Source organism: Malus sylvestris, chromosome 7, assembly GCF_916048215.2.
Source record: "Malus sylvestris chromosome 7, drMalSylv7.2, whole genome shotgun sequence".
Classification (NCBI taxonomy): domain Eukaryota; kingdom Viridiplantae; phylum Streptophyta; class Magnoliopsida; order Rosales; family Rosaceae; genus Malus; species Malus sylvestris.
In genome coordinates this window covers 13,407,467-13,479,555 of record NC_062266.1, presented here as the reverse complement: position 1 = coordinate 13,479,555, position 72,089 = coordinate 13,407,467, and the positions used below count along the sequence as shown (strand labels likewise).

At 37.7% G+C, this 72,089-nt stretch overlaps 3 protein-coding genes and 1 pseudogene across 7 annotated transcripts in view; 2 read left to right on the top strand and 2 right to left on the bottom strand.

Moving 5' to 3' along the window:
* Window positions 1–6,348, bottom strand: part of LOC126627793 (SPX domain-containing protein 3) — a 7,952-nt gene extending 1,604 nt beyond the window's left edge. Inside the window, exon 1 of the mRNA XM_050297349.1 lies at window positions 5,944–6,348. Within this exon, the coding sequence (XP_050153306.1) occupies window positions 5,944–6,189 (246 nt within the window). The 5' untranslated portion in view covers window positions 6,190–6,348. The remainder of the gene's footprint in view (window positions 1–5,943) is intronic.
* Window positions 6,349–43,613: 37,265 nt separating this feature from the next.
* On the top strand, window positions 43,614–53,338 carry LOC126629182 (uncharacterized). Of its 5 annotated transcripts, none has more exons than XM_050299116.1 (18): window positions 43,615–44,641; window positions 44,933–45,469; window positions 45,550–45,669; window positions 45,748–47,718; window positions 47,802–47,918; window positions 48,084–48,266; window positions 48,357–48,419; window positions 48,908–48,979; window positions 49,078–49,341; window positions 50,076–50,219; window positions 50,864–50,923; window positions 51,407–51,447; window positions 51,610–51,687; window positions 51,777–51,861; window positions 52,013–52,181; window positions 52,305–52,461; window positions 52,712–52,811; window positions 52,944–53,338. In XM_050299116.1, exons 1-15 carry the CDS (start codon window positions 43,772–43,774, stop codon window positions 52,142–52,144), a joined length of 4,737 nt encoding a protein of 1,578 aa, XP_050155073.1. In that variant the 5' UTR covers window positions 43,615–43,771; the 3' UTR covers window positions 52,145–52,181; window positions 52,305–52,461; window positions 52,712–52,811; window positions 52,944–53,338. The 5 variants fall into 5 exon arrangements, with proteins under 5 accessions (XP_050155077.1, XP_050155073.1, XP_050155075.1 ...); XM_050299117.1 differs by having other exon boundaries at window positions 43,616–44,641; window positions 50,076–50,195; XM_050299118.1 differs by lacking the exons at window positions 51,777–51,861; window positions 52,013–52,181; window positions 52,305–52,461; window positions 52,712–52,811; window positions 52,944–53,338 and adding an exon at window positions 50,275–50,368 and having other exon boundaries at window positions 50,076–50,195; window positions 51,610–51,632.
* Window positions 53,339–53,450: 112 nt separating this feature from the next.
* On the bottom strand, window positions 53,451–54,833 carry LOC126630107 (UPF0481 protein At3g47200-like; annotated as a pseudogene).
* Window positions 54,834–60,404: 5,571 nt separating this feature from the next.
* On the top strand, window positions 60,405–63,614 carry LOC126630106 (uncharacterized). Its single transcript, XM_050300256.1, has 3 exons — window positions 60,405–61,535; window positions 62,765–63,384; window positions 63,487–63,614. Exons 2-3 carry the CDS (start codon window positions 62,775–62,777, stop codon window positions 63,612–63,614), a joined length of 738 nt encoding a protein of 245 aa, XP_050156213.1. The 5' UTR covers window positions 60,405–61,535; window positions 62,765–62,774.
* The last annotated feature ends 8,475 nt before the right edge of the window (window positions 63,615–72,089 follow it).

Here is a 72,089-nt window from a genome sequence, read left to right as displayed (position 1 = left end):
CCAATCATCTACAACCACATCATATGATTTACAAATTTGATTCAAAAAATTTAGTTGGGTAAATTATATAGTAGGCCCTAAGGTTTGAGGTCTATCATAATCTCATACAACATCTTTAAAACATTTCACTTTTATACCTTACGTACTATTTTATTTCAAAATAATACATCTGTTACATTTTCCATCCATTGATCCGTTAAGTGCTAACATGGCTGCTACATTTATGCCACATGGCTGCCAAATGTGTGCCACGTGGCAAATTTTTTTTTTTAATTAAAAAAAAACCTAAATCTTCTAAATTAAAAAAAAAATTCCAGAAAACCCAGATCCCCCCCTCCCCCAACCTGCAACCCGAAAAGAAAAGAAAAAAAAAAAAAATCAGCGCACCCACCCTCGCACGCATCCTTTTCCATCTTCTACACACCTCACTCCTTAAATCCAGATTCATTGGGGAGAATGGGATTTGGGTTGCAGGGAAAGGGATATGGGTTTTTTTTTTCTTTTCTTTTCTTTTCTGGTTGCAGGTAGTGGGTACGGAGGAGGAGGTGGAGGATGGGTGCACGGTGGGTTTGGGGAAGACGGGAGGGGGAAGAAAGGGTGGGTTGCAAGGAATGAGGGGTCGGGGAAGATGAAGATGGGTTTGTTTGTTTGTTTTTTTTTTTTTCCTCTCCTCCTCTTCTTCTTTTGGGTTGCAGGTTGGGTGGGTGGGGGGTGGGGGGTGGGGGTTGTGGGTTCAGCTTTTGGTTTTTTTTTTTTTTTTTTTTTTTTTTAAATTTAGAAGATTCAGGTTTTTTTTTAAATTAAAAAATTATTTTTTTTGCCACATGGCGCACATTTGGCAGCCACGTCAGCACTTAACGGATCAATGGATAGAAAATATAACGGATGTATTATTTTGAAATAAAATAGTACATGAGGTATGAAAGTAAAATGTTTTAAAGATGTTGTACAGGGTTGTAATAGACCACAAACCTGAGGGGCTATTATGTAATTTATCCAATTTAGTTTTACTAGCATTACCATTTTATAAAAAGACGTGCTTCAATTCGGTTGAAGAAAAGACTTAATTTAGCCAAAAAGTAATGCAAGAGAGAATAAATGTGTAGATTAATTTTTTTTAAACTAAATGGCGTGAAAGATGATAATGAGATTGTTATTTAAGTTATGATGAGCATGCTTATTTCTTATGGGTAATGCTAGGGAGATTAAATTTCTATATAAAATTTTGGAAACTAAATGATGTGTCACCAATATGAATGAGAACGTTTATCAATACTTAAGTAATAATGCAATCATCAACTTACATGTCATTTAGTTTACAGAATTTTATTTAGAAATTTAGTCTCCCTAGCTAGCATCGGTGGTGAAGCTAGATAAGGGTGAAGGGGGGCAACCGCCCCTCCGCTCGCCGGAAAACAAGGCCAAGAGTGAGGCCTAAGCTCCTTTGATTTGGCTGGAAACTAGAAATCTGGAATGGTGGTTCTGTTGCGCAACTCCCCCTGCGCGCAGGGTTTGTTTTTATTAAAAAATAATACCCTAAACCCAAAATAATAAGTAAACGGTGTCGTTTTACTTCTCCATTTAAAAAAAAATTAAAGTAGTTTGGGGAGACCAGTCATTACCCCGTTCCTCCCCAATCCCCATCCCCCCACTTTACCAAACACGCAGATCCCTCATCCTTCCTAAATTTATGTAAATTTATATTTTCTAAATTTATATTATTTCAAACCCTAATTGATTATTTAATATGAATTTTGTTTAATTGGTATTGTCACAGCCCGTCTCGAAATTTATTTATCGTGGATGTGAAATGACGGAATTGCCCTTAAAGGCTATTAAGGTACGTGTGACATGTTATTCGAATAAATGTATACTCTCCTAAGTTCTTGGAAAATTTAATTAAGTAGATTAAATGGTATGCAAATTGTGTGGTTAGGGACCTAAAGGAATTGGATTGTGATTGTTATGGGTGGACCACACACACACGGGACAAGCCCTCTCTCCTACCCGTGCCCTCTCTCTCTTCTCCCTCGTAGTTCTCTTCCTCTCTCCCTCTCGAACTTGTACAGATGAGGACCAAAACCCTCAAATCTTCACGGATCGACGTCAAAAAGGTGAGTTCCTTCATCCTTGCAACCTCCTGAGTCGATTGGTACTAGTTTTAGAACTAGAAACCCTCGAAATCACGTGAAATCCGAACCCCAGTTTGATGTCACTGTTCATGCACACGTGAAATGTTGATTGTTGCCTCCGGAGTTATCTAAGGTACATAATGTGTTTCATGTCTCGATGCTTTGACATTATGTTTCAGATCCTTCACATGTGATTCCTCCTCAACCTTTGGAGATTAATCCGGATTTGACGTATGATGAGGAACCAATGACTATCTTGGATTGGAAAGACAAAGTTCTAAGGAATAAGACAGTGAGCTTAGTAAAAGTATTGTGGAGGAACTACTCAGTGGAAGAAGCTACTTGGGAGACGGAAGATCGAATAAAAGAGATGTATCCAAGGTTATTTTATGAATATTAGTGGATTGAGTGTTGTATGAATTTCGAGGACGAAATTCTATAAGGAGGGGAGATTGTCACAGCCCGTTCCGAAATTTATTTATCGTGGATGTGAAATGACGGAATTGCCCTTAAAGGCTATTAAGGTACGTGTGACATGTTATTCGAATAAATGTATACTCTCCTAAGTTCTTGGAAAATTTAATTAAGTAGATTAAATGGTATGCAAATTGTGTGGTTAGGGACCTAAAGGAATTGGATTGTGATTGTTTTGGGTGGACCACACACACACGGGACAAGCCCTCTCTCCTACCCGTGCCCTCTCTCTCTCCTCCCTCGCAGTTCTCTTCCTCTCTCCCTCTCGAACTTGTACGGACGAGGACCAAAACCCTCAAATCTTCACGGATCGACGTCAAAAAGGTGAGTTCATTCATCCTTACAACCTCCTGAGTCGATTGGTACTAGTTTTAAAACTGGAAACCCACGAAATCACGTGAAATTCGAACCCCAGTTTGATGTCACTGTTCATGCACACGTGAAATGTTGATTTTCAGGGAATTCTAAGCTTACAGGGAGCTTAGTGAGGTCTCAAGGAAGCTCGGAGTACTTAGTTTGAAGGTTTTGGACGTCGGGATCGTAGGGTTCGAAGTTGGCCGGTTTTCTTGGATTTTCTTCGGTGAGATGTCGTATGTTTTTTAGCCTTAAAGTAGTATAACATGATTCTACATGCTTAGGGCTTCATTTTGATGTAAAGTTTGTAAAAAATGGTTGAGAATTGACGGAGAACAAGGAGATTGAAAAATCTCCAATTTTCCGACGCCGACGAAACCAGTCCAGTGATTGGAGGAAGAAGATGATGTGCGTGGGGGTGCGTGGGTCTGTGCCCCTCCCGGCGCGTGGGGGCGCGTGCCATGTTGGAAATTTTTTCTAGAAATACCTCGACGTCCGTGATGTCGAGTAGGTCACTGTGGTATATTCATATACCCAAATTGAGCATCGTATGAGAAGTTATTACGTATTGTTGGTTGTATGCTTTAAATAACATTTTTATAGTTGTTTCGCATATAGATGAGACCTATCCCGAGGACGAGCGCATTCAAGGGCGTCACAGGGGTTACGACCCTTCGACTTACCAGTGAGTGGGCAGTATTTTCTGTATTTACCTATATACTATTGATTTTTCCCAGAAATGAATTTAAATGAAACTATGTTTTCAAATGTCATGCATACATATATATGAAATATATGAATTAGTAATTGTTGCATATATATGTTAAATGGTGTTGTGGACGCACAGGTGAGTTATATTGTTCATATAATTTATTGATGATGTGAATTGTGTTGAGAGCTCATAACCTGCACCCTGGTGTTAATGCTTAAATTATTCACCCCGCATCACACGCTCACCTTGGATCCAAGTAAGTGCATGTCGTACAAACCATTAGAGGGTTCCGACATGTCGTATAGACCATTAGAGGTGGTTCCGACTTATAGGTGATCTTAGATTATTATACAACTGTTGATGAGAGAAGCACTAGAGCGTATTCTTACACCATTCTTATCGTACAGACTACTTTAGGTAGTTCCGGTTTATGTGCAGAGTAGCGCTGTATAGGTCACAGTGGTGACTCCGATTGGATTGGATATTGAGCTATAGAATTAACCGTACAGGACAGCTGCATGGTCTCAAGTTGATTCATTATTTCACCTGTTATATTGATGCATTCTTATTTTGTTGTTGATGTTTATAGCATGGCATACTTTCTGGTTTTTGATAAAGTTTGGTGCATTGAGAGATTTGAAGAATTATATGCATATTATGTTATTTTCTGGGAAAGTATACAGGTTTTACAACGAGGGGTTAGAAATGTTATTAAATGAAATGTTTTCGAAAAGTTTTGTTTTACTGACTCACTCAATCTTGTTTTGCGCCCCTCCAGGTTCTAGTTAGCAGCGTTGGTGGCCCACGAGGATTCCCACGGCGTACTGACATACTACATAAATGTAGGACTCACCTTCGGGTGTTGTAATTTAGTTATAGTCCTACTTGACTGCACCTTGTACTTGTGCTCTGAACATATGTGTTTCACACTTAAACTCACTCTAGTATGCTAGTTGGTTATTATTGCTAGTAGATGGATTTTATTCCTTCGTAATTCTTTTATCTTTTGTTTCCGCATCGCACTTTTGGTTACGTCACGCTCACGTGACGGCCAGCACGCCTTGATTCTAGGATCGGGATGTGTTAGGTATAGAATTAGAGGATTATCCTAATATGGTTATCGTCTATTGATTATTAAAATGAATTCTATAATTATTGTTTAGGATAAAAATTGAATTCTTGATCATTGACTGATTAATTGAATTATTGATTAATGTATACGATTATTCATATTGATTAATTGAATTGTTGATCTGATCAGTTATTAGTCATATTAGTATAGTCTACTCTAGGATTAAGAGTCTAAGATTTTTTTTTTCTTTCCCATTTATAAAGTTGTGAATAAGTTGTGAATGGATCAAAGGTTGAGTAATAACATGGTTGTTTACTTTAAGAAAAATGTATATGATTTTATTGATATTGAGCTTATTATGTAACGTTTTCATGACATGAAATCTTGCTGGTACCAATTGTAATTTGTTTGTATTGATAAATTATGAAAGACATTACTTTTGGATTTGATTGTTGCCATTTTTTTTAACTATGCACTCTATAAATTCGCCCATCCCCGACCATTCCTGACTTCGCCACTTACTAGCATTCGTCATTTTTATTAGTGACATATTATTTAATTTATAGCTTTAGTTTACCTAACATTATCCTTATCAGAATGAAGCGACACTAAAATTGGCTTGAGAAGATAATAACATCCTAGTCTATAACTGTAATGTCATTTTCAACCCTTTACATGTGTAGGAGTAGGGTCTATAATATATAGCGGAACTAACTAATTAGATGAGACTGAGTGCATGCAGTACCCATAAAGATAGTTTTCATCATATTTGACGTCATATGTTTATAAACATTTTTTATACTGAATATTTCTGTAAGACTTTCTCTTTTCCGAAAAGGTGTGACAATTTTCACTCTGAGTTTGAGACACGCAAGTTTCCCACATTCAAGCATAATCTACCTAACAACAACGACTACGACAATAATAAAGTCTTTTTCCACTAAAGGAGCATAATCTACCCAATAAGATAAAATTCTTAATTAAGAATTTGCTTTTAATTAATTGTCAATTTACAAATAAAAAGATCAGTTAACCCAACCGAGTCAACGACTGGGCCAAAACCAGGTAATCCAAATTGTCAGTGAACAAGTAGTGTTGTCTCTCAGACAAACTATGTATTAAAGCACACAGTAGATCTCGGTAAAAGAACCTGTTTGGACATTAAGGATAAATTACAACACAATCGAGAATAAGCGTACCTTATTCCGGATAATGAAATCCTCCTCTTGCTCCATAAAAAACGCATTAAACTTCTCAATCTCATTGTTCAACAAGTAAACAAACTCAGCCTCAGTTTTGCCGTACTCTGATGCCTGTTCCAACAACATGGGAGCTGAAGAAATCAGCTTCACAAGCTTCTTCAAATCCTTATACGACAAGAACTTGTCGCGCCAACCCGGCAACGTCCCATGCATTTGCTGCTTCAATCTCTTCCCAAACTTCATTAGCTAGGGTTACAAAGTTGGTGTTTGGTTACAGAGATTAGTGGGATTTGCAGAGAACCAGAAAACAAAAAGTAAAAGTGAAGTGTAAGAAGATAGTCGAAGTGCTATTGGGAGAGTTGGGAGGGAGGGAGGAGAGAATAGGGGAAGTTTTTATTAGGAGCAAAGAGTTGGTAGAATATTAGGGAGCATATGCTTGACGTGATGAAGTGGCTGTTGGAAAAGGTACAAATTGAGTCGTCTAAGTAAAAGAATTCTTGGGCATATTCGTTACTGTGTTTGGTCATAGTTTTAGAGTTAGTATTATGACCACTGGACATTGACCGACTCTACTATATGATGGGATTGTGCCATGTATATTCCTTGATTAGATACAACAATTCGGCAAATCTTTTTAGACGCGGTCGTCGTCAGATAGTGTTACTAATTCATGCGTGTTGCAGTATATAGGGGTAAATTTCATGAATTTAGAGTGTAATATTAATGAATAAATTAAAATTAAAATACTAGTGAATTAATAACACAACGTCATAGTTGTGGATGCAAATTTTTTCCTCCTTGATCTTGGACAAGATTGCACCTACAAAATAATTTACACCTTAGGTCAAGACCAAGAGCCTCACACGCCCACGATGAATGAAGAGGCTTTGGCCGAAGAACCTCCGATGACAAAGCTAGAATTTAGAGAAAAAGTGTTTGAGAATTTTGGAGAATTTTAGCAAGAGAAGGAGAAGTGTCTTTTGGAGAAGAGAATAGGGCTTTTATAAGGGAGTGTGGCCAGTCCCCTTTGGAGAAAAGGTGGCTGGCCTTTAAGTGTTTTTTGGGGTGTTATTTGGTGATTCAATTAGCAATTAATATATTAATTAGGTATAAATATATTAATTGGCTAATTATCATAATAAAAGAAATGTTTTGGGAGGTTTTTGGAGGTTATGTAATGATAACTTAATTAATTAGATAAAAGAAGGAAAGAAAGAGGTAAATATATATGGAATGAGGTAGGTTTTGGGAATTACCTTATAAGAGGGATTTGATGAGATGGTTTTTGAATTGTTATCTTTGTTGGGCACTTTTGACTTGGCTGAGAGATGATTGCCCGCTGCTCGCACATAGGAATCCCGTTGTACCTCAAGGGTATTTTTGTCCTCTTTTGTCCAAAAATCCATGTGTCGCCTTGTGATTATTTTAGGCTCCACAAATGCCCCCACACCTGTTAGGCTGCTCATAGAAAAGGGCAACGGGTGTAGAAATTTTCTTGCCTTAGGAAACTTTGAATTGTTTCCTTTTTTTTATGATGATTCTCTCTTTAATATGAAACTAGATCCTTCTAGGAAAGGGAAATAAATTTCTCTCAAAGCCTATTTAAGTCGACCTTAAGTGGGTTGTTAAATCAACTGTGGAGAGCGATTTATTCTACCCTACAAGAGAGAGAAAGCTTAGAGGATATTTGTTCCCCCTCCCCTAGCAATCTTCTACACTTGCCCGTGCAAAGGACCGTCTTTTGTTGCTTTCTTCGTCTTCTCTGCGCCGCACTGATGTAAGGAAAACTTAATTCTCCTTGTCTTCTTCTTGGGAGGTGCTGCCACGGGGCAACTGTCGGGGTGGTGCGGCACGTCAGTTGGAAGGGGCCAGGAGTTGGCTTGTCATGGGCTAAAGAGGTGGTGTGGCAGGGGCCATTGCTTGTGCTGCTCAGCTTGATTGAAGCCAAGGATTAGCTCGACATGGGCCGAGGAAGTGGCGTGGCATGGGCAACGGTTTGGGCTGCCATGTCTGGGCTGCTTGCCAAAAAATAAGGAAACTACTTAAGTTTGATTTCTTAGCTACCATAAATGGAGCAGTCAAGGATAAAGCTGCCAAGATCGGAGTTGTTGAAGATGAAATGTCGAATGAGTGAACTGTTAAGTGCAAAAGTGGTTGTTGCCCCCTGACCATTTGCTGACTAGTTGATCTTCAAGCATTCGATCTTTTAAGCTATGTGGCCTTCTCACATTAGAGAGCTTATCCAGATGGGTGTCGGGGAATTAGTTTACATTCTCGCACTTGAGAGTAATTAGTTTACCCTTTCGTGCTGGAGAGCAATTAGTTTACCCTTTCACGCTAGAAAGCAATTAGTTTATCCTCTCGTACTGAATAGCAGACCCATACGGGTGTCAGGGAATTGGTTTACCCTTTCGCACTGGAGAGCAATTAGTTTATCCTCTCGCAGTGGAGAGTAGACCCATATGGGTGTCGAGGAATTAGTTTACCCTCTCGCACTGGAGAGCAATTAGTTTATCTTCTCGCACTAGAGAGTAGACCCAAAAAAGGTTTTTAGCAGTTGTTGTGGACAGCAGTTGAGCTAGGTTTATAAGTAACTTCTTGAATCTTCATTGAGAATAAAGAAATAAATCAACTGTGATGGAAGGTAGAAACTGCATAACAAACTGGATAATCTTTGGCTTGTGAGGCCTTGTTCGTCGAGCTACTTGAGACTTCGAACTTATTTGGAAAAGCCCAAACGAGGTTCAGGGGGTGATGGAGACTTCCCCTGTTTGTGTAGGCTGTTTCGTTGACCTATCAAGATACTCATCGCATCAACCCTCATTTGTCAGCTTCTCAAGGCACTGCTTCTACTTTAGGCAGCCGTTAGTAGTGTGGCCTGGTCTTTGATGGAATGCACAATACTTTGTATGATCCAGCCTGATGAGATTGCCTTTCATGGGTGGCGGCAGTTCAAACCAAGGTTCGTTCTTGAGTTTGCGGAGAATTTAGCCGATTGGAACTGTGAACTTGGTGAATATTTCAAGCCTTGAGTCTTCTTTGGTCGAGGAACGTTCCATGTGCTTCTTTTCCGACTCATTTTTGTTAGACTGCTTAGCCTTGTCCCATAATACATGTTTTTTTGCCAAAGCATACTAAGATGCTAGGGTCAATTCTTCTCTCATGATTAGTTTTCCAAATAAAGGATTTTTAGTGAGAAGCCCATTTCTGAATGCTGTCGTTGCTATGTCTTCATTACAGCCAACAATCTTGGCCTTCTCAGCTTTGAACCTCTTGACATAGTAGTGAATTGTCTCCCTAGGGTCTTTTACAATGCTAAAGAAATGGTCAGATATCCATTTGATTTAGTGGTTAGACAAATACTCCTTAATGAAAACAAAGGAAAGTTCGTTGAAACTCTAGATCGACTGCGACGGTAAAGTGTGAAACCAATCTTGCGCCTCGCATTGTAGAGTTGTGGCAAAAATTTTACACATAAGCGTGTTGTTGTTCCTGTAGAGGATCATGGTACTGCGGTAGTACTTAAGATGTCGATCCGGATCTTCGTCTCTCTTGTACGGAGTGAAGTGAGGCATAGTGAACCTGCAAGGTGGATCTGTCCACTCGATCTCATTCGTGAATGGTGACATGCTTATGTCAGTCATGTCTTGTCGAAGTGCATCATCAGCATACTCAATAGTTGGAAATCAAGCAATCGTTCAATTATGAGCTTTTCAACTTCTTCTTGAATTTGCCTTTGCTGGGGTAGTGGAACTCTCGGCTGCCCCCGATCGTGACCTATAGGTTTGGACCACTCTTCCTTATGATCGACTCGTCTATGTCGCAACTGCGGTGCATGTGGCATGTTTCTGGCAGGCAAGCAGGCTGCTAACAGGCTGTCAGTTGAACTTGAGTTGGATTGAGTGACTGCTTCTCTCAGTCTACCATGTGGCCTACTCCAATGTAAGGTGGAGAATACTCCTTACGAGCCTAGTTGTGAATGAACACTTCGCCTGGAAGGTTGTCCATATTGATAATCGGAGTGTGACTTTTACCGTGATCGTATGCTCGTCTATTAGCTTGATCGAGAATGCACGCTCTTCCGCGTGCTAAGACGAGAGTATACGATATCCTAAGGATCTAGGCAGGAGCGTAAACTGCCAGAACGCTCGGATCGTGGCTAGTTGATGGGCTGCTTGCCGAGACGCTGGTGGAGAGGTTCATCTGCTATTGTCCTACTTCAGGACACCTCGTTCGAGGCACGTTGGATCTCAATACCTTACAAGAGTTGATTCACCAAGGTTGTCTGTTGTGCAAGGACGCTCATCAACTCTATGACTTGTCGAGACAAGTGTTGTTCGGTGCATGCAAATGCGAGGCTTGGGCTCGGGCCAGTGCAAGCTTGGATGGAATAGCTTGGGCCATGGTGGAACCTTGTAGTGCTGGTGCCACTTTACGTACGACCGTATTTTGCCTCATGGATCTCTGCAATCCCATTTCTTGAGTATTGGAATTTTCACTTATGGAATTTTCTAAATTTCTAGCCATTATATTTTTCTTATACGTTTTATCAAAAAACCTTTGCAAATAAAAAATTCTAATAATAAGAACGTATGAAAAATATTCAAATGGACTAGAAAATAGAGAAAAACCTTTTTATGCGAGAGTCTTCTACGAGTATGGATTTCAACTCTTAATGAAATCACCAATTTGTGGATGCAAATTTCTTCCTCCTTGATCTTGGACAAGATTGCACCTACAAAACAATTTACACCTTAGGTCAAGGCCAAGAGCCTCACGCGCCCACGATGAATGGGGGGCTTTGGCCGAAGAACCTCATATGCCAAAGTTAGAATTTAGAGAGAAAGTGTTTGAGAATTTTGGAGAATTTTAGCAAGAGAAGGAGAAATGTCTTTTGGAGCAGAGAATAGGGCTTTTATAGGGGAGTGTGGTCGGTCCCCTTTGGAGAAAAGGTGGCCGGTCCCCTTTGGTTATTCAATTAGCAATTAATATATTAATTAGGTATAAATATATTAATTGGCTAATTATCATAATAAAAGAAATGTTTTGGGAGGTTTTTGGAGGTTATGTAATGATAACTTAATTAATTAGATAAAAGAAGGAAAGGAAGAGGTAAATATATATGGAATGAGGTAGGTTTTGGGAATTACCTTATACGAGGGATTTGATGAGATGGTTTTTGAATTGTTACCTTTTTGGACACTTTTGACTTGGCTGATAGATGATTGCCCGCTGCTCGCGCATAAGAATCCCGTTGTACCTCAAGGGTATTTTTGTCCTCTTTTGTCAAAAAATTCACTTGTCGCCTTGTAATTATTTTTGGCTCTACAATAGTATGGCAATCAGATAATAAAATTGTCTAGTTACTAAGTCATCAAATTAAGAGGCTAGGTTGGCAGTACAATGCATGTGGTTGGCGCCATAGATTTGTGTTGTGGATTTAGTTCATAATCTTAGAGCTCTGATTGGTGCCGTACAATTTGGCAGTGGACCACAGTTATGATTGTTGGGTTTGAGAATTGAGATGAGAGACTGACTGAGTTCAGACTAGTAGTAAATCTATCTTCTATATATAAAATGAGAGGCAGTGAACAGTAGGATTTGGTGTCACCGGCTTTGACAAAAAGAACTGGACCAAAATGCTCATCAGCCAAAAAAATTCAAAACCAGCCCAAAATAATATACCAAATCATACAAGGGTAATTTGATAATTTGATCATCATAAAATAAAGCATAAATTACATAGTAACCCATCAGGTTTAAGGGTAAATTATAACCTCATACAACAACTTTAAAACATTTCACTTTCATACATCCAATACCATTTTATTTCAAAATAACACCTCCGTTAGATTTTCCATCCATTAGTATGTTAAATGCTGACGTGGCTACCACATTTATGATGATGTGGCTGCCACGTGGAAAAAAAATATTTTTTATACATTAAAAATATTATAATATTAACCCAATTAACCAAAAAATAAAAAAAATAACTAGAAAATCCCGAAACCCAGATCCTTTCCTTCCCCCCTCCACCCTTCCGCAACTCCCAAAATCCTCTTTTCTCCCTGCAACCCCCAAACCCATATCCTCCATCTTCATCTTCTTCCCTGCAACCCAAAAATGATAACCCCTCACTCGCGTCCCCCACCCCACCCCAGAAACCCAGAACACCCGCGACCCTCCTTGTGCACCCCCTAACCTGCGACCCTCTCTTCTTCCACACCCACCCTCTTTCCTTTTCTACACACCTTCCGAACCCAGATCCCTTTTCTTCCCCTCTCATCTTTGCAATCCTTTCCCACTATCCCTCACCCACCCCTTCAACGACCTCACCCCCCTAAGCGACCCATATACCTGCAACAACAAAAAGAAGAAGAAGAAGAAGAAGAAGAAGGAAGAAGAAAAAAAGAAAACCCCTCGGCCCTGTCACGACCCGCGACCCACGACCCACCTCTCCTCCCCCCGCTCCGCCGCGACCCGCGACCCACTCCCTTCCCCTCCCCGCCGTGCAACCTTCCCGCGAACTGGGCTTTTTTTTTCTATTTTTTTCTCCCTCTTCTTTTTCTTCTTCTTCTTCTTGCAGGTTTTGGGGGGGGGGACAAACTGGGGTTTTTTTTTTCCTCCCTCTTCTTCTTCTTCTTCTTCTTCTTCTTCTTCTTCTTCTTCTTCTTCTTCTTGCAGGTTTTTGGGTTCTAGGTTAGGGATAAGGATGTGGGTCGCTTGGGGGGAGGTCGCTAGGGGGTGGGTGAGGGATAGTGGGAAGGGATTGCAGAGATGAGGGGGAAGAAAGGGGATCTGGGTTAGGGTTTTTATGTTTTTTTTTTTTAATTGGGTTAATATTATAATATTTTTAATGTATTAAAAAAAATTCCACGTGGCAACCACATCAGCACAAATGTGGTAGCCATGTCAATATTTAATAGACTAATGGATGAAAAATCTAATGGAGGTGTTATATTGAAATAAAATGATACTGGATGTATGAAAGTGAAATGTTTTAAAGTTGTTGTATGGGGTTGTAATAGACCTCAAACCTGAGGGGCTACTATGTAATTTATCCTAAAATAAAATATAAATATAAGTGGGAGGAGAGAAAAGAATAAAAAAATGAAAGGGAAAAGAGAACAGAATAAAAAAATGAAAGGGAAAGGAGAAAAGAATGACAAAGTTGATGGTGCCCACACGTGATAGGAGAAGAAAAATATAATAAAAAATAATAAAAATTATGAATGTTGTGTTCAACGTCTTAAGAGACGCGTAGCGTTGTTGATAAAAAAAGAAAATTAAAAAATTAAAAAAAATATTGAAGCAATTCATGCATATAAATAAATTTAAAATGTATAAGTCGCGCATAGCGCGCTGTGATTCAAAAATTCCACTTTGCACACGGTTGTTTATGAAATATTATTTCTCAATTTTTAAACACTTAAGAGGTGCGTAGTGCTGGTTATAAAAACAAAATCTCTCGCACGCGCATAATAATGTGATTCAATTAGTTGTCAAATGATCATTTTTTTTAACAAATGATGTTATCTACACTAAGGGGAGTGAATGGCCTTAGCCTCACAATGGGCTAGGAATCAGTTGTTTATTAAATATTAAGGTAAAATACAAAAAACTACCTCAACTATTGGTGTCACGACACTTTCATACCCCATCTTTTTAAAATGACAATGTCATACATCATCTTACGAATTTGTGTCAATGTTGTACCTCCGTCAGTTTTTCTGTTAATTTTTCTGTTAAGTACTGACGTGGCTAGATACGGGGGCCACTCACTAATCCAAATGGATTAAAATATAATATTTTAATAATTAAAAATTAAAAAATTAAAAAAATTGTATTAAATCTTTCTTTCCTCTCTCTTTTTCTCCCCCATCTCTCTCGCCTCTCTCTCTTCTCTGCATCCCTAAAACCCCTTCCCACCTGTCCCCCCCAACCTTCCTCCATCACCCTATCTCTCGCCTCTCTCTCTTCTCTCTCTCTCTCTCTCTAGACACCCACCTGCATCCCTCAAACCCTTCCCACCCGTCCCCTCAACCTTCATCCCCCTCACCCTTTCTTCCACTCGCTTCATCTTCCCTAAACTCAAAACCAGAACCACCCAACCCAGATTCCACCCCGCTCCCATCTTCTCTGTCTTCCTCGAACGGTTTGGACCACACAAAGATCCGACAATCTGTCGAACCGATGTACATCGTCCCATCGTTCGATACTGCCAACGCATTCATGGCGTCCTCATGCACCTTGATCAACTCGACGCAGATAAGATCTGAGTCCAACCAAATCTTTAGGCTCAACGCATCGGAGATCCAAAAGCATTTCTTGTGGCTCGATGTTGTGTAGAAGAAGTTGTGGTTGACGGCGAGGCGGGTGATTGAGAGGGAGGGGTGGCGGGGCGGAAGAGTGGCGAAGCAGAGGTGGGAGATAGAGAGGTCGAGAGGCTCTAAAGGGGAGAGTTTTTGGAGGGAGAGGTTGCGCAAAGAAGATGAAAGCGAGGGGAAGAAAGGGTAAGGGGGAGGAAGGTTGGGGGGGATGGGTGGGAATGGTGGGAAGGTTTTGGGGATGCATGTGGGTGTCCAGAAAGAGAGAAAAGAGAGAGAGGGTGGTGGAGGAAGGTTGGGAGGGACGGGTGGGAAGGGGTCGAGGGGGGTTGGGTGGGAAGGGGTTTTAGGGATGCAGAGAAAAGAGAGGCGAGAGAGATGGGGGAGAGAGAGATTTAATTAAATTTTTTTTTTAATTTTTAAATTTTTAATTATTAAAATATTATATTTCAATCCAGTTGGATTAGTGAGTGGCCCCCGTATCTAGCCATGTCGGCACTTAACAGAAAAACTAACAGAGGTACGACATTGACACAAATTCGTAAGATGAGGTATGATATTGTCATTTTAAAAAGAGAGGTATGAAAGTGTCGTGACACCAATAGTTGAGGTAATTTTTTGTACTTTAACCTAAATATTATTTTTCTAATCTTAATGTAAATTCAATAAAATGTAGGTAGAAATTGAAAGACCGCTTTTATTAATATATGTTTTGATTAGTTAAAAGACTGCTTTTATTAAATGTATTTATTATTCATTAATATTTTATTATTCATTTCAATCTACATTAATAAATACATTTAAAACATGTAAATCACGTGTAGCATGTCGTGATTCAAAAAATGTCTTCTGCACATGCGTGAGCGCGTGCATGGAGGCTAGTTAGTGATTAAGTAAGAAAACTATTATTAACACTTCATAAATCTAAGAAAGTTTAGACTAGTAGTAAATTAGTGATCAAGTTAAAAAAAATATCATTATCACTTCATAAATCTAAGGATTCTCTCAAAAGTAAGACTTTCCATGAACTCTCTGCAATCTCATGCTTTCATGGGGTACTTGGTGTGGATGATGGCTCTCATGTCGTGAGTCAACAAGCTGTTCACTATGAACCGATGTCGTAGGTCGTAAATGACCAGGTCTTGCCTTACGTTATGCCGGTGATACGTTGAGCAGATCGGGCTTTCTAGACTGATGAAGTCGATGTCGTGGGCTTGGTTGCTGATGTGGCGGTGGTCGCCTGGGTAATGTGGAATACATGCTACCTTTTATTCAATAACATTATTTCATAAAATTCATAAAAATACAAAAACAAATCTAAAAAATTGCAAAAATTTATAATATTCCTTAAAACTAAATAATTCTTAAAATTCCTACAAATTTCTAATATTTCTAGAAAATATCTGATATTTCTAAACTTTTCCAACAATTCTATAATTATAATATTTCATTTTTAAAAAATAAAAAAAATAGCAATTTCACCCATACCACCCAACCCTTTCCCTTCCCAAAAACCCAACAATTTCCCATCCCCACCACTTTCCACGAGCCCCCACCCCACCCCAACGTCCCTTTTTCCGAGCCCTTTTCCCACCCCATTCCCCATGCCTAAATCGTAAACCCAACCCATCCCCTTTCCTTGTACCCATCTCAACCCACCCCACCCCTTCTTCGTACAAAGTCACAAATATTCACAGCATATCACATATAAATCAAAGCATTTTGTAGTGTAAAATTACTAATATATAAAACAAAATTAAATTTGAAATACCTCTGATCTCTAGAGTAGGTGCCAAGGAAGAATGAGAAGTAGCCCAAAAAGAGAAACAAAAAGGAACATAACCTAAATGGAATAAAACAATATTGAAGTGCTTATTGTACAACTTTGGTATGATGTTCTTCCAACGTGATCATTTGGGCTGAAGAACGCACCATTAGAATTCCAGCACTGCATGAATGAGGTTTATTCAAATCTCTGCGAATTGCATAATCTACATAGATGATATGCTAATCTTTGTTGAAGATATTATACAACACAAATTACATCTCAGAATATTCCAAGACCTAACTTACCAACATGGGTTAATTTTGTCTAAATCCAAAATGAAGCTAAGAATGACAAATGTGGAATTCCTTAGCCTAAAAGGGATCAGAGTTGTAGATACTCGGGATTGGATGTGTCTCATTCCTCAAGAACACATTGTCGAAAAGATTAGATAATTCCCTTATGAACTTAAAGGAAAAACATACATCTAGCAATCTCTAGGCATTATCAATTATGCCTCCAGTCACATCCCAGGACTATAAAAACGACAAGAAAGATCTCAAAGCATTTAAAGAAAAATGTTGAGAGCTGGTCACTGGAAGCTCCACTAGCAATCAAAGAGCTAAAACAATGGTGCAAGAAGCTTCCCCCTTAAAAGATCCCTAGTGTGTAACCATGATTTTCCATGAAGATGACACGTGGCACCTCGGGTGGCAAAAAGAACCAGAATGCCTATCGCCCATAGAGCATAGTCCAATAATCTTCGTTCGGATGGCTAGGCTTAAGCCCATTGAAGGTATTACTTATCTTCCAAATTAGGAATTGAAGGATTTATTTTGAAAAACATGTTCATTTGAGCAACATCATATAGCATGCAATTAACAATTAAAGGCGGAATCATGCTTGCATGCACTCAAAAACAAAACATTACCATGAAATTCAAAGCCTAGTAGATTGGTGAACCAATAATCAACTCAAAACAAAGTGAGTTGAAATTATTACCTTTGTAGATTCCTCTTTGCATAAGCAAAGGCTAATCACCCAAAGAGATAGGGCCTTCATTCCTTGCTTCTTAGATCCATGGATTTGGATAGAAAAATAGGTTTCTCCAAGTTTCCAAAATAGGGAACCTCTAAGTCTCTTCACCAAGGTTTGATTGTAGAAGAAATGAGTGACCTTGGAGTAGTAGGATTGCTAGATGTGCCCTCCAAGGTGTTGGCCTCTTTAGAGAGAAAATGGAGAGACAATTCTCACCCATTTTCACCCAAAATAAACCCTTAATTTTCCTTAATGAATTTTGGCTATAAAGTCATTTATATAGTCACTTCTTTAAGTAACCTAAACAACCAAAACCCTAATTCATCTAATATGGCCGGCCATTTAGGGATGTTTGGGCTTTTGGGCTTTAATGAATCTTTATTCATTAAATTGTCATACAACTTAAGTTAATGGGCTTGACGTTCGAAGCCCATTGGGCCTTAAGGTCCAAAACTATCCCGAAGTCTTTAACGAACTTATTCGTTTGATTAATTAACATATTAATTAATCCTTGCCATAAATAAATGATTAAACCATTTAATCATTCTTACTCATTTCCGTTTAATCTCCAATCTCTACCTTTTACGGTGTGCGATCCATTAGGTTCCTTTTAGCGAGGTAGTGGGCGATTAAAACCATTTTACATCGATTGTGAATTGAAACTATTTTCAATTCTCCCTTTAGTGATTACACACGTTTAGGGCTTCCACAAACCATGAGTGACACCTAGCAGCATATCATGGTTACCCAAGCTAATCAGAAGAGGTGGAGAACCTATTCAGTTCGGGATTACAAATGCAATACGGTCCTTCTCTAATCTAATACTCTTGACCACATTGTTTGGTATGATAGTTTATTTACTCATGTCTACTATCCAATGTGAATCGTTTGCTTATATGATTTCCTTGAATGTGATTTGGAACGCATTCCCCAATCTCATTCATACTCTGGCCAGAGATTCCAAATCATATCATATAGTATTCTCCCTCAACTGTTTGAAGGTTAGAGATCCCTTGTTGCGCATTCACTTGTCTCCATAGCTAAGTGGCTTAACCCCAACGATGCCGTGACACCCCGAGGGGGTGAATTAGACATAATCAAAGATTAAGGACTTAACCACAAGACAACTGTGATGCCTCAGGTCAAAGGACTACTTTGCATTATCCCAACCATGAGTTCTCATGTGACATGGAATATAAGAACTCTTCGTTGATCACGTTCAGTGAACTCATTCTCTTATTGAGCACCTACGTACTTGTCTTGATGTCACACACACCAATGACTCGAGACTAGTCACTCTCCCTGAGAGAAGACACAGTACGTACTGATCTTAACGGACTGTCAATGCCCAATTGGTAATCCTATGATCAGGAACATTTAGGATGTGTCTACGAAAGAATGGTCTCATTAATCTAACTTCATTAGATTGCATTCTCCCAATCACATATTCCTTGGACTTTATCGTTTAAGCATATAACATTTATATGAGACGGCTCAAACAATAATCTTTGCCCTTTATATATTAAACTAGATTAGTTTAACATTTGAAATGTCCGTAAATTATCATCATATGATTGGTTTTAGGGCACATTTCCAACAGGAATCTTAATTCAAGTTAGGATATCTTGGGGATAAGGCAACGTAATCATAATCCTAGGAGAATTGGATATCTTATCCTAATTTCTATCATAGATATTCTCCCGACTTAATTAAGATTACTTTCCCTACAATGACTCACAAGATCTCTAAAAATACTCTAACTTGGGCATTTATCAGAGAACTTCTACCTATAATACAGATCCTTCATTTTCTCTACAAGACTACTAAACACATATTCTCTCTACGCCTAACAGAGCATCATCTTTCACCACACTATTGTTTGCGCATAAATACGTCCATCGATAACTCATCTCCTTAATGCTTCGACATAGGCTATTTGTCAATGATGGTTCACGATGTACATCACACTATTCTTTCTTAGAACTACACTTGTGGTTTGATTCTCCTTCCGAAAGATATGTACACAATCATATTTAGATTCAACCACACCTCCAATCTACCCCATTCTCTCTTGCAGAAGATCATGCGCAATTCCAACTAGATTTCGCCTCTGTCTTTGTATGTGTGCAAATTTGGTTCCAACAATTGATGCTTTCATTGAGAGTGAACTCATATTTCCTAGCTAGTGAAATATTTCATTATCATGCACATTGTTTGTACCATACTTGACCAATCCCGAAACTACTGAGCACTGGTCAACGTTATACTGCTAAGGACCCAGAAGAGTTTCCCTCCAACCAGGAGGCCAACCACAGCTCGACACGTGTCGACATCAGAAGCCAATCATAGCGCAACACGTGTCAACATCAGAAGCCAATCACAACATGACACGTGTCAATGTCAGAATGAACCTAGAAACTCTCTTATATAAATAGAGATCATTCTCTCACAATATTTCCTAATGTCATTTGTACTAAATCATTCACTTGTACTCACTACATGAGAGCTTGAACCTATGTACTTGTGCAAACCCTTCACAATTAATGAGAACTCCTCTACTCCGTGGACGCAGCCAATCTGGGTGAACGATGTACATCTTGTGTTTGCTTCCCTATCTTTATCCATTTACATACTTATCCACACTAGTGACCGGAGCAATCTAGTGAAGGTCACAAACTTAACACTTTCTGTTGTACCAAAGTCCTCACTGATTTTGTGCATCAACATTTGGCGCCGTCTGTGGGAATGACACTTATTCCCACTCTCTTCAGCTTTGCGAAGCTGGTTTCCACCATTCGTACACTTTCTTTTGACCAGGCATCCCTCTCCAACATGGGGAGCGAAGGAAACCACAGCACACAGAATGACACCCCTCTTGCACCTAAAGCAACGAAAGAATGAAGGAAAAAGAGTTGCTCTTCAAGCTAAAGTCGATGAGCTAGAAGCTCAGAACAAGAAGATAGCAGTGAAGAATGAGGTTCTTCAGGAGCAGTATGAGAAGCTCTTTGAGACACTCCACGAAACTAGGCGTACTCAAACACGCGAGCTCGTTGCCTCTGTGGACATCAACCATCATCTGGGTACCCCCAACACGGAGGGTCACCTCCATTTGACATGGGTATCCCTGATGAGGAACGAGCTAATCATCAAAACATTGATCACCATGAGAATTCTCTCAACCCAGATGCTTCAACCCGAAGCAGGAAAAATGGAGGAAGACACCTCCTTACAGAAGGGTTGGAAGGATCGAAAGCTGTTTATCATGACTGCCGAGACTTCCTAAAGCAACGTCAAGAGAATCCCATCCACATATGCTCGAAGATCAATGACCCAAGGGTTTTTGAAAGACTCGATCCCCTCCCACGACCCAGGCCAGCTGCCAATCTAGGGAAGGAATGACAGGTCCTAGAGGAACATGAAGGTACGAGGGACTCTGAGGTATTCCGACAGACTCGCCCTAGAAGTCAGTACGGCAAGTCCAAGAAAAAACCACACGCCCTTGCTCAAACTTTCCTACTTCCAAGAGGCGATGGAGACTTACGAAAGAAAATTCCAGTGGTACATGACTCCACTCAGGACCCCCTTGTCCTATAGCTCTTTGAGGAAGTAAACAAGTTAAAGGCCGAACGTCAGACCGAGATACCTGACTAGAACCAACCTAGGCCTGGCCCGCTCACAAGAAAGATCCTCGACACCCCTTTCAAGCGAAGACAAAACAAAAGCTTGGTTTACAACTCTATGTTGGAAGAGAGGACGGAATTGAACACCTTAACCTTTTTAATTCCACCATGGCATATCAAATACACACCGACGAAGAGCGATGTCTTCTATTCCCCTCCACCATTTCTGGCAAAGCTCTAAACTGATGACTTGTACACTATTCGCCAGAAGCTGGACGAGTCACTACGAAAGTATGCCAGTCGCTTCAATCATGAGTATTCTCACTACGCTGAGGCAGATGACAAGACCGCCCTCAAGGCCTTCACGGTAGGCCTATATGATTATTTCTTCAAGTACATCATCAATGCCAACACTTAGAAAGGAAATGCCTCATTCGTCAACTCCCTCGACTGGAGACTTAGGGGACTCCTACCATATGCTACTGCACCTTGATACTCGGAAGTCTCACCATCACTTAGTGACTTTGATTTTTCAAGTCTCCAAACGAGAAGTTTTCCTCACTCGGGAAATTAAGGGAGCACAACCTCAACCTACATGCTTCATTCACAAAGATTCAACATACGTTGAAATGAAGTAAAGCTTGTTTATTAATATCTTCTAAAAGTTACAAATATGTACATATACATGAATCAAAATAAACAAACAAGAGGGATCCTTCACAAAGGTTGTTCAGAAGAAGTCTCAGCAGTCGGCAGAGCCTCAGAAAGAGGAGGCACCACTCTTCAGATTTCGAAGAGGCACCACTCTCCACACGCAACTGTTGGAAATGTGCCCTAAAACCAATCATGTGATGATACTTTACGGACATTTCACATGTTAAACTAATCTAGTTTAATATAAAGGGCAAAGATTATTGTTTGAGCCGTCTCATATAAATGTTATATGCTTAAACGATAAAGTCCAAGGAATATGTGATTGGAAGAATGTAATCTAATGAAGTTAGATTCATGAGACCATTCTTTCGTAGACACATCCTAAATGTTCCTGATCATAGGATTGCCAATTGGGCATTGACAGTCCGTCAAGATCGGTACGTGCTATGTCTTCTCTCAGGGAGAGTGACTAGTCTCGAGTCATTGGTGTGTGTGACATCAAGACAAGTACATAGGTGCTCAGTAGAGAATGAGTTCACTGAACGCGATCAACGAAGAGTTCTCATACTCATGTCACATGAGAACTCATGTTTGGGATAATGCAAATTAGTCCTTTGACCTGAGGCATCACAGTTGTCTTGTGGTTAAGTCCTTGATCTTTGATTATGTCAATGTCACCCCATCGGGGTGTCCACGGCATCGTTGGGGTTAAGCCACTTAGTCATGGAGGCAAGTGAATGCGCAACAAGGGATCTCTAACCTTCAAACCGTTTGAGGGAGAATACTCTATGATATGATTTAGAATCTCTGGCCAGAGTATGATTGAGATTTAGAAAAGTCGTTCTAAATCACATTCAAGGAAATCATATAAGAACACGAATCACATTGGATAGTAGACATGAATAAATAAACTATCAAACCAAACAATGTGGTCAGGAGTATTAGATTAGAGAAAGACCGTATTGCATTTGTAATCCTAAACTGAATAGGTTCTTAACCTCTTCTGATTAGCTTGGGTAACCATGACATACGGCTAGGTGTCACTCATGGTTTGTGGAAGCCCTAAAAGTGTATTATCACTAAAGGGAGAATTGAAAGTAAGTTTCAATTCATAATCGATTTGAAAGAGTTTTGATCGCCCACTGCCTCGCTAAAAGGAACCTAATGGATCGTACACCGTATAAGGTGGAGATGGATGAAACAAACTAAATGAGTAAGAATAATTGAATAGTTTAATTATTTATGGCAAGGATTAATTAATATGTTAATTAATCAAACGAATAAGTTCGTTAAAGACCTCGGGATAGGTTTTGGACCTTAAGGCCCAATGGGCTTCGAACGTCAAGCCCATTGACTTAAGTTGTATGACAACTTAATGAATAATGATTCACTAAGACCCAAAAGCCCAAACAACCCCCCATGGCCGGCCATATAGAGAAAGGGTAGTGAACTTGCTTTAATTACAAGTTTGCCACTCAAATGAATAAAGGTATAAATATGACTTTATAGCCTTTTATTCATTAAGGGTTTGTTTTAGAGAAAATTGGTGAGAATTGTCTCTCCATTTCTCTCTAGAAAGGCCGGCCACCATGGAAGTTGTAGCTAGCCATCTATTCTTCCATGGTCACTCATTTATCATCCATGCTCTCCTTGGTGTAGATCCATCCAAATCCATGGATCTAAGATGCAAGGAATGAAGGCCCTATCTCTTGGGTGATTAGCCTTTGTTTAAATACAAAGAGGAATCTACAAAGGTATATATTTCAACTCACTTTATTTTGAGTTGTTTATTGGTTCACCAATCTACTAGGCTTTGAATTTCATGGTTAATGTTTTGTTTTTAAGTGCATGCTAGCATGATTCCGCCTTTAATTGTTAATTGCATGCTTATAGATGTTGCTTAAATGAACATGTTTTTACAAAATAATCCTTCAAGTGGTATCAGAGCCTAGGTCTAGTAGTTGGTGAATCCTTTTGTGTTTTGTAGTTCATAGTTTGTGATTTAAAAGTTGTAATATGTTACAAGCTTTATTCTTGTTTCTTTGAATGTAAATTTTGTTAGAAAATTTGCCATCTCAAATGTTGTAGATGTAGTTCATATGAGCATGAATATTGGAGCTAAAATTTGGTGCCATGACTTTGGGGATTTTCGGCCAAATCTAAAGGGTGGTTTTTTGGGTTCTTGTTTGACTTGTTAAAAGTGTTTTCAAGTGACTTTTGGAACCCCTATGTACCCTAGTTTGGTTAGATGTTATTTCCCTAAAGTTTGAATGGTTTTGGAATGTTTTTGGGTGAAAAATGTTCATGGAAAAATTTTGGGTTTTTCATGAATGTTCTTCATTGTTCTTGACATTTTTGCCAAGAACAAAAATGTTTGTGTTTTGATTCAAAGTTTTGATTTATTTCATAAAGTCTTTGTTTTGTGCTTTATCAAATGTTTTAATGTGATAGAAATTGTGTAAGGTGATGGAAATGGTGATAGGTGTGTAAGAAGTACTTCTCTTACACACACACCACTTGCATGAATTTATGTCACAAACCACTTGCAAAGCTTTATGAATTTGTTGAAAAATTTTCAAAATTTTTGTGGACTAACACTCCAAAACCGGCCACCCTATTATTAGGGTTCTTTTGGGTCTTTTATGCAATTACATAAAGTTTTGATACTTTTGTGTATTTGCACTTTGGCCCAAAAGTTTACGTTTTTACGTTTAGGTCCAAAAACGCTAAAGGACAAATTGTTTTGCTCCTTTAATGAAGTTTTTGCATTGATTAAATTTTGGGTTCTAGTGTAATTACATGAAGTAGTGGACTTTTGTGTCTTTACAAAGTGACCCCAAAAGTTTTGCAATATAGCCCAAAAGTTGAGGTTAATTGCTTTATGGCCCAAAAGTTGTGGTTATTGCATATTGGCCCAAATTAGGTAGAGAACAAAATTGTTTTGTCTCTTTAAATGAGAATTGGATTTTCATTTTGTTTAGCTCCATTTAAATCAATTTTATGGATACAAAAAAACCAAATGAAAATGTTGCATTCAATTTAATTAGTTAAAGTGTTAATTAATTAAAGGGTGATTATGAACCTAAGCCTAATATAATTGAGCTATGTGATAGGCCGTTTCAAATTTGTTTGAACCATGGGAATGTGTAGATTAATTTTGGTTGTAATTTGATTTGATCAAATGTTGTAAAAGGGCTTAAGCTCTTCTTTACTTTAAAGTAATTTATATTATGCAAATGTTGTAATGAGCATAAGCTCACCTTTACTTTGAAGTACTTCTTTCTTGCTTTATATGATATGCATGAAAATGAAGTAGTTGGGTCCAACGCCCCTAAGACAACACGCCTTAATGTGATTAAACGCGTAACTAAAATCAATCACCATTCCTAGACCGAGATTCAACACAAGGCTCGTGTTGAAACTAAACCAAGGTTCATAATCATCCTAAGGCCTTAAAGCAACTATATAGTCCATCAAATGAATGCAAAGGTTATGTTAGTAGTATCATATACTCTTGCTTTAAAAAAAACCGTTTTATAAGCATAGTGGGAGTATTATATACAACTAAAAACAATCATATGGACCAATAGTTGTAATAGGACCAAAATAGTTTTAATAGAGATTAAAATGTATGTTTATATGTGATGAGACCTAAAACCCTCAACCAAACCATTATTAAGTTGATAAGCGTGAGAGTGCTTAGAACACTCTTTCGTAGGCCTTCCACCGTGGTGGGCTCCAATCGTTTATGACTTGTACACCGGCTTCACCCTATCATGGGGGAGTACAAAGTGCATGCTTATACTCAGGAGGAATCCATAAACATATGATGAGGTTAGTGTAGGCAACGAGGATAGCCGACATCGTATCATCGTGAGGCTATTCTTGAACCCCTTCACGAACTAAGCATGGTGGGAATGACTTAACTAAGTGCAATGGAACCAACATCATATCATTGTGAGGTGACATTCTCTAGAGGCCAAATAAGATGGGTACTTGCATTTGTTGCAAATGAGTAAGTGTACTCTCTCATTATTATTAATGCTAGCCAACATCATATCATTGTGAGGTGGGCTTGGTAATAGTGAGCCTCCCATACCCTACTAAGAGTTTCATCCAAAACTCTCGAATTCCAATGAGGGATATGGAATTTGCCAAAAATAGTGGGTGGTGCTATTTTGATTTAAAGACCCGAATCAAATGGCTTAAAATCAATCAATTTATATTCGTTATATATTTGTTTACCAATATATTTGCAAACGCTATCCAACACTTGACAAATAAAAACCGAATGTTTTAGTTTCCGGACTTGGTACCACAATCCCAAAGAATGTCTTAAAAAGGATTGCATATGTACCTAAGTAGTCTCATCCTCACAATCTTCCTAATGATAATGTATCATTGGAAGAACATGTTAGAAAAGTCTATCATGAAGAGAACAACACAAACAACCAATGCTTATTCCTTCGTTATATGAACAAAGGAACTTACGAAGATTAGCATAAAGAAAAGGACATTTTTAGTGTTATTAGTTCTTCACATACAAATTGTTGTATGAAGAAATAATAGTTGCTTTGAACAACCCTTAGTCAATGCAAACACTAGTGCTTGTTTCTTTGTTAAATGAACAAAGAACTTGAGAAGAAAGCACAAAGGCATGGACACTTAATATGCCATGATTCTTCACTTACAATTTGTTGTATGAAGAAATGAGAGTTGCCTTGTACAACTCTTGAAAGTTTGTAGTTATGTTTAGAACATAATGGTTGGTTGACAAAAATAGTCCATCAACATGGACTTATGATGATTTTGAATCATTGAGTGTTGAAGTGTTAAAACACTTCTAGAGACGGGAACTAGGCAAGGACTTCACCTTTGTGTCCCTATCCTTATGGTTCACTAAGTTTATTGTAAACTATATAAATGAACAATAACCACATGCTCTCCAAAATGTTTGATGTGTATAACACAATTGAAATAAGTTTCAAGAGAGATAGTGGGAGTTTAGGGACCATGACTATTGTAGTCAAAGGAGAAGTCAAATGAAGAAGATAAAATTAACTCCAAGGGAACAAACTTTCTTTATGAAAGGATGGACATTGGAAGGGGTATTTGCAAGAAATGTCTTGCAAATGTCAAGAACACACCTTTCGAAGGTGTTGTAAATTGTTCTTGAAAAGTTCAAAACAGTTGGTTCTTCTACTTGAATGCTTGATTCCGTATTAGTAACTATGTTTTACAATCGTTGTAAAAGTGTGACTAATAAGAAGTAGAAGATATATGAGAGAAGGAAAAGGTGCTTCACATTCGGAAAGTGAATCAAATATAGATCTCTGCGAAAGCAGATGGTACTTACTTCCTCATATGAACTACCAAAGAAATTGGAAAAACATAGATTGTCTTTATATTCCAATTTTAAGGAACTAAATTCCGTCACTATGTGAAATGGATAAATGTTTTGTTTGACAAAACATTGTTCTTTATTAATCAATGATTGGATTATGGTAATCTAATTGATTGTCTCTATAGTAGAGATAATATGGTGGTGTTAACTGTTTAGAACATAATGATGCTTAAAACCCAAAAAGGTTGCAAGGTAGTGACTAATCCCAACTAAGTTGTGATTCCTCTAAAAACATAAGTTATGAGTTGGTGAAAGATGGATGCTTTGGATTGTTAGATCCGGATCCAATACCTTCTTGTTAAAATTGTATAGAGGCGAAATGTTCGAATCTTTATTCTTTTGGAAAGAAGAAAGAATCACAAAGTTGTTGAGGTTAATTCACTTAGATGTTAGTGGCACTTGTCCACAAACATAATACTACTCATGTTGGATAACATTCACCGAAGATCACTCTCGGTTGGACTATAGTTTATTTTTGAATAAACACAAGTCCGAATACTTTGCAAAATGTTTCAAAGAATTCAAGAAATGTAAGTTGATGAGTAAGACGTCTAAAGTATTTACATCCTCAGATTTGATCCAAGGATTGGTAACACTTTAGAATAGTTTTCTTGAAAGATATCAAGGAAAGAAGCATCATAAGATAATGGATTTCTCCATTAGGAGAAGAACGAACATGAATAAGATTTAGTTCGTTGGATATTATCAATTACCCATATATATAGGATATATACTTCTAAAAACAATATGATTGTCAATTAGAAGATCTTCCAAATTTTTCATGACTCCATAAGATGTAGTTGGAAAGAAAGACAAATCTTAAGCATGTTAAGATTTGGGGTTGTGTGTTAATACACAATATTTGTTTGATAACAATCTTGTAGGATATCCTTAAATTAACTTTTGGATATCGCTTCTATAAACCAACTAACAAATGTTGTTTTGTTGGGTAGTTCATTGTAATCCTACAATGTGATTTGCCTAAGAGCAAATGAACGAAGGATAGAACTCAAAGAATGGTTCTTTGAGAGACAAGAAAGTAATCAACAAATATAAACAACCTAGTTCCTATACCACAAGCTCCAAGGTAGTCGAGAAGGATTTATAAACCGTCTCAGTTGAATGGTTTGAACTTTATGACTATGTCATAGAGTTGCACCTCTTAATTCGAAAGAAATAAGAATGAAAATCCTTATGACTACATTGAGTGCATATACGATATATACTCATGGGAATGGTAAAGTACCATTTGACCCGAAATAATGAAACCTTCATAAGCTAATTGGTAGCTTAAGGTGACTACAATCAAAGAGAATGGTTGACTTTGAAGGAACCATTTTTGACGTAGTCTTAGTTTCAATTAATTCGAAGATTGCTAGCTACAATTAAATGGTGATTCAATGTTTGGACATAATATAGGTTTCCGAAACCATTATTAAGATAGTCTTGATAATATATGTCTAAAACTATGAATCACAAGACATGTAAGTTGTAGAGATCCATCCATCATGGATCTTAGCAAGCTAGTGGGAGCTATAAGCGTCTTATGAGAGAAAGGTCAAATCGTTTGCTTTCTCATAAAGATGTAAATGAATCTTTTGTTTACTAGGTTTACAAAAGATTAGTGGGAGTTAGTCATATTCCTAAATTTGTATGTATATATATATATAAATATATATGTGATATATATGAATGTATATATGATTTATTAATTTTGGAAATGAAATGAATACTTCTTCGTTAAAGTTATGACTTTAAACATTCGTTAAAGTTATGACTTTAAACATTCTATAAAGATAGAATGTATATGGGAGACATAGTCTATATACATGGGATGGAAATCTATATTGATAGATTTTAGGATATAATTTGATTATATCAATCCCTAATAATAGACAAAAGATGCTAGGAAGTTTCTCATATGATGATAAACTTTAATCAGAAGAACAACTCTAGTGAGACTAGGAGGTAGCTCTTCTCAAAGGGAACGTACCCTTTGACTCCCAAAGAAATAATGCGTAAATAAGAATCCTTTATGCATACGCATAAAGGTGATTTATGTATTTCATATTGTATGAAAAACATTGATATGGGTTGTACCTAGAAAGGTACAAGACGATATCAGTGCAAGCCCAGGATCAGAACCATGGCAACTGTCAAGTGAGTCCTTAAGTATTTAAGAAATACTAAAAGATAGATTCCTCAAAGAATGAGGAAGAATTAGAGTAACGTAATGGAAGCGTAAATGTATTAGATTATGAATCTAATCCATCATTGGATGTTTCTTCATTATGAATGAAGAGATAAACAGATATCTCTTTATTATGACTAAAGAGATATTTGGATGGAAACATTAAAGTAATAACTTTAGTGTGTTCCATTATGAATGCAAGGTATATTGCCATATAGAAGTTTGCAACAATGTTGTTTGGATGGGAAAGTTCATTTATGAACTCTCTATTCGGTTCCAACCAGAAAGTGTATCTAGTGTACTGACACTATGACACTAATGGGGCGATAGCTCAAGCCAGGGAATCAAGGTCTCATCAAGATCCGAACTCATATGAGAGACTGAACCACATGATTGAGAATCATGTATAATGGTGACGTCGTTATTCTCAAGGTTGCTTCTATGGATAACATATAGATATCCATTGCCTAGGCCTACTATTCAGCCATTTATGAAATGACTACAAAAGAGGTATCATCACTGATGACTAAGTTGATTGGCTCTAGTGCAAGTGGGAGATTGTTGGAAATGTGCCCTAAAACCAATCATGTGATGATACTTTACGGACATTTCACATGTTAAACTAATCTAGTTTAATATAAAGGGCAAAGATTATTGTTTGAGCCGTCTCATATAAATGTTATATGCTTAAACGATAAAGTCCAAGGAATATGTGATTGGAAGAATGTAATCTAATGAAGTTAGATTCATGAGACCATTCTTTCGTAGACACATCCTAAATGTTCCTGATCATAGGATTGCCAATTGGGCATTGACAGTCCGTCAAGATCGGTACGTGCTATGTCTTCTCTCAGGGAGAGTGACTAGTCTCGAGTCATTGGTGTGTGTGACATCAAGACAAGTACGTAGGTGCTCAGTAGAGAATGAGTTCACTGAACGCGATCAACGAAGAGTTCTCATACTCATGTCACATGAGAACTCATGTTTGGGATAATGCAAATTAGTCCTTTGACCTGAGGCATCACAGTTGTCTTATGGTTAAGTCCTTGATCTTTGATTATGTCAATGTCACCCCATCGGGGTGTCCACGGCATCGTTGGGGTTAAGCCACTTAGTCATGGAGGCAAGTGAATGCGCAACAAGGGATCTCTAACCTTCAAACCGTTTGAGGGAGAATACTCTATGATATGATTTAGAATCTCTGGCCAGAGTATGATTGAGATTTAGAAAAGTCGTTCTAAATCACATTCAAGGAAATCATATAAGAACACGAATCACATTGGATAGTAGACATGAATAAATAAACTATCAAACCAAACAATGTGGTCAGGAGTATTAGATTAGAGAAAGACCGTATTGCATTTGTAATCCTAAACTGAATAGGTTCTTAACCTCTTCTGATTAGCTTGGGTAACCATGACATACGGCTAGGTGTCACTCATGGTTTGTGGAAGCCCTAAAAGTGTATTATCACTAAAGGGAGAATTGAAAGTAAGTTTCAATTCATAATCGATTTGAAAGAGTTTTGATCGCCCACTGCCTCGCTAAAAGGAACCTAATGGATCGTACACCGTATAAGGTGGAGATGGATGAAACAAACTAAATGAGTAAGAATAATTGAATAGTTTAATTATTTATGGCAAGGATTAATTAATATGTTAATTAATCAAACGAATAAGTTCGTTAAAGACCTCGGGATAGGTTTTGGACCTTAAGGCCCAATGGGCTTCGAACGTCAAGCCCATTGACTTAAGTTGTATGACAACTTAATGAATAATGATTCACTAAGACCCAAAAGCCCAAACAACCCCCCATGGCCGGCCATATAGAGAAAGGGTAGTGAACTTGCTTTAATTACAAGTTTGCCACTCAAATGAATAAAGGTATAAATATGACTTTATAGCCTTTTATTCATTAAGGGTTTGTTTTAGAGAAAATTGGTGAGAATTGTCTCTCCATTTCTCTCTAGAAAGGCCGGCCACCATGGAAGTTGTAGCTAGCCATCTATTCTTCCATGGTCACTCATTTATCATCCATGCTCTCCTTGGTGTAGATCCATCCAAATCCATGGATCTAAGATGCAAGGAATGAAGGCCTTATCTCTTGGGTGATTAGCCTTTGTTTAAATACAAAGAGGAATCTACAAAGGTATATATTTCAACTCACTTTGTTTTGAGTTGTTTATTGGTTCACCAATCTACTAGGCTTTGAATTTCATGGTTAATGTTTTGTTTTTAAGTGCATGCTAGCATGATTCCGCCTTTAATTGTTAATTGCATGCTTATAGATGTTGCTTAAATGAACATGTTTTTACAAAATAATCCTTCAGCAACATCAGCTCCTCGGGTACCATAGATAACTTTGCCAAAGATCTCTGACAAAGTTTAGACACATAAATTTTGAAGGTCCAGCTACCCTACTATTACCCACAAGGGTAAAGGAACAGCATCACTGCTTGATAATTAGAAAGTCCCAATGTGTGTCAACCTCCGTGCTCCGTGGCAAGACAGACTAGCAAAAATGTCCAACCTTTACTCACATTCAAGAAAACACTCCCAACATGATTTCTTGCTCAAAAATCGAAGAGGCACCGCTCTCCGAATCTCGAGAGCCAGACTCCCAACAGGATTACGTGCTCAAAAATCGAAGAGGCACCGCCCTCCGAATCTTGAGAGCCAGACTCCCAACAGGATTAATTTCTCAAAAATCGAAGAGACACTGCTCTCCGAATCTCAAGAGTCAGACTCTCAACAAGATTGCTTTCTCAAAAATCGAAGAGGCATCGCTCTCCGAATCTCGAGAGCCAGACTCCTAACAGGATCACGTGCTCAAAAATTGAAGAGGCACCGCCCTTCAAATCTCGAGAGCCAAACTCTCAACATGATTACTTTCTCAAAAATCGAAGAGACACTGACTCTTGAATCTCAAGAGTCAGACTCCCAACATGATTTCTTTCTCAAAAATCGAAGAGGCACCGTTCTTTGAATCTCGAGAGCCAGATCCCCGACAAGATTGCTTGTTCGAAAACTGAAGAGGCACCGCTCTCTGAACTTCGAGAGCCAGATTTCCTTGGATAAAACTTGTCTGCAATCTTTACACGTAAAATCAGCTTTCCAGATACCACAAACCACTTTTTCAAAGTACTCTGACAAAGTTAAAACATGTGAAGCTTACAGCTCCCACTACATTGCTATGACCAAGAAGGGTAAAGGAATATCACTACCACTTGTTGTCAGGGAGACTCCTATAAATGTCGACCTTCATCCTCCACAACCAGGCAGACTTGCAAATAAAAAAAATGCTCAACTTTTCTTCACATCCAAGAGGGCACTCTCAACAGAGTCACTCGAAATACTCAGCTTATTTTCCTCCTGATAATACCTCTGCAAACAAGTCATACCAGAGCAAGAGTATCTCATATCATCAAGGTTAAAAGCAAGAGTATCTCATATCATGCTTTTTCCTTGTCTTTTCCTTTGGCCTTTTTCTTACCTGCAAAACAAGGAGAAAGAAAGCAATCAGTCAGCACTTGGAATCAAGCTTCTAGTCAGAAACTGACTGCCTGGAACCCTTGCCTGATTACTTACCTGGCATTGCTCTCGAGTACTTATCTTTAACATCTTATGCTTCCAGAGAAGATACCACATCTGCCTGAGGAACAGATAGGGCAAGTGAGAAGGATACAAGGAAGCATGTGGAGACAAGCGTAACAGAACACATGCCGATACATCCATTACTTTGTCAACAGCAAAAGTATCCCATATCATTAGGGTTGAACGTACTCTAGATTTGATGGACTTGTTTTAACCCTCAAATTCTTGAGTCGGCCTTATACTCTGGAGGAAACCAGAAAACCCTTCAGCCCAGTTCAAGAATAAGCCTGTGGAAAGTTACTTCTTCAAAAGCAAAAGTATCTCATATCATCTCTTCTCCATTTGCTTCTCCTTATCCTTATTGTTGTTTACGACACAAGGAGAATGAGAACAATCAACCAGAAGCCGAAGTCGAACCTCTGATCCAGGTTGCTTGCTTGGAAGTCTGATTGCTTACCTTATCTGTTACTTCTTTCGGAAAATCTCCTAGCTCGGCGACTTGGGGGACTCCTACTATAGGGTTTTGTATCTCACTTGACCAAGACCGAAACTATAAGTAAGCTTCAAGTGAAATTGATACATTACCTTGTGCATCTTCATCGATTAAAGATACCACCCCTGGATGGAGGAAAAGTACTTCCAGACAAGATGCCACATCTACGTATGTGACAGATAAGGCAAATGAAAATGATACCACACTTCGCTACTTAGAAGTTTCGTGATTACTTAATGGCTTGGATCTTGCAAGTCCCCAACCGAGGAGCTTCCCTCACTCGAGAACTTAGGGGAGCACTGTTTGTACCATACTTGACCAATCCCGAAACTACTGAGCATCGGTCAACGTTATACCGTCAAGGACCCAGAAGAGTTTCCCTCCAACCAAGAGGCCAATCACAGCGCGACACGTGTCGACATCAGAAGCAAATCATAGCGCGACACGTGTCAACATCAGAAGCCAATCACAACACGACACGTGTCAATGTCAAAATGAAACTAGAAACTCTCTTATATAAATAGAGATCATTCTCTCACAATATTTCCTAATGTCATTTGTACTAAATCATTCACTTGTACTCACTAAAGGAGAGCTTGAACCTATGTACTTGTGTAAACCCTTCACAATTAATGAGAACTCATATACTCCGTGGACGTAGCCAATCTGGGTGAACCACGTACATCTTGTGTTTGCTTCCCTATCTCTATCCATTTACATACTTATCCACACTAGTGACCGGAGCAATTTAGCGAAGGTCACAAACTTAACACTTTCTGTTGTACCAAAGTCCTTACTGATTTTGTGCATCAACACACATTATAAAAGTTTGTCAAGTTTGTTGTTTCACTTTGCGTAAAGTAATGATTTATATCTTAATCATGTTATTCTCAAACATGGGATTTTGGATGCAAGTTCCTACCTAAAGCTTGACCAATAGTATGGAAATGTAAAAAATAAAAATAAAAAATAAAAAAATAAAAAAAGATGAAAAACATTAAGTATTGGCAAAAGACGTCAAAATATAAAGCTTCATATATAACAATATCTACATTACTCACAATACAAATAAAGTCTACATGTTCACTATTTCTTTTTGACAAAGAATTTACATGTTGACACCAGATTGCATTTCACCCATTTGTTTATGATTGATGAAGTTTACATATTGACTTCTTTGTATGCTACATTCCATATTCTATGCTAAGGAAATACAATATTAAACAAACTTTCTAGCATGCAATTCTGAGGATTTTTTGGGTTAATTCATGTTAGTGTGCCAATAAAATTATCCATGAAATTCAACTACAAATGAGGCTAAGCTTCTATGGAAATTGTCAATAGCTAATACAACATATACCAATAAATAAATTTATCCCAAAAATGATGCATAACCTGCAATGCAGTAACAAACTCTAAAAACCCTAAAAATTCACGTCTTACTGTCAGTAATCGCCCAAAACCAATTGAAAAAAGGGTGACATGTCGTCCAATAGTAGTAATATGCGCGTCACACACATACGTGTATGACTCACTCTTTTCTTCATCTCACACGTTTATGACTCCATATCTCTTCATCTCACACGTGTATGTCTCATCTTTTCTCCATCATGCGTATGTCTCCCTCTCTCGTTCATCTTTTGCCGACAAATCTGAAAACATTAGCCCAGCTGCAAGCCTGGATGATGTCGTTCTTTATCACTTAAAAACGATCAAAAATTTGCATCTCTAAATCAACTTTTAGGACTTCAGATGTTGTAATAAGGGTGTTAATGGGTAATGGTGTTGGAGAGGTATGTTGCTGGTGATTATGAAGAGATGGAAGAAAATCATATAATATTTCACTAGAAGAAAAATGCTCATCTACCACGGTGAATGTTCATGATAGATTGCAATCCATCATGGACATTGTGTCCGTTAGTAATCTGGATGTAATAAAATGTCTTAGTTTCTACCACGGGCTATGCCCGTTGTCAAATATAATGTAATCACAGACAATGCCCATTGTAGATTGGAATTTAACACCAAGGGTACTATGGTTGTTGTGGATTACTAAATTACCACGAGTAATGCCCGTTATTAAAAAAAAAATTCTAAAAAAAAAATAAAAAATATATATATATAAACCCACAAAATTGGAAATTTACTATATATACAATTTTTTTTTTAAATAATCACATATTAAAAAAGAATTACAACATGTACAAAGCTAACAACATCACCATTGATTTATACTATGAAATATCAAACTACACAAGAAGCATGGCCTCAAATAACAAGGAAAGTCAGTTGAAAGACTTCACTTTTCCTTGAACACCTCCAAACGCCTTTGAAAGTTAATACTATGAACTTGTTGTTAACCTATTAACAACTGAAATTATAAACAACGTAAATCACAAACATTCAGTAGTATTGAAAATCAATAAGCACCGACAACAACAAACAAACTCAAAACTAACGAAAAAGCATTACTTGAATTCTCCTATCGGTCAATATATATGCAATCATTGTACTAAATAAACAATTACTTGAAGTTTGGAATTACATTTCAACCAAGTTTCTTGAAGTTATTTAGTGAGCCACCAAAGAGAGGGATCTTGGAGTCCTTGGCCTTGAGGTAGAATTACAACTTAAGGTAGAAGCTTGAACAAGGAAAATTGCCATTACTGCAGAAAAGATTCAAATAAAGCAATAAAGCATAGTGTGAGAAAAGACTCGAGTGCACATCAAAATACACATAAAGGAAGAAAACAAAAAAATATATAATGAATAGGCAAAGAACATGGATAAGGCAAATACATTTTCTGAGAAGCCATGAACACGAGTCGCACCATTCGTAGCCACCATATGCGTCTCCATTCATTAAACACCCACAACCAAAACGTATAAGAAAGCAACTTGAAATTAGGAGTGCCATTTATTTACATCAAAGTAATTCGATGCAATTATATAGAGTGGGCGAGAGACAAAGAGACATTCATACAAACTGTTCTTTATTACACTGGAGCTTTTCCTTTAACATCTCAATCAGAACAAGGCATACTCATGCACATACCTAAGAAGCAAAGTGGATCATCCCACTGATTTTTTTTATCACAATGGACATATTTCAAATATATGAGTTACCAAAATTTATTCAAGCTTAAGTTATTTAATGAAAATGAGGGAAACATCTTCAATTTACTAACCATATGATGCCCCTAAACTAGTTAAGAGGAGAAAAAAGAAGTTGCGATCAAACCAACAAAACAACTACAATAGTATTAGAACAAATATAATACAAAATTAAAATATGAGCAAAGTTCCAAAATTTGAGTGAGAATATAGAGAATCAAATTCAAAACCCTAACCTAAAAATCCGTCCAAAAATTTGCATACCAATTTCTAAGCCATAAAGTGAAAGGCTAGCCAATGCAAACTGCCCTGCAACCCAATCATCATCCACCATCATTCATAAGAGAGAATAAGCATAGGGGTAGTTTTTGAACAAGAAAAACATTATTGTGACAAGTTATTATCAAAGGCTCATTAATAAAGGAATATCCAAAAAAAAAAAAAAACGATATAAATGAAAATCAAACTTACCCAACCAAAAAAAAAAAGGAATATTCATCCAAATGTAAACTCTTCCTATTGGTTGGCGAAGCGATGAGATTCGACGGACAGATTGATGGAATGACAGTGGAGTAATGGACATGCGAATCAATGGAGTGAGTGGCGGAGGTGAGAAAGAAGGCGAAACCAAGGCCGAATTTATAAGGTTTTTCAACAAAATTGGGGTAAATTGCTACAAAAACAAAGCTTTTGATGGCAATTTTGAAGAGATTCTGGTGCAAAGAGTCCCATCTCCACTAAGTTGGCTGGGATGAGGAAGAAGGTTCTTCTGGCATAAGCAAAGGGACGAATGGGGAAAAGTGAAAAAGGTTTGAGAAGAAGTATAAACAGGGTGCTTGTGGGGACATAGGATTGGAGTAGATATGGAAGCCACTGTGAAAGAGAAAAAAAGAGAAGACAAAAATTGAGGAACTGAAAAAGGGGAAGGGAAGATAAAATGGAAGAGATGAGGGCATGGAGAAGGTAGAGAGCGCGCAAAGTGGATTTGTCAAATTTCAAAGATGTTTAAAATTTTGCAAAATTTGGTGTCCCACCTTCTCTATTTTTTTTTAAATTATGAATGACTGTACCACACGTTATGCCTATGGTAAATAATAAAAAGGCATTGTTGATATTAATCATACCACGAACATCATGCATGGTGGCTTAGTATATTTACAACAAGCAACTTTGCGCGTGGTTATTAACTACTATTTTACCACTGACTAAAATTTGCTTGTGATAAAAATTTGTTATACACCACGTGCTTACTATGCCCATGGTAAATTTGTATTTTTTACAATGAACTCTTTATGCTCGTGATGAAATTGTCATGGTAGATGAGTTGTTGTCTTGTAGTGTTTCTTTTTATGTTCTTTGTTTTCCTATTATTCTCAAACAAAAACTCTTGACTCATTCATGGTTTTTGGTTTATATTGCATTTCAAGAACCCAAATTCAACATTTTCTTTGCCTTGAGCAACAAAATGCTTTAAATATAACATAAATGATACTCATCAATTGAAAACAAAAAACATATGTAAAGATGTATTAATTAGAAAGAGAGACATCTGATGTATCAATCATAATCATCATATGTATCAGTTGTTTCATCATCTTCATCATTTCCAAATAGCAAGTACTCTTTCTCTTCCTCTTCCTCCTCCTCATCTGTCTTCGCCTCCACCTTTTCCATAAGTTGCCTCATTACACCAAGCATTCTTCAAACCTCTACATCAACATCCATTTAATTCAAGATCAATGTCCTCTCTGCATAATGGTATAGTAGTTTCATCATTGTCATCTTTAATTAGCCGTATTGAACTATCACTTTCATGCTCATACTCGTCATCATTTTTGTCGTTTTCGTTACCATTATCATCATCGCTCATACTCGTCATCATTTTCGTCGTTTTCGTTACCATTATCATCATCATCTTTCTCTAGAACATCCCAAACATGCATATGTTGAATCTTCTGCACAACTTTCCAAGGATGACCCAACTTTAAATTGTCAATCTAAAATACTTGTGCTTGTGTAGCTAATAAATATGCGTTACTATCATACCATTGATTGTTTACATTCACCGATGTAAGAAGAAAATCTCTAATGATCTTTTTCCTTTGGTATCTGTATTGTACCATTGACATTTGAAAAGAATTACCCTAAAACCAATAAATTGAACTTTAAGGATATTAACTAAGCTGCCATAAAAGTTATACGGTTCACCATTATGCAATCCAGACGTCATTAACCCATTATTATGTGTTATGCGATTTTGATCAACAAGTGTGACCAAATATCGTATGCCATTCACAATACACCTTGTGTATTGGACAGTGCGTCAATCAGGACCTTGTGCTAAAGAAAAATTCTCCAGTCACCAATCTAGGTTTTAGAAAATATAATGACTTGACTCGCTGCCTAAATCATTCTGGAAACAATTGTATATGCCTCTGTTTTACATTAGCATGATTCTCTTTTTTCCAAAAGTTGGATAAGCTCACTACATGAATATAAAAAAATATTAGTTAAAATAGTGGAATTACAAATATCATTTGTGAAACTTAAACTATTAAAATCACATACTTTCTGAAATCTTCAATTTCGTCATAATAGTCCAACATATACCAATAAGCCACTTCTATATCTTCTCTCGAAAGTTCAATCATTACATGACCTCCAATTAGACGCGCTTTCTGAGCAAAAAAAAAAAATGAAAGCAATGCATTAGTATCACCACCATCATTGTTTCTTTCTGGTCGGGTGAATTCTATCTCAATATCACATAGATACATGCAACAAAATGTTGAAGACTCGTATGCCATGTGCACTTCCACAATAAAGCTTTTAGGCCGAGCTTTGTTACGTACAGATTTCTTGTACGTGCCTAACAATCTAAAAGTTAAAGCATTGTTACTATATAGAAAAACAAACTAAATGAAACTAAAGCAAGCATGATGGCACATTACCTTTCTACATGATACATCCAGCGACATCTAACCAGTCCTGCTAATTTAGCTTATCGTAGCAAACGCACAATTAAATGAACCATGAGAATGAAGAAAGCATGCAGGAAGATTTTTTCTAGTTTGCACAATATGAGCACAATGTCTGTCTTCATTTACATGCATATTTCGTGAATATTAGATGCATAACTATCATGAAATTTAATTGATTGCAACCATTATGGAAAATCTTTACGCTTATATGGTTTGACATATTGAGCTGGTGGTTTATCCAATTTATTATTTTCATTCAATTCCAATTGAAAAATTTCACCTGATATTCGTATATTTTAAATTCATCCTCGCCTTGAGTGTCATGTGACTTCTCTGTATTCAACGTCCTAATCAGAAAATCATATATATTCTTCTCAATATGCATGACGTTAAGATTATGCCTAATCTTCAATTTAGACCAATATTCCAACTTGAAAAAAATACTCTTCTTTGTCCAATTTAATTCTTCAGTGTTCTGCTTCATTTTCTTGTCTTCATTATCATGATGTTTACCAAGCGTGTAAGGTACAATATAATCTAATAGATCAAGTACATCATCGCCTGAGAAATCTCTCGAACGATGTCTCATCTATCGACGACCATTAAAGAGTGCAGTATTCTTGTTCCATGAATGATTCATTGGTAAGTAGTGACGGTGTCCAATATGACAATACTTCTCAACTTAGTGTACGATATATCCTCATTACATATGCCAACTTATCATGGGTGCTCCAACCATATAAATTTCCATATTGTTAATATCACAACTGCATACAAATTAAAAGTACATGCAGCTATTTTATCTTGGGTTTGAACGCCTTTCTTATAATTCCTCAAGCTCATCTACTAATGGATACAAATATGCATCAATCTCATTTCCGGGTGCATTTGGTCCAGGAATTAACAAGGTAAGAAAAGATAATGGTTTTTTCATACATTTCCATGGGAGCAAATTATATGGAAACAAAACAACTGACCACATACTATAAGGCTTGCTCATATCCGAAAAAAGATTAAGCTCATTAGTCACAAGGCCCAATTTAATATTTCGTGGGTCTCGAGCAAAATCAAGGTACATTTTGTCAAATTCTTTCCAAGCGATAAAGTTTACTAGATGCTTCATTGTATTCACATCATTGACTCTTTTATCCTTGTGCCACCTCGTGTCTTTGCTCGTATGTCTTGACATGAACAAACTTTGCAACCTTGGTTTAAGTGGAAAAGTACCGCAATACTTTTTTGGGAACTTTCTTTTTTTGCTCATAAAAGTCATAAAAACTAGTAAAGTGACAGAATCAAGAAATTTTTTATCCTAAACATCCAAATATTCTATGCGTTAATAGATAAGAAAAAAGTATATAGATTGGAACCTAATCGTTTTATTCTCCATAGTATGATAAGAGATTTTGTCTGAGATGTATTTTCACCTTGTTGCTGATTCCTTGAAAACACACTGCACAACACACCACTATAGGTCAAAGGTTTGTTTTGTTACAAATGAGAGTGAGAATTAAAATACTTTGATGCTAAACAATAAATATCCAAAACTACATACTCCTACACATTAAAAACTTTAACAAAACTTAGAGTATCTTAATTTAAGTGGATCTGTAGACTCTTAATTTAGTAAAGTTTCAAAATAGTATTATAATTCTTTTGAATTGGGGTTTCCTTATGAGTAATATAGTTGGAGGACGTTGCTGTAAAAAATTTGCTCACACAACCACAATAATGGATGCATACTTCGCCAAAGCCTCCCACAATGGTTGAATGCATACAAGAATTTCTCACTTCAAATTTGACAATACAATTGAGAATAAAGTTCCTTTGTGACAAAGGTGTAGCAAAGATGAATGATTTTTTATGCAAGCATTTACCCATGAAAAAATGAGTTGAATATATCGAGATCATTTTTGCTTGTAAAATCATGAGTATTCTCAATATGAGGTAGAACATAGCATTTAACTCTTTAAGCTTGGGTGCTTCTTTATGCTTGAGAATATGCTTTCTTCATTATATATTGAAAATGAATTCTCTGTTTATAGACTCGGCTGAGACTTGAGCCCCTGGTTGCGACTAAAAAAAATTATAAATAGGAAAGATGATTTGACAAAATGAAATATAATTCAAATACAAATTGTCAAGATGAAAGTATAAAAATCGGTGGTATCTTTCCTCACAACTTCCAAAACCTCACAACTTTTGATATCACTGATTTATACTTTGATAAAAAAAAAAACCCCATCCGAAAATATGTAAGAATCAAAATTAGCATTACATTTCACCACCTGGGGAACCTCACAACTTCTGATATCATTTGATTCATGCTTTGATAAAAAAAAACCCATCCGAAAATGTATAAGAATAAAAATTTGCATTACATTTCAACACCTAGGGAATTCAATTCAACTAATTTGTCAAAATGAAATGCAATTATCATTTCAATTGAAATGGATTTTAGGGTTATAAGTTTGGAAACTGCCATAGTTCATTCAATTAAAAGTTCTTGTGCATAACCTAAAATAAAATAAAGATGAAATAAGACCTTACTTGACTGCAGCCACCAAGTTACTTGAAGATGCAAGTATCAGGGTGTTGACGACGAGAGTGAATCAGTGTAGTGAGACGAATCAGAGTGCAATAGGGAAAAAATAATGCGATTAGAAAAATTGAGAGGTGGGCAAGAGAGGGAGACAAAGGGGACGTGGTGGTCGCTGATGATGGCAACCACTAGATTCTATGCAAGAGAAGGAGATGAAGGGGGTGGGTAAAAAATGCAGATAGATGAAATGGGGCTTTGTGAAAGTGGAATTTTTCTTTATGGAAGATGAAAGAAAAAGTTTCATTTAATTTATTTTCAGTTATTTTTTTCTTCTAAATATAGAAAGTTTGAAGTGCTAAATGAGAATTTTTAAGTGCCAATACCAATTTATGTGTCTTTTATGAATAGTTTTCTTTATACAACTAGTGAGGCATCTTTAGCCTCACGTGTAACTGTGTTGCATTACTAAAAATTATGTGACGCATTCTAAATTTGTTATCAATATACTTTCCTGCCCATTTATGTGTGACGAATCTGAAAGTTATATATGAAGCATATAATCTAAAAGATATTCCAAGGCCTGCGAAAGTTTTTATGCGACGCTTTCTAAAATCTCTTCACTTCGTAATATATGATGATTTTCTGGGCGCCACCACTAATTCCATCACATATTCCCTGTTTTCTTGTAGTGAACCTTGAGAATAATTTCATTTATCAAGAGAAGCAAGAAAAAACAGAAAGATTCAGGGTATTACATGTGGTTGTGATGTAGTGATTAGGATTTTTTAAGGAAGTTGAAAAGAAACCATTTTGGGAGGACATGGATTTGAGAAGGCAAAAACGTGTAAGTTGAAAATAAACTGCACTGATTAGTGGGTGGATAATTGCCATTTTTTTTCTTGTTGAAATCATATGTGGGACAATGTTATTGGAATATGTGAGGGATCATTAATCAAAGAAACTATATTGTTTAAGATCAATTTGTAGTATATGTGTGTTGTATCCGACGGACTAAACAATCATCTTCAAGATTCACCGAAAACATAGTATGTAGGCAAGCATCTCCAGAAGTTTTTTTTCATGTTATATTACTAAATTATCCTTAATTTAGCTGGTTGTTTGTGTGTTGATTTTTTTTCTCAAATGAGGAATTTTAGGGTTATTGAAAAAGTTAAAAAGAAAACTGCCCACTATGTGAATAGTCTGGATTTTCTTAAATCAAATTGTTTTTTTTTTAAATCTAATTAAGGAATGGTATTTAAGTGCATTTTTGAAATTATGAATGATTTACCAATTTTATCCTATGACTTTATGTACTAGCATATGGCCACACTCAAAGTACATGTGAATTTTTTTTTATTTTTAAAATTGAAGGAGATAGGAAGAAAGTAAGAGAGACTAAAAGAATGTGGGAGTGGGAATAGAGCTTTGTTTTTTATTATTTAATTAGAGATATGTTAGAATCACATGTAAGTTCAAATGTAGGTGTGACTTAAAAAAAAAGGAAAATTTTGGTTGTGTGAAATTACATTATCATTCATATTTCTTATTTATGTTTAGTTTAATTAGAGGGTTAGAATGGTAACTTCATATATTTTAGTTGAGAATGAAAATTTGGTTAATATATAATTTAGATATAGATAATATATAATAAAGATAAATAAATAAATATTGTAGTGAAATCTTCAAAAAAAATTTCTCAAACAAACGATATTATTTACATTAAGCGGGAAAATGTGACTCAGCCTTACAATAAGCCTGTGATAATATGGTTCAAATTCACTTTTGATGATATTAAACTTAAGATATCTCATTTACAAGTAAAGATGAATAGTACTAAAATATAGTAGCAAGTGACGACGAAATCTTCATTTTGAATGACGAAACAAACTTAAAACAGTTTTTTTTTTTACTTTTATTTATTTATTTATTAAAGCATTTTTAAACAGTTTGCACACCGGGGAACACCACCCGCCGCCCGTCCACCTGATAAAATTCAAAACCAGTCTCGGACCCCTAAAATCCGCGATATTCCACCACGAACCCGAAATTCCCTCGCATTTTCTCTCCGCCATTTTTCCCACCTCTCTCCGAACTCCAAAAATGCCGATTCCAAACCCTAAATTCCCTCACGAATCGCTCATGACTCAGGACCAACTCATTGACTCGCTCACCTCCCACATCTCCCTCTTCCACTCTCACTCCAATTCCTCAGACCTCAAACCCAACCATAACCCTAACCCTAACCCTAACCCTAACCCTAGGTCCTCGATCCTCAAATGGTTCTCATCTCTCACCGTCCACCAGCGCCAAGCTCACCTCACCGCCGTAGATCCCAAGTTCGTACGGGTCCTCGTTCAAATGCTCGGCAGGGTCCGTGCCAACGGCCATGGCTTCTTCATCATCCTCCCTGACCTCCCCTCCGGCGACCTTCCCACCCTCTGTTTTAAGAGGTCGAGTGGGCTTCTGTGTAGGGTGGCCGAGTCGAACGAGCTGGAGAGGAGGGTTTTCGAGTCGACTCGGTTGTTTTCTTCGAGGGAAGGGGAAAAGGTGGAGGAGTGTTCGTGCTCGGTGAGGGATATCGATACGGTTACGGTGAGTGAGGATTTGGTGGAGAATTTGGATGGGTTTGTGGAGGCAATGGATGAAATATCAAATGGGGGGTTTTTGAGGGGGGAAGAGAGTGACTTGGGATCAGATTGGGTCGAATTGAAGTGGTTGAAGGATAAAGGGTATTACAGTATGGAAGCATTTGTGGCAAATCGGTTGGAGGTGGCGTTGAGGTTGGCGTGGCTGAATTGTAGTAATGGGAAGAAAAGAGGGGTGAAATTGAAAGAAAAGATGACCGCTGTGTGCTTGGCGGCCAATGTGTATTGGAGGAAGAAGGGGTGTGTAGACTGGTGGGAAAATTTGGATGCAGCAACAAGGAGAAATGTTTTGACATCGGTGTTGGGCAAAGCAGCGAAACCTTTGGTACATTTTCTAACTTTATGGTTTTATAGTGTTTAGGTGATAGTGTATGAGAAATGTAATAGGTTTATACGGTTCTGAATGATTCTGTTGATAGATTAAGTTGTAATAATTGTGCTAGAGAATTGGATTTAATTGGTAACAAAGGAGAGGAGTTTTGGTGAATGATGCATTAATATCCTTTAACTGAAGTTCTAAAATTGGAAATCTTTATATTTGTAATGAAGCTTACAATATGATGGTTGATTTATTTGTTTGTTATAATGTAGCTTAACTTAGTTCATTTTAACTTAGATTCTTGAGATCCTGAAGACATGTAGTGAGGCGGGAGATGAAATGTGGCTCTTCAATAGAGGAGGAGAACAACCACTGAGGTACAACCAAATTGCATCTATGCAAAAGACAGTTCCAAAACGTGTGGCTGACATAGAATTTGGGTCAAGCATTATCCCGGCTTCTCTTTCTGGAAGACCTTCCTTAGTCGCGGGGTTTAATAATCTCTTTCTGCTTCAGGATATAGTAATGATGATATCCTTATGTAACCACAGTGAATATGATATAGGGAAACTCTTTTATAGCACACTGAGTTCAGTTTCTACCATTTCTGATTTTATATTAAGAAAAGTACGGGGATTTCTTATGGTTATTTTGCTTGAATGCACAAAAATGGAACTTCTAGCAGATGGAAATGAAAAACCCTTATCTAAGAAATCCAAGGCAAAGCCTAGTGCTTTTAGCCGTAAAAGTAAGGGGAAGAACCGCAATGTGAAAAGACCAAATCCTGTTCCTAGGTCATGTGCGGATGATTTTTTGTGTGAAAAGTCTCTCAAGGTACTCTTTAGTTCGCTGATGTCCTTTTGGATTCACAACAAATTTTGTGGATAGTTTTAATTGCTTCAGTGTTATGCCAGGATCGTAATTGTACATTGGCTCATAAAAAAAAGGCAGATTCTGGGGAGTCTAAGAAGATTCCTGGTATACATCAGGAGGTGGAAATTTCCAAAGAGGCATTATCGTCGAAAGATGAAATGGTTATTCTCGTTCTTTTAATTTGAATCACATTTCTCATTAATGATTTGAATGGTTTGTAACTAGTAGCTTGTCATCAGGAACATGCACAAACAGTGGTTGCAAAAGCTCAAACTGCTGCAAGGAAGGGTAGGAAAGAAAAAGGAAAAAACAAAATAACTGGTTGTAAGAATTCTGGTGATGTAATAAAATCCGAAAGATCAGTCATGGAAGCTTCTTCTTCTTCTGTCATTCCTGAAGATTGCACAGCAAAGTCTTATCCCGTTTCTAGTGATTCAGCTTTCAAGAGCAAGACTGGTGATAATTCAGCTAGTTGTAACATCCTTGTGACAAATTCGATTTCTCCTGGTTCTGGCAATGGGCCAACTGAGGATGACGATGCCACCCAAAGCATTCAAGAGAATTATCCTGTTGGTTCTAGAGCAAGTTCCAGTCATACATTTTTCGAAAATTACAATTCATCAAACAATAGTACTGAAATTCAAATAAAATCGTCTGGTAGTGTAGTACCTTCTCCTCTGCCCGCAGTGGATCATAAGATTTTCAGCCACATAGATATTGACTTTCAGAACGAGCAAGCTGGCAAATCTGATATAAAAGATGTTGCACCAGACAAAGGAATGAGAGTTGATGATGTGGAAAAGGAAGCCATTCCGTTTCAGGACCAAGAACATGGAAATCATCTATGTGATACTGGAACCCCATGTTCTTATGAAAGCTGTCAATATGAGTGGCCTGGTGTAGCTTGCGCCTATTATCCACCTGTTAACCCACATCTCCCACCCGCCACTGACCGATTGCATCTGGATGTTGGTCATAACTGGCAGAATCACTTTCGCCAGTCTTTCCTACCAACTATACATCAGGCGAGAAGTTCTCCAATTCAAGGCAGGTGTAATCCAATTCTGACTCGACCACTGCCAATGAGTTTAGACTGGCCTCCAGTGGTTCGAAGTGCTCGTGGATTGGCTCTATCGCGAACCTTTAATTATGATTCTGGATTCATCTCAAAGAAGCAGTGTAGTTTTCCACAGGTTTTTTCCACCCATAGTGTCAAGATTAATGCAACAAATGTGGACAACGAAAGGAAGTATTCTTGGGATTGCACGGACCTACCTGATCCAGCAACGGCATATGAACTAGCAGATGAATGTGAGGGCCACTGGATATCAGAGGATGAAGTTGAGGTGCAAGCATTTGCTGGGGTAGACTATAATCAGTACTTTGGAGGTGGTGTGATGTACTGGAATCCTTCTGATCATCCAGGGACGGTTTTCTCTCGCCCTCCTTCCCTTAGTTCTGATGATAGCTCATGGGCTTGGCGGGAAGCTGACATGAATAGGGCTGTCGATGATATGGTTGCATTTTCTTCTTCATATAGTACAAATGGTTTGACTTCACCTACTGCTTCCTTTTGTTCTCCTTTTGATCCTTTGGGATCAGGAAACCAGGCTCTTGGTTATGTTATGCCTGGAAGCGATGTACCAGGCAAGGTGCTGCATTCCTCATCAGCAATGACAGACACAGCAGCAGATGAGGAATCCTCTGGATCTTTGGCTGATGTAAATGGTGATGTTGAAGGGAAGACAGGAGACTCGCTTACTTATCCCATTTTACGGCCAATCATCATTCCAAACATTTCAAGAGAAAGGTCAAGAGAGTTTAAGCGTAGTTATGATCGCAGAAGCCCATGTGTTCCTCCTACAAGGCGTGAGCAACCTCGGATAAAGCGGCCACCATCGCCCGTGGTGCTTTCTGTTCCACAGGCCCCACGACCACCTCCACCCTCTCCTGTGAGTGACGCCAGGAAAAACAGGGGCTTTCCAACTGTTCGGTCTGGTAGCTCTAGCCCAAGGCACTGGGGTATGAGAGGATGGTTCCATGATGGAGCTAACTTGGAGGAAACTTGTTTGCGCATGGATGGTGCTGAAGTTGTTTGGCCTTTAAGAAGTAATAATATTTCTGGCCGTCCATTGATTCAAGCTCTTCCTGCACCCTTGTTGCAGGATCGATTGATTGCTATTTCTCAACTTGCTCGTGATCAAGAACATGTAAGTGTAGCATCTATCTTATAAACTTTAAATTTGTGTTGATGTTTAAAAGTCCTTCATAAGATAGTATATTCATTGTACAGCCAGATGTTGCATTGCCCCTACAACCGCCTGATTTGCATAACTGTCCTATCCGGAAGGTGTCTCTTTCTTTGATGCACAGCCTTGTCCACGATGACATTGACCTTTTCTGCAAGCAGGTACAATAATTGATCTAGTATTATTGTTTTAATCCATTCTTCACCATCACCATTATATATTATCTTCAAGTTCTCCAATCAAAATGTTTATCAAATATTTGTACCATTGACCATCGTTCCATGTGTTGTTACATTCTACTGAATGTTTGATATGATGGGCTGAAGGTGGCTGCAGAGAATATGGCTAGGAAGCCCTACATAAATTGGGCTGTTAAGCGGGTTACAAGGTCTCTCCAGGTACTTTGGCCCAGGTCCAGGACAAACATATTTGGTTCAACTGCAACCGGTTTGTCACTTCCAACAAGTGATGTGGACCTTGTGGTTTGTCTACCTCCTGTGAGGAACCTGGTAAAAAAACTTCTTGATCTATTCTCTCAGTTACATTGACCTCTTTTCCAGTACTTTCGGAAAAATATTCATATGCAGACATATTTTTAGGAACCCATTAAAGAAGCTGGGATATTGGAGGGGCGTAATGGTATCAAAGAAACATGCCTTCAGGTACATTGCAAATTAGTCTATTATAGAAAGGCAGTTCGTTTGATTCATCTTTTCTACTAGAAATCTGTGTACAGAAACTTTTTTTTTTTTTTTCAATAAACGAAGGGAACTGTTCTACACTAGCTTGTCACCGTTCTGCATTCGTGTTTTCTATGCAAGCTGTTTATGGTGTTCTAAGCTTAGTGTGCACATTCATTAAGGCTGCATAAACTTTGGAACACTTATCATTCTGTTCCTATTGGAACATTTTGAGTTTCGGATCCTGATTGTTTCTGAACTTTTTATCTGATTATTTCGCATAACATGACCCTGATAATAAAACTTCAATATGCTGCTCATCAAATAAACATTTCTGGTCAACTGATTTGTTTCTCGTTAAGTTTTTGTAGTGCCAACTGATATGTAGCACCCCTTCATCCTTTCCGCTGATATCTAAGATTGTTCTTTTCTGTTGCCTGCTCTGTGACAGTCTTGTTTTGGTGTTTCAGCATGCCGCTAGGTATCTCGTCAATCAGGATTGGGTCAAAAATGATTCTCTTAAGACTGTGGAAAATACAGCTGTACGTCCTCTTCATTTTAATCTTTTGATTGTACTTCTGTTTCATTTAAGCTTCTTTTACTTACATGGTTTTTCTTACTGTTTAATCCTTGCTTTTAGATACCTGTTATAATGCTTGTGGTGGAAGTTCCCCATGATCTCATTGTCTCATCTGCTTCCAATGTACAATCTCCAAAAGAAGAGCCACCTCCCATGTCTGGTGAGCATGGCACTAATGTGAACTCGAGTGTGGTTGCTTTAGAAGAATCTGTGGTGCCCAAATGCTCACAGATAAATGACGATGCTACAAAGGATTCAGTATCAGTTCGTATTGACATCAGTTTCAAATCTCCATCTCATACAGGACTCCAAACTACACAACTGGTATATACCTCTCCCTCAATCTTTTGTGTGTGCGGGTGCAAGATGAACGCATTTTGTGTGTGTGAAATATAGCTTTATCTACTTAAACCTTCCAATCTTTAACTTTTAATGACTAAGGTACTCAATCTTCCACCCCTGGTCTACGAATATTGGTTTAAGTTTAAACGAATTTTTTTTACATAGGTTTTGGGACTGTCATTATCGATGTTAGACGTTTATATTTAATAAGTTAGTCTAAAAGATTTCAAGGTGTATCACCCAAATGCACAATATTTCACTCGCAAAGACATCTGTGATTGGAACGTCAAGGCTTGTTGGAGAGAAGATTCAGTTGAAATCCCAAGTGTTAATAAAAATTCATTAGATTGTAACATCTATATTATGCCCATGTGTTTGGTGGTACATAATTGTGGGGTGGTTACTTGCAAATTGCTACTACTGTGTGAAAGCTTGTGGTAGTGGATTGTATAAAAAAGTCAAACCAAATTTGTATGCTGGTGTATCAAATTATGTTTCTTCAACCATTGTGATTGGGGTCTTTTAGCATCCATTCTTGCACAGTCCTTTTGGATCTCAGGTATCCTTTCTTTTGTTTCTTGAAGCAGTTAGCTAGTTCCTTGTGCATATTTTGTTGCGTATTTGGTACTTGCAAATTTTGATGTGCTTTTGGTGACATTTATAGCTTACGTATATACTTTATTTATATGTTATGAACCATAACTAGTCATTTGCAGGTCAAGGATCTCACTGAGCAGTTTCCAGCTGCTACACCCCTTGCTTTGGTACTGAAACAGTTCTTGGCAGATCGTAGCCTTGATCAGTCTTACTCTGGTGGCTTGAGTTCCTACTGTTTGGTGAGTAATGCTACTTATTTCAAGGTGCAACGTCAGTAAATTAAATTGAATTGAAGTTTTTGATTTCACCATCTTCCAGTAAGGACAATGGGTATCAAAGGTGATGGCATGCCGTAGAACTTTTGGACTAACGCATAGAACATTTTGTTCTCGCAATGATTGTCCTTTTAAAGGTATTAAAAGATTAATGCTTTAAACTAGCAGCTGCCAGATCAGGGTCTAAATTATAATACACTATAAACATTATAGAAATTGAAGTTTTAAGGTCAATTAGGGAATTAAAAGATGATGATATGTTGATACTCAATTTTAGGGAGCACGAACATGACACAAGTACTCGACATATTACATGTATTGGCTTCTCATTTTTCTTGATTTTTTCATATCAAAGGGTAAATTTTAGCATAACTCAACTAACTTGGAGCATGGAACATACTGTGAATTGCTGTTATTGGCTGTTGTAGGACGGTGTTGTATTTGCTCCTCTGGGCTATTGAGTTCTGTTGCCAGTGATCTTGCGTAAAAATATATTTTATTTTTTGCTTATTTTGGTTGAGTATCTGGCTTTTATTCTTAAACATCTCTTGTTTAAAAGAAAAATGCAATGAATTCTGTAGAGCATCTGTGACAGTTAATTATTTTTGGTGTATTTTTTTACTCTTTTTCAGGTATTACTTATTACACGTTTTCTTCAGCATGAGTATCATCTTGGCCGGCCCATCAACCAAGTAAATTTCTAATTTCAACTCTAATTTTGTATGTTAGTATGTTTTATTTTCCCTTGATAATGTATTATACAAAGTATCGTGGAGGACCTTTAGGTACTATATACTTGCACCAAATTATGTGTGACATCCGTAATTTATGGTTTCTTTTTTCTATCAGTCATAAAAATATATTTTGATTTTCTGCTTGATATGTTGAATATTCAACTCACTAAGTTATTAGTATTGAACTTCTGAATGGTTGATTTGATTGAGGGTCCCAACTTCCATATATTTTGAGTAAACCATTCCAAACAATTAGTTACTAGTTAGAAATGGAGGTATCGTTCCTAATTTTGTAAAAATATTCAAATTTCATGTGGCTGGCCGCTGGTCTAAGTTCAAAGTTCTCATTCAAACTCGTACTTGTTGCCCTTTTTAGTTTCTCATTTTTGCTGATGATTATTGCTAGATTGCTTTATTACTAAACCAGTAATGATCTTGCAGAATTTTGGGAGCCTTCTGATGAATTTTCTCTACTTTTTTGGGTAAGACAACCACTGATAATGATTCTCTCTCTCTAATTATATACCAGTGCAACTACTTCTTGGATTGGAATTGAGTTTACTCTGATTGAATAATTGTATAGTTTGTTATAATATGGTTTAAGCTACATAGCGATTGACGCTTCATCTCTCTCTTCCTTCTAGGAATGTGTTTGATCCTCGCCAAATGCGTATATCGGTACAGGGAAGTGGTGTTTATATTAAGAGGGAAAGAGGTTGTAGGTAATAGCAGTACTCTGTTTTCTTATTTGTGCTTGAAGAGAAATTCTTAACTTTTTTGCATTGCTTATATATTGATCTGCTCCATGTAGTATTGACCCGATACACATTGATGATCCCCTTTTTCCAACTAATAATGTGGGGCGTAATTGCTTCCGTATACATCAGTGTATCAAGGTAAGCTGTGTTTTTTTGGGATTAATTGTCATGATATTTTCTGACATATTCAATATTACCTTGTGTGATAATGTGATGCTTATCTATTGCTAGCTTCATATGTGTACAGATGCTTGTTTCTTACTTTCGAGATTATCATTGGATGTTGTAGGCATTTTCAGAAGCTCACTCTATTTTGGAGAATGAGTTGGCTTCTCTTCCCAATGACGGTGGTGATGATGCGTGCTCAAGGCCCCCATATAGACTTCTCTGGAAAATCATCCCAAGTATTGATCTATCGTAGCACTGCTTACTGTATGCAAAGTTGTATGCTTCTTAAGGTATCTTAAAATTTTAACATTTCCTTTTACTAATTTTTAATTGTTTGTTGGTATTTTTTTATTGTGAATGGGTTGGTGGGAAACTAACAATTTCCATCTTATCGTGGTCCTGTGTTAATATAGAGTAGTGGAGGTTGCGAAATAGTAGGTGCCTTCGGTTATGACTCCTTACCCTGCTAATCCCATCCCCTGGCGTTTTAACTTGTTGGTTGAAAACTGCAACCCCTAATTATGGCTTTAAGCATGATTAAATTGGAGTTCATTCTGTATGGGCGACCATGTAAGTTTACTGGACTTTCTGATTTTGTATTGGAGCTCCTCTCTGTTTTACTTGGGAGCCATTTGACAACCATTTCATTTTCAGTTTTTGATTTCAATTTTCTTGTAAACTGAAAACTAAAAACTGAAATGGTTATGAAGCGGGCCTTTACTTATGCAGTTTCCTCCCATATGCACATTTTGCCCTCTTTCAGTTATTGATTTCTTTCCTGCTGAGTTTCTCTTTTTTTTTTTTTTTTTTTTCCCGGCAGGATATGTCTGTAATTTTCACTGCAGATTAGCTCCGGTACTCTCGGTGCAGTCATGAACTCTCTTTGTTATGGTTCTGGTGCAGGTGTTGGCCACAGAAAAGTAAGGTTCAGACAACCAAAACACGTATTTATTTGTGTGCCTCCGATGCTGTTGTTTATCGGTTGTGCTCTTGTGGTTTATGTATTCATTGTCAAATTGTAACTAACCAATCTTTACTTTCCCTTTTTTCAGTCGCCGGTTTGTTGCCGTCATAATGTCATTAAAGACTGGATTTTCTGCTAAACTGTATCAAGTTCATCTTGGTGCCAAACGTGCTCAAGTGAGAGTGGAAAGGAGTAGCAACAATCAGAAAAAGGCTCGCATCAGATTCTTCAGGTCAGCCCCCAAACCTGATTTGGCGGTTCACTGCACTGAACATTTGTGCCGAAAACTCTAAAATCAATTATATATATGTTAGTTCGGGTGTATAAATTTTATACAACTGTTCATAAATTATACCAGCTGTTGCAGTTATGTCGAACTAGCATAGAATTTGTATACTCGTCGAAAACAAAACGTTAGGTTGTATGTGGCCAAGATATTTACCTAGTAACAGAAATGTATTGAGATCATAAAGTTCAACTGTATTCTGTATTTTTTGATTTACAAGCAAAATATCAATGACAAAAAGTGAGAAGAAAAAGATCCGCCGGTTTGAGACGATCTTTAGACTTAATGCTCACCTCCGTCGGCCCGAACTTAATGCAAAATATTTCTTTGGTACTCGTTCACTTCGTTGAACAACTTGTTCAGATAAATACTGTCGATATCGAAAGGCACATCTTTGCGGAGGTTTTTGAAGAAATGCACGACCTCTTTGTCGGTTCCGAGATAATTCTCGATAATGTTTTAATCGGACAGAAATGTCGCGTCCATCGGCGTGCGGACGAGACAACTCATGAATGCAGCGTAAGTGTTTATATACTTTGGGCAATGAGAGTAGCATTGTTCAAATGCAACCAAGTTTAAGAAGAAATGGGTGTGGAGATCATCTAGTTTTATGGGCGGAATTTCAAGAACTCCAATGCAAAATCTGATGTCTAGGAAGCTCTGCGCCTCCCGTGTTTTGAACATAATTCTGGCGAGATCGTGAAGCTTTTTTGCCGATTGGATAAACTCAACGTCCTCCTGAGGTTCGGGGACAAAACTCAGGTGAAGTAAATCGAGTAGATGCTTTCCTTCGACACTGAAATAATGCCTCAAGACTTGAGGAGGCCTCCCTACTGCGCAGTTAAAGAATTCGATTTTTCAAACTACTTTTGAAGAACGAAGAAAGGAACTTGATTCTCCAATAGAACAAGATCTCGATAATAATTTTACTATGCAGAACATTTCGATGATGAAGAGACCGTCTGGTACCATCATCTCAACCAGATGGCGGCTGCATAAGTTAATGGTCTCTGCATAGCACTCTCTTATATCATCTTCGATTTCTGCTACAACCTGCCGGTAGTCATCAAGTCCGATCAACTGCGTTCGACCGAGAAGATTGTCAAGAAATCTCCATTGTGTTGTTGCATCATCACCACGTGTTTATCACCGTAGTGATAAGGGCCGATTGAGATGATATGAGGCCGGTACTTCCCCTCGTTTGTTTTCGCCAGGCAATGAGGTACTTTGAAGATGCAACAAGAGCTCTTACCTGCTAACGGATGCAGTAGCCATTTCGTTTCTTCGATTCTTTGCTTCAACGTCGTCATGCGATTATATTCCGTAGTGGTAACTGTAACGGCAGTATGATTTCTTCCTGTATTTGCATGGGGCAGCTAGAAGATGAGTTCACTGCAGCTACAAATCAAAGGGAAGAAAACTTGTTATAGTAATTAACGAGTTTCTTTGCCTTTGAATTATAGAATAAAATGATCAGCAGTGGCTGTAAAACTATAACACGGTGGAATTCATTGACTTGTTCTCACTACGTACCTTCTGAGGCTCTGATGAAGAAGATGTTGCTGGAGCTCCTTCAATTTCTCTGAAATTAATACAACATTATCATTATCATGTAACTTTGAATTATAAACTTCAACGATTATAGAGTAACTCTTTGTAGTATGATAAATGAACGGTCATGATTTTAATGAAGAAATATTATATTTATTTACTTACCAATCTAATGAAAATAAAGTCAGACTGTCCAATAAGCTGAATTAAAGACTTACCATAGTCTTTGAAACATACAGCTAATCCAACTCCTATAACTTATTGCACGCGGAAAATATGGAATAGGGTTGACTTGTATTTGATACATACAACTATTCCAACTCCTATAACTTATTGCAAGTGGAAATTGTGGAATAGGGTGACTATTTCTAGTCCCGTTCACAAAATTATATCTTATAAATAAAGTATTGAATAGTTGATGCTAAAAAGTGAACTTGAGGCCAAAATTTTTGGATTTTGGTTGAATTAATGAACTGTTGGCGACTTTAATTAATTCAATAGATCGTATTTTTTAGATTTGATCGTAGAAGTAAAATAATGACGTTTAGGTCATATAAGCCATGGTAGGCATCGGGCTATGCAATAAACGAAAATATAGCCTAGTACGGCTCTAATAAAAAATATCACAAAAAAAATTGGGTATGGTTAAGAAGCGGGGGACGCCAAAATATGGCATTAGATTGAAAAATGGACGCGGCCCAACATGTGATTATTGGCTGCAGTTAGCACGTCCGTGCAGCAAAACTGCATGCTTTTGGGTTTTCAGGACAAGGGCTGTACAGCAGCCCAACAGCAACAGAGCAGCGGGTCGAGGTGAAGGGCAAAGACAAGTAGCACATAAGGCTGTTAGAGGCGGGTCCTGACTCGGAGATGAGCCCATCAAGCATCAGGCTTGCTAGAAGTGGGTCGGGTGCAGGAGATAAGGCCCAGAAAAGCTGCAAGCTTGCTAGAGGCTGGCTGGGGCTGTAGGCCCCACTAAAACCAAACCCATGCTAGAAGCCTGATTGTCTTCATGTGCAGTAAGCCCAGAGGGCTACTGCTGCTAGTCCAGACATTAAACGACATCGCCAAGGCACTGCACAACACAGCTTGGTTGCAGGCCATCCAATGCGGCTCGTAGTCGTGGCTCAGTAGCATAACCCTAATTTTATTTTGTTTTTGGAAATATTTAAGTTTTGATAAAGCCCTAATTGCTTAAGTTTTCTTTCGATTCTTCGACTCACAAATTCCACATAGCAAATTTATAATTGCGTTATGCATGAATATATATATTCGATTCTTTGATTCATAAATTCCACATAGCAAATTTAAGCAAATTTATAATTGTGTTATGCATGAATATATATATTCGATTCTTTGACTCACAAATTCCACATAGCAAATTTATAATTGTGTTATGCATGAACATATATATATATATATATATATATATATTGACAAATATATGAACATATACAATATATATAGTAAGGTAAATATAAGTGTATGGGGTTTATGCATCATGGGGAATGTTTTCATGTTTCATGATCGTTAAAAATATCTAACATGGATTTTAGGAGAACCTGATTGGGAAAAAACAATTGAGCCTTTGAATTTGTAGAAGAACTCCCACGAAACTTCAGCTCCTTAGTGTTAGTTTCCTTAGCTTTAGGCAAGAGCATGCTGATAACATGTTGTAGGCCAAGTAACTGAAAAATATAAAGGACAAAGAGAGAGGGTTGCGGCAGCAACAAGAGAGAAGACAGAGGATTGGACATGGAGGAAGTTTCAAATAAGGATAGAAGAAGTTTCAAATGGGCATGGAGGAAGTTTCAATTGCGGATGTTTTCCTTCGTAACCTTCAACCTCATTTACTGAGTTCAATTAACTTCAACCCTGCAAAATTTTGTTTCCTTATTTGCCCTTACAATTAGTCTCATGTGTCAGGTACATGAATGAATTTAACTAAAACATTGACAGAGTAAACGAAAAGGTCCATAGCTGCACATTTTAACTAGTTAAGGAACCAATGGTCTTGGAAATAAAGTTTAGCTACCATCGCTTCAATTGAGTTAAAGTTGAGAGACCATTACTACAGCCTCAGGTGGCAAAGAACCAACATTAAGGTGCCAAAACTTCTCGTCGATGTGAGCTCTTGGGGAATATCAACCTGTTATCCCTAGAGTAACTTTTATCTGTTGAGAGATGGCCCTTCCACTCGACACCGTCGGATCACTAAGGCCGACTTTCGTCCCTGCTTGACGGGTGGGTCTTGCAGTCAAGCTCTCTTTTGCCTTTGTACTCAAAGGCCTCCCTCTGGCTCGAGGAAACCTTTGCATGCCTCCATTACCTTTTGGGAGGCTTATGCCCCATAAAAATTGTCTACCTAAGACTATCTTTTAGCCCGTAGGTCCTGATACAAGGTTAGAATTCTAGCTCTTCTAGAGTGGTATCTCACTGATGGCTTTGGCTGCGCCCCCCCCCCCCCCGAGGGGGGAAGGGGGCCTTCTTCGCCTTCCACCTAAGTTGTGCAGTAAAGGCCCAAAGTTAATCCTAGGGAACAGTGAAGCTTCATAGGGTCTTTCTGTCCAGGTACAGGTAATCCACATCTTCACAAACATGTCTATTTCACCGAGCCTCTCTCTGAGATAGTGCCCAGATCGTTACGCCTTTCATGCGGGTCAGAACATACCCGATAAGGAATTTCACTACCTTAGGAGCGTTATAGTTACGATCGCCGTTCACCGGGCTTCGGTCGCCGGCTCCCCTATCATTAGGTCACCAACTTCCTTGACCTTCCGGCACTGGGTAGGCGTCAACCCCCATATATGGTCTTACGACTTTGCAGAGACCTATGTTTTTGGTAAACAGTCGCCCTGCTTATGGACCCGAACTTGGGTGATCTATCCATGACCCCACTATCTACCACCAATAATATCATTTTACATTTTGTTTTAGCTATGTCTATACTACATATTAAATAGTTACTTATTTATATAATGTATAATATATTTACTTAAATCCACCTAGTCCATCTAGGCCATTCCTAAACGTCTAGGCGCTAGGCCCCAGCCTACTGGCCGATTAGTGGCTAGTGTCTTTTAGATATTTAAACTTATTGCGAATGGAACAAAGTTGACTATTTCCAGTCATGTTCACAAAATTATTATCAACCCCCATCTTATAAAGAAAATATTGAATTGTTAATGCAAAAAAAGGACTTCAGGAATTTTTTTTTTTTTTTGGATTTTGGTCAAATTAATGAACTATTGGTCACTTTAATTAATTCAATAGATCGTAAGCATTTAGGTTTGATCGTAGAAGCAAAATAATGACGCTCGGGTCATATAAGCTTTGGTTGGCTTCTGGCTAAGCAATAACGAAAATATAGTCTAGTATGACTTTCATAAAATTGTCCCACAAATATTTGGGTATGGTCAAGAAGTGGGGGATGTCAAAATATGGCATTGGATCGAAAAAAGGACACAGGCCAACATGTGATTGTTGGCTGCAGTGGACATGCCCAACAACACTTTGGGCTTTCGGGGCAGGGTACAGCCCAACAACAACAGAGCCGCGGGTCGAGGTTAAGGGTGAAGTCGAGTAGCGCACGAGGCTGTTGAAGGTGGGCTGAGACGCGTGGACGAGCTCAGCAAGCATTAGGCTTGCTGGAAGTGGGTTAGGGCGAAGGAGACAAGGCCCAACAAAGTTGCAAGTTTGCTGGAGGCGGGCTAGGGCTGCAGGCCTTAATGAAACAAAACTTATGCGGAGGCATGGTTGTCTTCATGTGCAGCAAGCCCAGAGGGTTACTGTTGTTGGTCTAGACATTAAACGATGTTGCCTAGGGCACTGCACAACACGGCTTGGCTGCAAGCTAGCCAATGTGGCTTGGCACGGCTCGTAGCCGTGGCTGAGCCACAAAACCCTAATTGTTTTTTTCTTCAAAATTTTTAGGATTTGATAAAATCCTAATTGTTTCTATTTTCTTTTGACTCTTTGACTCATAAATTTCACATAGCATGACACACCTCGACCCGGAATGTCCACCAGGACTCCGAATCAAGCTATGCTGGCCGACACCTGGAATGGTTATGAAGCCATAAAGTGTAGTGATGTGGAAAAAGTGAATAAATTAAACCTAAAAATGCTAAATATAAGAGTGTGATTGTGAATGGGAATGAACCCATTTCACACATGATGTTAGAGCATAAGTAAAGTATAGTAAAGTAGGATGAGAATTACATTGTCAGTAGTATTCCCACAACAACAATTTGCCAAAAATCCTCGACGACATGAAAGCTTAGCCATTAAAACCTGGAGGGGCGAAAAACAAGTGTGAATGGGCCTAAAAATAAAGTTTCATAAAAACCTTTTTGAAAAACATTATAACCCCTTGCCGTAAAACAAGTATAGTTTCTAAAATATACATACTAGATATAGTAAGAAAATACTTACCATAGCCTGTAATACCTCAAGAATTCAATACGGCATAATATTCCGTAAGTAAACACATGACGTTCGTAATCACTTAATCTCGCATAAGCAAACATATCATATCGAGTGCTCATCGACATATACTGACACACGAGTTCATGTAGAGATTCTGACATGAACAGGGCTGGGTGTAATAATGATATGCACTCTAATGCTACAATCACATGACAACTAGCGCTATGCACAACACATACGAGTCCTAATTGCCTTTGGCAATCTAGGATAGGACTGGCACTATAATGGATCCAAAGTGAGCGTACAGTGCGATGTGCACATACACATGAAAGATTGGCTCTGGCCCGGCCGAGTACTAACACTGGTGCAACAAATGATGAACATATAGTATAAATATAGTCATGCCACACTGATTTGATGATTCTAGTCAACACAATATTATTCATAGCCGTGAATATAATTATGGCATCAATAATAATAAGCATACATGCACATCCTGTAAGATGTACCATAAATTCATAATTTCTATCAATGTGCTAAATCTTATAAATGTCACGCTAATCTAGGAGTATTGTAGAAACCTCTTTATGAAATGTATAATTGGAAACTAACAATTATATATGTATATACTATATAAAAGAAAAGACCGACTCACAAATCATGTCGTCTAGTCGAACCCGCCTCATGGCCATCGAAGATTTTTGCGATGCGTTTCACCTAGAAACGAGACCATTTATGTAAATATAGTGTACTAACGTAATTACGCGTTTTTGTACAAACTACGGCTAATAAAGGAACTATTTTAAAATGATCGAATTTCGAAAAACGGAGGACAGATTTGGGTCTAGCATGTCAAGAAATCTAAGGAGGGACCTCGGGTTCCTTCACGTGCCGCCACAAGGTGGCTGCCCGAAAGGCCGCATGCCACCCTATGCACTATCACGCAGCAAGCTGGGTCACTGAAAAGTTTGCCGAAAAAGTTGCCCGTGCCACCGTCGAGCACAATATCTCCGGTGGAGGCGCGTGTGCTCCACGCACTGGCCCAGGAAACTGGAACTGGGTCTGGGTTAGATTTAGGCTTGGGTTTCTGAGTTGGGCCTGGCCTACATGGGTTGGATTAGTGATAGGAGCATATTTATGCGACTTAATTGGCTTGTTCTTGTGCGTTTACGTTGTGTTTCTTTAGTTATTTTAGTGTTTAAAGCCATTTTCATTTGTTTGTAGGTCTTAATAACAACCTTGGCAAGAAAAGTGCATTTTGGTGCATGTTGGGTCAATATTGGGCTCAAATGGATTGCATGCATGAGGATGGACGTTTTGGGCATATGTGTGTGCAAGTGTGTGTGTGTAATTGCAAGGATAAACAATGACAACTCATACACATGCAAAGAAGCCCACATGCAAAGTGAAAGACTCTAAGTACAAAGTATGCAAGAAGATGCATTTTGGAGGCCTTTGGAGCATGTTTCGGGCTTGGAATGGATAGCAAATGCATGGGCCAAAGTGGATGGACGAATTTGAGAACTAAAGAGGCCAAGAATGTGAAGAATTAGTGTCCAAAAGATAAAGAATTCAGCCCAAAAATTTGTCACTCCAAGTTGCACACTCCTTGCCATGCAAAACACATAGAATTCCCTTTGGAATCCCATGCCATGCTTGATCACTCTTGTCCCCTACATAATTTCTGATTTCATGCTTTAATTCATTTAATTATTTCACTCAATTGCTTGATACCTCTTGTTCCCTTCACCCATTAGATTTTAGACAACCTTTACATCCATTACATGCACCAATTGATGCTCCATCATTCACATTTGGAATCCAATGGCATGTGTCACACATGTTGTTGCACCTTTGACCCATTTGTTGACACATTTCACCTCCCTTTCCATCTCTATGCAATGTACACAATCATTCATGCTCCCTAGCTGCAACACCACTCCATTTTACCCTTCACACTTTGCATCATCACTTCATTTTCACCCTTGGACCATTGCACACCACACACACCAACTTGCCATGCATTTCATCCCTAGCCTAACCTGATTTTCTAAGGTTTTTGGGGCCTATAAATACATGTTTACACCCCTTGGCCAAAGGATAATCCCCCATATTCATCATTTTATCACAGAAATTCGTCCATACACACCCTAGGAAGCAAAACACCCCAAAAACACCATTCTAGTGCCTAGAAAACATAACAGCCACTCAACCTTCTTCCACCCTCTTTGCCTAGTTCTCCACCACCTTCCAACCATCAAACACTCTTCCACACTCACCCTAAACCCCTCCATATCATTCCCCATCCATTCTACACCATAAATCCACCCAAAAATCTGTCCACAAGCTTCATGCCGCAACAAGGAGGAAGGGAGATCCATTGATGCACTTGCTTTCCAAGTTGGAGCATTTTAGGTGTTTTCTTTCCTTGGATTTTAATGTCTAATTTTATGTATCTTTTTATTGCAAGAATGAGGAACTAAACCCCCTTAGTTGGGGGGTGATTCGAAACCATGTACATGCTTGCAATATGATTTGATTACATTCAGTTGTTATTTCATAAGTTGCGGATTCAATTCGTTCATCTACTTGATTGATAACTTATTTGTGTATGTTGATTGAGAGTGCACGCTTAGTTTTCATGCATGAATATGATGCTAGATTATGAGGGAGTTTCACCTAATAGTTACAATCTTATAATCACAAGTAGTGAAGGTCGCTTGAAAACGATCGCGTTGAATGAATTCTTGGCACTAGTTTCATGCTCATCATAGTAACGAATGCCTCGTCAACACTTATAGTTCTCATTGTGCTTCATGATTCTTGATTGTATCTTTATTGTGCTCATCACGTAAGGAACCTTTGAGGAATGCTTTGAATTGTTGTATGCGCTTTTCCATCCAATTCATTAACTTAAGGAGAACTTGAAGGTTAATTTAAGCGTATCTAATTAACTTGGGGTGTTGAGTTTCATAATTTATTGAAAGAACAACTGAAAATCATTTTGTTTGCAAGTGTGTCATGTGTGGAGAAGAACCTCCTAACTAGCCTTTTATCCATCCTTTTCATCCAAAAACGTTTTACAATCTGTTTTTTTTTAAAGTTTCTGTTTTGTTTTCAAATTTCGTCCAAAACAAATCCCCCTTTATTTTGAAGTCTTAGATTAGTTAGAAAGTGTTTTGATTTGTGTTTCTAAGTGTTTTGATTCAAGTTTTCATCCAACTTCGTCCAAGTTCTTGTTAGGTTCTCAAAACTGCCCAGAAAGTGGTTTTTAGGCAGTTTTGAGTCATTAGGTTGCTGTTTTGAGTTTTATGTTTGTTTAAGTATTTTAAAGTATAGTTTTGCATTCTTTGAGTCTAGTTTAGTGTTTTAAATTTTGTTTTTATGTTTTTAAGTCAGTTTTCAAGTGTTTAGCAATCCCTCCTAATCCCCGGCCTAGAACGATCCCTACTTACATACTTTACTACATTTGATAAAAAGAGGGTTTAATTTTGTGTGTTAACTTATTTTTCACATCAAATTTTGGCGCCGTTGCCGGGGATTAGCAACTTTGCTAATCTCTTGGATTGTTTTCTTTCGAATTATTGTATTTTGTTTAAGTTTCTGTTTAAGTTGCTGATTTGTTTTGTTTTCTTTGTTTTTAGGTACTAGTTTATGACCCGTAGCTCACAACCTGTTCGTGAGCATATCTCCGACTTTGACGGTGATTTTGAGAGGACTTTGAGAAGGAAAAAGAAATTGCAAGAGTCTAATCCTCCTAGTCCCGAGCCTGAATTAGAAGAGCAAGAAGTTGAGGTTGAAGAGAAGGCCACGACACAAGTGGGTGGAGAAGAGCAAGGTATAGCCATGGACAACCGTACGCTCAAGGAGCTTGCCGCCTCGGGTTTGGATAATGCCGTACCATTGTGTATCCAATATCCCATGGCTGCTCAAGGTAAAACTGAAGAGTTCGAGTTAAAGTCAAGTTTGCTCCACCACATTCCAAAGTTCCATGGGCTGTCCATGGAGGATCCGAACAAACATTTGAAGGAATTTGAAGTGGTATGCTCAAGTATGACTCCAGTTACCGTTGACGGAAGTATTTTAAAGATGAAGGCTTTTCCATTCTCTTTAATGGACAAAGCCAAGGATTGGTTATACGAGTTGGCTCCCGGTACAGTTACATCTTGGGAGAGTATGAAGAGGGCGTTTCTGGAGAAGTTTTTCCCAACTTCTCGCATCATTCTTCTTCGTAAAAAAATAAGTGGAATTCAGCAAAGCCAAGGTGAATCTTTTCCATCTTATTATGAACGATTTAAATCACTTGTTGCTTCTTGTCCACAGCATCAGAGGAAGGAGGAGTTACTTCTTCAATACTTTTACGAAGGTCTTTTACCACTTGAACGGCAAATGTTGGATGCTTCCGCGGGAGGAGCTCTAGTGGATAAGACACCTAGGGATGCCAAAACTCTCATTGCGAATGATAGGATTTACATGGACACATTCCTAAACTAATAGAACTGCAACATATAGAATAATATAAAATGATTAGGTCATAACGTTCTCTCTTTTATCGAATAATGATTATGCATAGGCCACGACCAAGACTAGAGAGGTTAAATATGATAAACGATTACACAGGAAAAACTGATTAACTAATTAAGCCCCCTTTGAAAATCATTTTGTTTTTTATTTTGTTTTATTTTTGTTAAGATATAGAGATGGGTAGAGTAGATAAAACATATATAATCTACATAGAATGTCATAGAGAAAGAACACCAAAATTGTTTTTAGCTTCAAATTGTGTATTATTTGATGTGCATTTCTTCCATATTTTTTCCACCACTCCTTGTATCCTTATTCATCCATTGTTTCTTCCTTGTATTTCCTTTTTATATAACCCAAGAGTGAGAAACAAAAACAAAAGAAAAATAGTCATTAAGCCCTAAGCAAGTGTTCACACTGACCCTGTCAACATACCATACCAGTTATCAAAGATTATTATTAAAATTTTTTTTATCATTCCAGGTTCTCTCTGAAATAGGGGTTTGGGAGGACCGTTCCAAACACTGGAATGATACTCTTTCATTCTTTTTTCCTAAAAATGAGCATCAGAGTTCATTTCAAGAAGCTCTCATTCCGCGAACCAAAAGCGGTTGAAGATTCGAAGAATTTTAATTTTTTTAGGGTCATTTGTTTGATGAACTTAATTATTAGGAATTGATCTGCTGCCACTTTTGAAATCATGAATGACACGGGAAAATGTTTTAAAATGTTATCGTCAGTTGAAACTTCATTCCATGGGTGACCTAGACTTAATCAATTACTTCACCAAAACCTTTAATTTTTTTAAATCATCCCGGAGCCTTGACCATTACAACTGACCTAGCTTGGGCAAATTCTAGAAGCCGATTCCAATTTCCTAAATTCGTGCGTGCTTTTTTTTTTTTTTGAACAAAAAATATTATTTACACTAAGGGAGGAGGGTGGGTTGATGACACACCTCGACCGGAGTCAAGGCATGATGACCGACACTAGAAGGTAATGTAACCAAAAGGTAGGTGAGGTGAAAAATATGGATAAATTTAAACCGAAGTTAGAATTTATTTAAGCTAATAAAGAGGGTGCGCAATAGTGTGAAGAACCCATATTACACAAGTAGTTAGAGCATAGGCTGACAGTATGACATAAGTACAGCAGTCGAACCTAATTAAGATAGCTATTACACAACCGGAAATAAACTTCTACATATAATGGGGTGGATGTCAGAATCACCAGAGATCTCTCGTTTGCCACAAAAAATTCAGCTAACTAAGTCTAGGAGAAAGTGTGAGTGGGCAAAAACAAAGGTTTGAGAAACACGTTTATTTTCATAACATATTATACCCCTCGCCGTAAAACAAGTATAGTTTCTAGAAAATCATACTACATATAAGTATGAAATCAAACATAATTCATCAGTAATTCAAGTGCACATCACTATATGCTAACACACGAGTTCATGTAGAGAAGTTTTGACATGAATAAGACTGGATGTAATCATAATATACGCTTTAGTACTACAATCACGTGAAGACTGGCGTTAGGTGCATCACTTAAGAGTCCTAGTTGCCTATTGCAACCTAAGATAGGACTGTCACCTACAATGGATCTAAGGTGAGCGTGTTGGTGCGATGTGAAAAAACACGTGAAGCATGACCCTGACCAATGGCGAGTACTACACTAGTGCAACCATGGATGATGAGCAAATAATAACACTTTTAAATTAAAATAAAGCATGGCATGATAGGCATATATATATATATATTAAAAACAAATGCCCACTCATTGATACGCAAGGTTCTAAAAAACGCTAGGCGCTAGTCGGGCGGTGTGTTGGCTCCTAGCACCTAGGTAGCTAGGCGGGGTCTAGGCGGGCACCTAGGCGGATTTAGGTAAAATTTTTGTATATCTTGTAAATAAGTGCATATTGACACTTACAAAAAATTATACTTGTATGAAATTCGTGAATAAAATAATAAAAGAATGATAAAATACAAAAAAAAATTATTTAACAAATCTAAAATTTAAAAACACAATAAACATATATGCCATGTAACTTAAGACATTTTGAATGATTATATCTAATTTTTAAAATATAAAAGTGGTTGGCTGGTTCATAATGGTGCATGCATCCTTCCCCATTTCATAAAGCACCACGTGTGTGGTCACTGTGGTGTGACCCCTCCCCTCCATCCCTATTCCCTAGTCCCCATCCCTCACATCAGCAGAGAGAGTTAGACATTCCCGAGACCACTTTGACGCCCAGAAAATCGGAACTTTATTCTTTTTTATTATTTCCTTTTCCTCATTATCTTTGTCTTCTTCCATTTCCTCTTCTTCTTGTTTTTCTTTCCGTTTTCCCCCTGTAAATTCTCCATTTTTTTTTCTTTTCTTCTGTTTTGAGCTGTAAGTGCTTCTTCTTCGATGGATTTCAAAGAGAAGGAGTCGTGACAGCTAAGAAAGTCGTGGTGCACAAAGAAAGGGAGTCGAAGAGGGAGAAAGCTTTAGTGAGTCTGGGTATGTTTGGAATTTCTTCCCAGTTAATCATTTCACTCCTCCCAGCCCGCCTAAAAGTGCCTAGGTGGGCACCTAATAGCTCCCCAATTTTTCTTAACGATTCGGACGGACCTAATCGTATCGGCACCACCACGCCCAGCGCGTAGGCCGATTTTTAGAACACTGCTGATACATAGTCAGATCGTAACCTCCTAGCCTTGCTTGACCTCGAAGCTCTTCGGGATAATTCTCTCTTATATGTGAAACAATTATAATAATTATTTAATTAAAACATTCACGAAAAGGCTAGGAAATTCCCCCATAGTTTGCTCAAACAGAGGGTTTAAATATACGAAAACATTCTACGCAATGTCACGAACCCAAATATGTTGACCACACGTTGCCACTAGTTGAGTTCCGACAAAGATCCATGAAGACTGTGCTGCATGTATCAACCAGACCAAGCCATGATACATCAACGAAGTCAACACCAAGACATATGGCATCTACATCACATCAGCACAACATCAGGAGATTGAAGACATGCAAGCCGATCCCAGTCAACCTTGCCGACCTCTACACGACATCACTGCCGAAATCAACCTTCTAGAAGCTTGTCCGAGGAATTGGTATGCCTAACGATCATATGCAATGCTTGTAGTTCTCATTTGGAAGTTATGTCAAACTCAGGGGAAGTATCCAGAAGTATACTTACTTGATCTTAATGTACTCTTTTTCCCTACGATTATGAGCATTTTTCCTACTGGATTTTTGCTACCTAACTAGGTTTTAACGAGACACCTATCCTGGGCTAATCATACCCTTGTGAGCTATTCTACTTTCAAAAGACGTATAGTTTTGACTTAATGCAACTTTTCACTTTTCTCCTTAGACTATGGGTTTTTCTCCCACCTTGGGTTTTACCATAGCGAGGTTTTGTGAGTTTTACTTTTTATGCATTCTTCCATTGATTTGAGACTCGCATTTGCTCATTGTGTCAATGACTTCATCAACTGTACTTACTTCATCATTAAAGACCTGATGCGCCATTTACTTGAGTATTTACACACTCAAGGGGGAGTGTTGCAATCTTATTAGATTAGGAATGTGGTTGTGTAAATCCTAGTATATCTTGGAATATCTCTTATATTCCTATTAGGAGTAGATTAACTATTAAATGTTGTAATCCTAAAGGGAAAGGTTTTTACCTATCCTACTACTATAAATAAAGGCATAATGGGGTGGAATATAACACACCCACAATTACACATCTCTCTTCTTCCCTCTCTATGCCGCACTCTCTCCCTCTCTCTACGGGCTCCATAATTGTTTAGTAAATTATGCCTACAACAAAAATGAATTTAATTAAAAACAATTACATAAATTGACAAAGTAAAGAAAACAAAAGAAAATAATTTTAAAAATCAATTTAAGCACTAGGGTTCCGTCATCACCTTAACAATCCTACGTAGTTCCTCCAATTGCTTACGAATTACCCATGCAAATTTTGAAGGTTAGGTTTTCCTAAAGTAGATCCTACTTGGAACCTCCAACATAGAACGTATATCTAATATGCAACCCATCCATGGCGTCTAGATCGAATGTGAACATGCAAGACTCATTAAGTTTTGTAAAAACTTTTTGAAAAGCCATATAACCCGTAAGATGTGTTGTCCATCCTAAGAAGTTACACATATTAGCCATAATAAGCCTTAGTCAATTTTAGGGACAACCCTCCGCCAAAATTGTATCAAATTACTTTTCCAAATATCCTAATGGTGATCAATCATTAAGACAATTAGATAGTTTAAACACGATGATTAATAATTCAAAACCTACATGCATAATATCATAAGTAAATTGAAAAGAAACAACATATTCTTGCTAAGGCTCATGGCCTCAACCTAGCAAAAATAAATTAGTTACGAACAACCATAAAACAAAAATATTATTAAGAACATGAATAGAAAACACCTTATAAACTTGAATTCAAAAGCTCTATAAACTGAGTTCTCCAAAGTAGTGTGTTCTCTCTCTCTCTCCCTTTTTTTTTTTCAAAAAACCCTAATGGCTAAAAAGCCTTTTTATACTACTGCACAATTAAAATCCTTACTAGAAAATGTCTTCTAAAAACTAGGAAACATGATAACTTAAGAGAAACTAGGAAACATAATCCTAATCAAATATGAGAAATCTGCCCAGCCACAAATCAGCCACGTTTTTTGGACATTCAGGCTCCAAAATTAGCCCAAAATGGCTAGAACTAAAGCTTGAGATGTCCCAAACATAATTGCAGAAGGTCTCGAACCCAAAAGACACCATCTTGGATGCTAAAAAGCTGAAATAAGCCCAAAACATCACTTTGACTGCACTGCACGTTGCTCTTTTATTTCATTGACACAATTAAACGGCTGATGCAAAAATTAACTTAACACACAAATTAAACCCTCTTGTTGACAATTGTAGTATGGATAAGTAGGGATCGTTCTGGACCGGGGATTAGGAGGGATTGCTAATCTACTCTAAACTAACTTAGAAACACAATAATAAACTTAAAAACACTTAACAAGACTCACAAGACTCAAAACAAACTTAAAAGACTCAAAACTGCCTAAAAATAACACTAAGGCAGTTTCTGCTACTAACACAAGTTTTGGACGAAATTTGATTATATCTTGACTCAAAACACTTAAAAACATAATCTAAAACAAGTTCTAACTAATATGACTCAATAAAGTAAAGTGGGGGTTGGTTTTGGACGAAAATAAGTAAAGCAAAACAAAAACAATTTAAATAGATTCTTAGACAAGTTTAGGTGAATTGATGGGTGATGGGTTAACTAGGGACTTCTTCTCCACACATGACACACTTGCATTCAAATTGATTTCCAATTGCTTCTCTCAACAAGTCATGAAACTCAATACTCCAGGTTAACTGTGACAACACTTTTTTAACCTTCAAGTTCTCCTTAAGTTAATGAATTGGATGGGAAAGCACATACAACAACTCAAAGCATTCTCTAAAAGTCTCTTACATGAAAAGCACAATAAAGGTACAATCAAAGATCATTAAGTTTCATGAAAACTATAAGCATTGACGAGGCAATTGTTACTATGAAAAGCATGAAACTTTTGCCAAGAATTCACTTAACAAGATCGTTTATAAGCGACCTCCACTACTTGCAAATATAAGTTTGTAACTATTAGGTGAAACTCCCTTATATTTTAGCTTCAAATCCTTGCATGAAAACTAAGTGTGCACTCTTAATAAACATACAAGAATAAGTTATCAATCAAACGGTTAAGCAAATTGCATTCACAACTTATGAAATAACAACTGAAGGTAATCAATTCATAATGCAAGTATAATCATGGTTTTGAATAGCCCCCTAGCCAAGAAGGGCTTAGTTCCTCATGTTTACAAAACAAAGATACATAAATTTAGACATTAAAAACAAAGAGTGAAAACACCTAGAAACACTCCAACAATCCAAATTGAATGGCGAGCACATCCAAGGGTCTCCTTCCTTCTTCTTTGCTGCGGCACAAAGGATGGTTGAAGGTTTTTGTGGTGATTTGTGGTGGTGGATGGATATAGGTTGGTTATGGCGAAGGGTGAAGTGCTTAGAATGGTCAGAAAGGGGTCTTATTTATAGGGAAAGGAAGGGCTACGAATTTATTAAATTTGGAATCAGAAATCAATGGAAAATAGGCAAGAAAGGTGCAGGAATTAAAGAGAATAGGAAAGGAAATTCGGAAGAGAGTGTAGGACAGATTTAGGAATGTGTTTTGAGGCACAAAATACGTAAGAATCCTCTCCCCTTGCGCAGCAAGAATTGAAACAAAAGGGAATGCAATTTTGGGTCAGAAAATAGGTAAGAAAGGAGAGAAAGGTGCGGCAATGCCTAGAACTAAAGGGGAATGTGAATTAAAATCAGAAAATAGGAAAGGAGAGGATCCCTTGTGCGGCAAGGAAAGGAAAAAGCCTAAGGTGGTGTGGCAATATCTGGGGTAGGTTCTAGGACTTCTAGAAATATGTAATTAGGCAACCTAACATGTTTTGAAACCCTTTTGTGGCTGGAACATAGGTGAGGAAGGATTAGGAAACTTCCAAGCCAAGAATAGAAACTTTCAAGAATGGAAACCTCTAAGAATAGAAACTTTGGTTTCCAATTCTGAACTCTTTGTTCTTCATTTTCATTTCTTCATTTCATTATTCATTCCTAGCCTCCTTTGATCTTCAATTTCGTCCATCCACCTTGCTCCAAGCATAAGTTATCCATTCCATGCCCAAAACTGCTCCATAAGGCTCTAAAATGCACATGTTTGCATACTTTGTCCTTAAAACCTGAAATTGCACGAAAATAGCTTAAAATACTAAAATTACTAAGTACTAGCAACGTAAATGCAAGGAAACAAGCTAATTAAGTCGCATAAATATGCTCCTATCAACGGCATGGTAGAAAAATTTGGAATTTTGATACAATCATCATGAACACTCACGAACATCCTCCAATTCGAATCACTCTAAAATTCATCTGTTTGATCACGTTTTTCTCCAGAAGAAGTCGAATGTCCTACATTGAAAATATATAACAAAGTATCAAAGTTCTACCAAAATAACCAATAAATTATAACTAAGATTAGGGTGAATTATATAGTATAATATCCACTCATCAGAAGGTCTTAGACATACCAATATGGCTGCATGCAATATTGCATAGCCGAGGCAGATACCAGCATCTTGGTTCACGTAACCAAGGTCTGAGCTATCAATTGAAGATGCTTTATGAACGCTACTCCTATGCTGTTTTGGGTATGAACATAAGGTACTGGATGTTCAACTTCAATCCCAACATTCATGCAATAATCGCCAAAAGTCTGTGAGAAAAACTCTACAACATTATCAAGTCAAATCGACTTAATCGAATAATCAGGGTGGTCAGCCCTATCTTAATGATTTAAGCTAAGAGCTTTGCAAATGCAGCATTGTGTGTGGACAGTAAGTAGACATGCGACCAACGTGTCCATACATCAACCAACACCATAAAGTATCTTAATAGTCGGCATGTTGGTTGGATAGGCCCACAAAAATATTCCCTTGAATCATTTGAAGAAACTTAAGGGGGTTGTGAATAATCTTTGTAGCCAAGGGCTAAGAAAACAACTTCCCTAGGGAGCATGCTTTGTAAGACAAGTATCCAGGATAAGAGGTCAAACTTCGAGTTAAAAGATGCACATGTGATACTTTGAGGATACCTCGCATCATATCTCATCTTGGATGTTCTAAATGATCTTGCAAAATCAACGAAGTGCTCTGGAACCCGGGCACAAGGTCGGCCGCGTGGTGGGTCTCAATGGCTCGAATGGTTGTTATGTACAACCCATCTTGGGAGATGTTCCAACTTTTTGTGAATACGTTTTTGGCCATATTCCTAAGAAGTTATACAAAGACATTCATAACCATTCTCTTCAGTTGTTTCAATATGTTATTTATTATCTCGAATATCTCTAAAGCTCGACAACATTCTTTAGGAATGAAGACAATAGGGCGTCTCTTTAATGGTTAATTTAGTACCATTAGACAACATTATATGGGCCTTTCTGTATCCATCAATCAAGTTGGATGAACCTAAGAGGATTATCAGAGGTGAATTTTTAGGTATGAAGTTAGTAAGATAGTGTCGCTCACGCAAGATGGTGTGCGTGGTTGCACTATCAGGCATGCAAACTTCCTTGCAAGACATACCTAGAAATAAATTAATTGAATCAGCCACATGCTTAAATATAATTTCATTCATTCAATTATTCGAGAAATAATGTCCATAAAATAATTATTGATAATTCAAAAGAAAACAACCAAACAAATTATTCCAAATACTTAGAAAATTGTTTGAAAAATTAAACCACAAGCTAAATTAAAAAAAATGGAGGTTTGACAAGCCTAGTGGGT

Excerpts from the sequence above, each read along its gene's own strand:
- LOC126629182 (XM_050299116.1), top strand. The coding sequence starts at position 43,772 with ATGCCGATTCCAAACCCTAAATTCCCTCACGAATCGCTCATGACTCAG. Across the intron at positions 45,670-45,747 it reads TATCGTCGAAAGATGAAATG|GAACATGCACAAACAGTGGT; the intron begins GTTATTCTCGTT and ends GCTTGTCATCAG. Across the intron at positions 49,342-50,075 it reads GACTCCAAACTACACAACTG|GTCAAGGATCTCACTGAGCA; the intron begins GTATATACCTCT and ends AGTCATTTGCAG.
- LOC126630106 (XM_050300256.1), top strand. The coding sequence starts at position 62,775 with ATGACCCGTAGCTCACAACCTGTTCGTGAGCATATCTCCGACTTTGAC. Across the intron at positions 63,385-63,486 it reads TGGAATTCAGCAAAGCCAAG|GTCTTTTACCACTTGAACGG; the intron begins GTGAATCTTTTC and ends ACTTTTACGAAG.